The sequence below is a fragment of the Drosophila hydei genome, unplaced genomic scaffold (assembly GCF_003285905.1).
Source record: "Drosophila hydei strain 15085-1641.00,03,60 unplaced genomic scaffold, DhydRS2 tig00000149-arrow-pilon, whole genome shotgun sequence".
Classification (NCBI taxonomy): domain Eukaryota; kingdom Metazoa; phylum Arthropoda; class Insecta; order Diptera; family Drosophilidae; genus Drosophila; species Drosophila hydei.
The window spans coordinates 2,230,460-2,283,224 of NW_022045678.1; the positions used below are offsets into that span (position 1 = coordinate 2,230,460).

A 52,765-nucleotide genomic window follows, 5' to 3' on the forward strand; every position below is an offset into this window, starting at 1 on the left:
AGGAAAGAGACTATAGAAATTTGTTTGCTAACTTTATGGCATATGCCTGAGTTATGGCATTTGACTTGGGTTTTCATATACATACATATATCCTTTTTGGGTTGTGGGGTTGCTTATGCTTCTGCTTCTTCTTCATCTTTTTGCGTGCTAAATTGTGTTTTATGATCCTGTGCAAGGAGGTTCCTTTCCGATTTTACTGCAGATAGCGTCAGAGTTCTTTTTCATTTATTTTTTTTTTTGCTTTTTGCAATCGTTTAAAGCTTATCGCTAAAAAGATCGTGAGAAGTAACACCGTTATGTTCGAATGAGCGCTGTACTAAGGTTAGAAATGGTAGTTTCTTATAAGAATATTATCTGAGACATTAAAATTAATCTAATTTTTCTTTGATTCAATTTTACTTTATTTTTTTTTTAATTTTTTGGAAATTTTTTCTGCGTTTTTAATCATATAATGAATGTTTAAAGCAATAAATTACAGCCTTTTACATTTCTTTTGTTGAACAAATATGTTTACAAAATGTAAAAAAATATTTTTTGTAAGTTAAAATAATGAGTTAAATTAAAATAATGTACAGTTAAAAATGTTGTAATGTAATATTTAATTTAAAAATAAAAGAACTTTTTATTTTGGCATAATTTTACATTAGTTCTGCAGTTAAATTACTTGTTAAACAACAGAATTGAAGTCCCACAAAAAATAAAGAAAGTTTAAACTCATTAATATATTAACACATTAATTTAACTATCTTTTAAAAACCGCTCTAATTATTTTCAGCTCAAACTTCGACTTGCCTCTCTAAATATCTTTCTAATTATAAACATATATAAACTTTTCCAGCTCCAGAGCACCACATTTCCCCTCAGCTGTTTTTGCATTCATATTTGATGCTGCTTTGAGCGCAAACTTCAATACAAAACTAAACCACAATCGCACATCTGCTCGGCTCTGTTTGTGGTTGTGCCAGTGGCTGTGCCTGTTCCTGTGCCATGTCCTGTGCCGGTTCCTGTTACCCATACCCCATGGCCACATCCAGTGTGTGTTCACCAGGTGCCTGGTAATTCACAATTGTTGTTACTTTTTTGCTTTGTGCGCAGACTTAATTAGCTTTGACTGCCTGCTTTAATAAAAATATCCACTGATGTTTTCCTCCACCCGCCCCCTGCCCCTGCCCCATTTTACCGACGCGTGTTCCAGCAGGAGCAGAGATGGGGACAGAGACAGTTGGGGCGCAGGTGTGCCAATGCAAGAGCAGCGCGACAGCAGCGCTGCAGCCGAGACTCGACTGCTCCAGCAATGCAGCGGCAGCTGCCAAAGCCAATGGCTGTCCAATCAAACCCGAGCACAGCCAGCGCCAGCGCCAGCGCTAGCGCCGACGTCAGCGGCGACGACTGGATGACGAGTGCCCACATTATATGAGTATAAACGGTAAAAGTATTCCAGTAGAAATGTGAGAAAGAGAGTGTGCTAGCGACGACTGCTGTGTGTACGTGTGTGTCTGACGGCTGACGGATAGCTGGCGTACACGGATAATGAACGGATAAACCGGATAAACTGGAAAGCAAGCCAATGAGAGCGCAACGGTGCGAGTCGAACAAAAACAACCACCGCTGCGCCGCTGCCGTCGTGGTCGTCGTGGTCGTCGCTTCGGTCAAAAGGAACTTAATGTGGTGTTCGGCACAGCCAGAGACAGTCAACATTGCGCAGCCGTTGTGAACGGACGTCTACGCCGCGCCGGAAAATCAACCAAAAACGCTAGTCGAGACAGCCTCGACACAGAGTGCAGTGCAAAGTGCAAAGTGCAAAGAGAGTTTCAAACAAACCACAAACATTTCAAACTGAAACAGAACTTAGTTAACAATGGTCTTGAACAATATGGCCGGTACGATGTGCCTGCCTCTACCGCGGCCTCTGGCTCTGCCCCTGCCGCAGCCCAGTCCGGTGCCAAGTCCGCCGGCTAGCAAGTCGCGCATACAAATCGAATGGGATATCAATGATACGATTGTGCCGGCGGTCAGCGAATTCGACGACTTCAACGACTGGGCCAATGGCCATTGCCGCCTGATCTATGCCGGCCACAGCGAGGATGCCAAGAAGCATGCCAGCGGCTGGGCCATGCGCAACACCAACAACCACAACGTCAACATTCTAAAGAAGAGCTGCCTGGGCGTGCTGCTCTGCAACGCCAAGTGCCGGCTGCCCAATGGAGCCAGCGTGCATCTGCGCCCGGCCATATGCGACAAGGCGCGTCGCAAGCAGCAGGGCAAACAGTGCCCCAATAGGTAAGTGCCAACTACAGCGAGTTTGCTCCGAGCCGTCAAGTCTAACTCAAAACTTTCTTCTTCAATTAGAAATTGCAATGGACGCCTGGAGATTCAGCCGTGTCGTGGCCACTGCGGCTATCCGGTCACACACTTTTGGCGGCGCGCAGGCAACGCGATCTACTTCCAGGCCAAGGGCACGCATGATCATGCGCGCCCAGAGGCCAAGGGCTCCACGGAGGCGCGTCGCCTGCTCGCGGGCAACAGACGCGTGCGCAGCCTGGCCGTCATCCTGGCCAGCGATGCGGCGCTCAATGACAAGCTGTGCAGCCTGCGCAGCAACAAGCGTCCGGTCAAGACGCAGCGCAAGCAGCGCAGCAGCAACTCAGAGCTGCTGCAGCAGTCCAGCACAGAGCTGACGGGCTACCAGGCAGCGACAACAGCAACTGCAGCAGCCGCAACAGCAACAGCAGCTGCGGCAACAGCGGACGCTTCGACGAGCTTCAATCAGACGCCAAGCAGCTACGTGACGCCGCAGTGGAGCACGACGGAAGGCTACTATCAGCAGGACGCGTCGCTGGGCTATGGCAGCGGCATCTATGGCTACGACATGCTGCACTCGCCGCTCTCCACCAACAGCTCCACGGCCAGCTACTACAATGCACCGGAGGCGCAGCAGCAGCAGCAGCAACAGCAGCTTCTGCTCTCGCCACAGCAGTCGCTGCCGCAGAGCAGCAACAGCTACGATCAGATGACGACGGCGTCAGCTGGCTACCAAGCGGGCATGAATCTGTACGAGAGCTGCGACGATACCTCCAGCCTGACCAGCAGCTCGGGCTACAGCTCCGAGGACTATAGCTACTTCAATGGCTATGTGCCGCAAAGCTTGGATCTGAGCGGCAGCTCCAATGCCAATCCGGATGGTTTCTATACGCCACACTCGGAGATCTTCAGCGTGTTCGATCCGAACATCAACAGCGGCGGACCATCCACAGTGGAGCTGCTGTACGACGAGGCCACCGCCTATCAGCAACAGACACTCCAGCAGCAGCAGCAGCAGCAGCAACAATCCTTCATTGCATCGCCCGTCTCCTACCAGCAGCCGCAGCAGCCGCAGCAGCAGCAGTTGCAGCAGCATCCAACTGCGGACTACTACTACAGCAACACAGGCGTGGACAACGTGTGGAACATCCAAATGGATGCAACGGCCACAACGGCGCCCTACCAAGCGACAACTAGCCTAGAGTCAGGCATTGGCGTCTTCTGTTAAGCTTCACCAGATCTCGACAATTCAAGCACATCTCACCCAGCCCCTTTGAAACACTCAAGCGTTGTTCTAGTCTCTAGTCGAACCCCCATCGCCCCCGCCTTCAGCCAGTTGTGCAGACTCCAAAGTTTTGTTGTTGCCCCACCTGCTTGTTGGTTTTGTATCTTTATAACGTTTATAACTTTTCATGTTTCTAGCTCCTAAGTCCATTGAGTACATTATGTTTCCCCAGCTATTCCAAAGTTTTTAACTTAAGTGCATATATAAGTACATTAGTCTGTTAGTTATCTAAGCGACAAACACCCACCTATTTATGAATTTTGTAATAAAAAAACACAAGAAAAACAAATATCGAAAGTTAATTCTTTATTCCTTGAATGGGGCATGGGAAAAGCATTCAAAATTGCCAGCGGAACTGGCAGAGCAAATATTGTGGACGGGCTTAAGTCTTCACTTTCCGCCCGGGGGTGCGGCACTTGAAGCTGGCCTTCCACAGGCATGCAGCATGGCATATATAAAGTTCATAACTCTATAGATATATGATAGATATGATCAATGTATATAGCTAGCAAAAAGTTGAATTTGAAGTTGAGTTGAACATGACTGCATCCTAAGCCTTAGCTGAGTTACTTTCTAGAGTTTAAACAACTTTGAATGATCTACTTGGGAGGGTCCGACTAGGAAATACCCTGAACCCCTAACAGCCAACTGTATTAACTTGAACTGTTTACTTCATTAAGTGATAAATCAATAAAAGTTTTTAAAGCCATTCGAGTCTATTTATCAAAGGCTATAGCAGAATGCCAGTTGAATACAAGCTCCATCCAGGGCTTTTGCATCTTTGCTCTATCGGCTCCCTCATAGTTCTGCCAGCTTGAGATTTGATCATTATTATGTTGCTTAATAATTTGTTAATAAAAGCAATACATTTATATATCAGCCTCGACGCCTTTTCTACTATTTAAAATGTTAATTTATTCAAATGTGTTTTTATCAACTTAATTGCATAAATCAAATGGATCTGCTCCGATCGAGTCCTTAGTTCTCTCCGCTTTGATCAAAATTATGGCAACCCAAGCTCGTGCGTAACTGACTGTAGAAAGGAACAGGAAAAGCCGCTGCTTCTGCTGCGTCTTCCACTGCTGCTGCAGCCTCTGCTGATGCATCCTGCGCTGTTCCTGTGTCAGCAAGATGTTGTCCTGTTCGAAATCTGCCAGCGATATTGTGTTCGGACAGACAGTTATCGCAGATATGGTGTAAGCTATTGCGTATATGGGCGAATATAGGCTCATCTGGAGCGGCGTCTACGGTCGCACCTGGGCACCTGGGCTTAGCTTCGCAACTGGGCGAGGAGCTGTTCTGATAGTTTGAGGGTGGCATGTAGAGTCGCTCCATGCTCGTATCTAGCTCGCATTGGCTGGTGGGCTGAGGTTCGGAAGGTTCAGTGTGAATTATATCGTTCCAGGCATCCCGGAAATTAGGCGGGATTTTGTTGGTGCTGATCAGCCCATCGCCAGCTCCATTGACGGCATCCAGGGCAGCGCGTTGCGCCGTGAGGAACATCGTCATGCGAGCATCGAATTTGGCCACAGCATCGTTCAGCACGGAAATGCTCGTATCTGTTGCCGTGGCCACAAAGCTTTCCGACGTTTCAGCATCGATTTTGGCCGGACGAATTTGGGGCTTCGATGCAATTGAGAGTAAGCTAAGTGTGGAAGAGGAGCTGGAATTGCGCCCGTCCAAGACCGACATGCTTTGAACAGAACCTGAACACGGCAGCTTCAGAAACTTATGCCCTTTCGAAGGCTTGAGCCTCGGACCTGAGGCGCAACCCGCACGCTTGACTCCTTGACTATTATGCCGATGCCTGTGCTTTACGACAGCTTGCTTACGGCTCTTGGCACGTACGGATTTTCTGGATGCGCTTCGAAGTTGTGGCAACTCGGAGAGATCCGTTGAAGACTGATCCATCACTTCCGCCACTCCCTCTGCGTCCATTTGAAAACATTGCACAGGCAGTGGCAGTGGCAGAGGCAGCGGCAGCGGCATTGGCAGTGGCAGTGGCAGTGGCGGTTCCTCCGTCTTGCACTTCGGTGGTCTCTTCCTGCGGGTCGGCGAGCCCTTCTTGGGCACATCCTTCTCCTCGCTATCCCTATCCTTGCTGAGCAGCTCCACCACCTTGACGAACCAGGGCAGCAGATCAGAAGCATCGCCATCGCAATTGAGGATCAGTGGAATGGATATCTTCCGCTTCGATTTGCCCTTTCTTTTGGCACTCTTCCGGGGCGCACTCTTCTTGGGCTCCAAATCGCGACTCTTCGCCATTCCTAACTAACATATATGTATTGCAGGAACCTAATTTAAACAACTGAATACTTTTTTGTTTAGAATAACTGTGTTAGGCGTTCTTGTGTGTCTTTTGTCATTGCCTGAAATATAATGAGAAATTCGTCAAACAGCTCAAACATCAAATCAGCTTGGCTCTTACAAGATTCTCGACTGTTGCTGCGTAGTACACGTAGCTACTGTCTATCTGATCAAACAATATTCTGCTTTAATACACAGCACGTGGCTCTGCTCCGAGATGAGTTTTACATAATACAGAAAAACTATTTTATTTTGCAATTTTTTTTTGACGAATCTCTCTCTTTCTCTCTCCCTATCTCTCTCTCTATTTTATTTTACAATTTTTTTTTGTCGAATCTCTCTCTTTCTCTCTCTCTCTATCTCTCTATCTCTCTCTCTCTCTCTCTCTCTATCTATCTCTCTCTCTCTCTCTCTCTCTCTCTCTCTCTCTCTCTCTCTCTCTCTCTCTCTCTCTCTCTCTCTCTCTCTCTCTTTCTTTCTGTCTTCCTCTCTCTGATTATACCCTGAATCCATGAAAAACGAGCATTCAGGCTATAATAGTTTTTTTAAATGTATGTAACAGGCAGAAGGAGGCGTGTCAGTCTTCATAAAATATATATATTCTTGATCAGGACGACGAGCTGAGTCTTTTTAGCCTCCTTTGTCTATTTGTATGTATGAACCTCAGAACCAGAGCTACAAAAGCGATGTGCGTTGCATATAAGTTGCGAGCTCAACTCCAGCCAATGTTGAACATTTTTTTAAATTTTTATAAAAACATGCTATAGATACAAACTCTGGAGTATAATATTAAAATGTAGATCGATCTAGGCTCAGAGTATGTTCTAGTCTGCTATCCTCTCTACAGCGTACTGACTTGTTAATAATAATTTACATTTGCATGAGTCTTTACAGTTAATACTAGATTTTCGTAGCCTTTTCCACTTTGTCATATTAAATTTTTTTCAGATTATTCGTATTTTGATAGAATGAATTTATTATTATTTATTATTATTATTTATTATTATTTATTATTATTATTTATTATTATTATTTATTATTATTTATTATTATTATTATTTATAATTATTAAAAGAAATTATTTAGAATTATTTTCAAAACATGAAGGTCTACAGAACACACACTTCGAATCTCAATTGTAGACAATGCTTAACAATTGGGGTTTTACAGAACTGAAAATTCCTGATAAACAAAAAGTGTACTAATATTGTCCCAACTTAAACACATTCATGATCTTCTAGTTCATTCTTCTAGTTTTTCTTGTATTAATACTATTTTCTTATTATTTGAAATATTAAAAGTATGGGACTTAGTTACATGCAAACACCAATCCTTGAAACTTAATTTAATTTTTAGTTCTAGTTGTTCAACTAGCAAACTCCGTCTACTCATCAACTACAGAATCCTAATTTCGTACAAAACAATGCTTAACATATTTTGGCATAGCCTAATGACTCTTGTTCACCTTGAACACCAGCAAAGATTGCACCTAAGCCACTGCAAGAGTGACCCTTTATCCACTCAACTAACTCAAGCTCTATCAAGAGAAGTAATATCTCCCTCGTCCAACATCCGACGGAGCCTATAATTGAAACAACATTGTTATGGGACACACGATAAAGCAAAAGCTTATTCTGATTAGGTCTATTTTATCTGTCGTATGTGCATGTCCGTTTTGGATAAAGCTAACAAATTAATTTAATCCTGATCGCTGTCGGTAGGCGGTCGTGGAATTGAGGCCTCAATCGGATTATCATTCAATTCAAGTACAAAAGCAAAAATATTGTCAGTCGAGCGACTTAACTGGACGGTATTGATCGGCAAGACGTGATAGCCATCGCCGGCGGCCAGCATATCGATGCCCTCGACCATGCTGGATGGCGGCACTGATGCGCTAACATTCATGGATGCTTCGCCCACGATTGATGTTGCCGTATCCCTGCGACGCGGCTGCGCTTCGGCATTTTCTTCTGGCGATTCAATTATGGCGTCCGCCATGACGCGCAAGGCGTTTATCAGATCGGGCAAATCGTTGCGCGCTTGGAACTCATTCGAGTTCGATTCCATTGGGTCCACGGCAGGATCTTCGGGCCGTGTGCCGTATGGTGTGCGATTAGAGCCTTGATAAGGCATCATGTCTTCGAGGAACTCTACTGCATCCATTGGGCTAAAACGTCGCGCCTCCGACAACTGGGACACCATCTGAGCCAACTGGCCGCGTTGCAACTGCCCCTCGGCCAGATTGCGCTCGCATTCCTCCAAGTAGCCGTGCAATATCTCCAGGCTCTCCCGTGTGGCGATCAACGGGACCCGTCTAAAGCTCTGGCTTCCGATTCGACGATTCACACGTCCAGTGCGTATATTTTCATGTACGTTAACCCCAAAGCGCTGTCTACTGCCTGTTATATCGCTACGAGAACTGGCTCTCGGTGGACGCGGCCGAGGCCGGTGAGACCCTTGACTTGGATTATTTCGTGGCACACGTCGCACACGGGCAGATCTGTCAGTGGGGTCCGTGGTGCTGCGTCGTCCACGCGAGCTGTCCTCCTTAGGTGGAGTCATGATTAATCTCTAACTAAATATGTATTTCGTTTCTATATTTCGTGTTCTGTGTAAGCGTCTGTATATGGCTCGCTTTTATTCCAAACTGATCCATCGGAACCAGTCACAGTCGGAAATATGATTTTCCAGGCAACTAAGTTTACAAGTTTCGTTTTGTGAATTCGACAAAGGACTTCAGAAAACGCACAGAATTGAGAGGCATTATCTTAATATGAAACAAAAGTATCTAGCATATATATTTTGTAATTAGCTCAGGATTGATTCAAGTAGTTTTAATTTAATAATTTGAGGTTGTTCCTTATAAAAGGAAAAGTTGGCAGAAGAAAAGCTTAATTAAAACATTTGAATTTCTAGAGTAACGTAATAAAGGTAGATTTCAGATGAATCAGTCCATTAGTCAGCTTGTTACTTAGGCCAATCAGTCGGACTGCATTTTGCTGCTTATAGACTAAACAACCCTCTTCTATCTTTGGGCAGCCACACAGCTTGAAGCCAGGCGTTATCCCGCATTAGCCTGCAGGATGACGCCCCGCTAAGGGCTCTAACGGAGCAGTGTCATCCGTGCGCCTGCGTTCAGTTTGCACTTAAATATTTTTACTAATAATATAATATTACTTTTCAGCGAAGTCATAGACTCTTTTCCACGCAGCTTTCTCTTTGCAATGCTCAATTCTAGTCTCTTCTTGACTATATATATATAGCTTCTACCAAGTCGATTCTTTCTTCTATTCACCTGTTTCAATTGCAAAAACTGTGCTTTGCAACGCCCATTGCATTATATATTGTTTCTTGATGTTTCTCTCGAACAACCCATTTCTAGAAAGATATAAGGAAATATTATGTGTCTAATATCAAAGTATTCAAAAGACGTACAGTTTTTGTCAAAGGTGAAGCAAACATTGGCCTTCTTAAAGAAATTTCGACTATGCTCAAAAGCCGAAATAGCGCAGGAATGGAAATCATCTGAAAATAGTTTCTGCTCCAAAGAATTTTTCAGCATCAAATCTAGTTTAGTGCTGGATCTTTACAAATTTGAGCAGAAAAATGCAGAATGAATCAATCAGGAATTCTTTGCGCGAAAATCGATCTATTTGAGAGCCTTAAACAAAAAAAAAAAATATTAAATTGTTTCAAACAGAAGGAAACTAATGAAAGCACTTCTTGAATTGAACACTAAAATAAATAAAATATATTTTCCATGCTCAATTTATAACCATTCGTAATAATTTCTAGTTCAACTATCTATAAATAACTAAAGTAATTAATTAGGATATTCATATCATATAAAAATATTTTTTAATAAATTCAATAGTTCAATTTATATTACAGCAAAAAAGTATTTAAAAATTCTTCCCTTAACATTTAAATGTTTTTTTTTTTTCAATCAAACTTGTTCAAAATGCAGTTCTCTCACACATTTCGCTCTACAACTTAATTATTTGCAATTTGATGCGAAAGGACTCATTAACAAATTGGCCGGCTCTAAGGCTGTGAGGCGCTGAGGCTGTTATGCATATTGAATTAGCTTTGGCAAATTCGCACAGCCTCCACCCCGAAATGTGCCAAAAGATCGTTTATGCCAAATCTGCGCTCAGCTTCACGCGAATATTGAATTACAAAAGGCAGCCAAAAGGCAGCGAAAGGATCAAGGCAAACGAATTTGCATAATGCTCAGCTGAGGATAACACAAATGGAACAAAGTCAGTCGAACGCATTTGCATACAACTGGGTGCTATATAAATGTATATATATATACGTAAATATTATTACTTTAGGGTCTAATCAAACAAAACAAGGACAAATACGCGACCTCTGAGTCAGGAAGACAGGAAGCACACGCTCTTGCTTGATTTATGGTCGGGAAATTAACATAAAATGAAATCAAAACATTATAAATGTTTTCATTTGCGCCCGGGGGTAGCCAGTCTGGACTTGAATTATATATGCAAATAGCGAATGAAACAAAGTCATCTCGATTGCCCCCCACCCCGGCTCGCTTACAATCCGCGAATATCCTTGAAGGACGCACGCGTCGCGACTCGCGCACGCTCAACATGACAACTAATGGGCGTTTTGTTTATGGTCGCAACCTCAAACCCTCATTAGGGTCGTGCCCCTGGGAAACCCTTTCGAGCAGCATACGTTTTTTATACTTTCAATTATTTATAATCAGCTTAGCATAAAAAACAACAATTGCAAAAAAATGAATTTCAAATAGTTGAGTACTTGGCCGACAGCCTTCTGACTGCTCCTTTAATTGTGCATAAAAAAATCATTAGGGATTATTGGTTTATAAAAAATATGAGAAAGGTGTATTTAGCTGTTTATATCTATATAAAGTGGCAGCTCGAGTGGCGATTGAGCGGGTAATCCATTAAGCAAACTCCTCTATCTTTGTGGCACGCCTTATTGTTTAAGCATTTATAATATTTTTTTGCTACTGTATAATATTTAATACTAAATTGTTTTAATACTCCCTAGTAGTATCTTCCAAATTTATTAATAATTCTAATATATATAATTATATATACAATATATATAACAATATATAATATATATAATAAATTATTAATATATTATTAATTAAAAGTAAGAATTAATTAAATTAAAATTAAAATTAATTAAACATAAAGTTTTTTAACTTTTCGCTTCAAAACTCGGCAAACTATAATTAATATAATATAAAATAATTTCTTTTTTAATATAAAAATAATTTTAACATATAAAAATAATCGTAATAAAAATAATAAATGAGCAAATAAAATATGAAAACAAATGAATATTTTTTATTCAAATATAAGGAAAATTCTAGTCGGCAGTCGAGGCTTCTAAGGGATAGTGCTGTATATAGTGCTATAGTGCCGTAAGTACAATCTTTCTTATTTTATACATCCCTCGCAAACACCCTCCATACACCCACATGCATCTGTGTGTACGTATGTGATGGCTTTCTGCTTGCTGCGGAGTTGGAGTTCTTCCAGCTGGACTTTCTTAATCAAAACCTAGTCAAAACGTAATATTGATCTCTAGATGTAATTTAACCACAATCAGACATATACAAAATCTGGGTATTCTCTAAGGAAAAACTAAAGCACGTTTGCAGTTTCCTTTTTTAATGGATTCAGGATAACAAAATAGAATTGTTAAATATTTAGTTAGACTCAGTTAAAGAATAAATTAGCAAGGCTATCAAGCAACGTAATCTTACGTCAATATGTTAAATAAATAAAAATAATAATAAAATAAATGTTAAATAATAAATAATAATTCTCTTTTTAATAAACATCTTCTAGAGTTGAACAGAAACATGTATCTACTCAGCCTATCTCAATAGTTGCAAACGCTTTTTATATTAATGATAATATTCACCTGCCTCACAATTAGTATTTATAATCTATTTAATTTAATTTAATGTTTTCTTTAGAATATACTGAAGCTGTATCATGCCAAAATCTTAAAGTAAATTAATATGAAAGCTTAGACTTGCCCAGCGGCAAAGTCTTGAAGAAATCTTTTTCTCGAATGGCTCGACAATATTCTTAAACAGCGTAATACACAGCAGAACAAGTTGTTCATTCGATTTATATAAATGTTAAATAGAGTTTGAATATTAAATTTTAAAATTCGAATCTTATCTTAACCTTCTATATTTTTTACAGCAAGAAAACATTTTTTGTTGTGGTTCGCTCTATTCAGCTACCTCTTTGTTCTTTTGTTGTTCAGGCAATTTTCACGCTGACCCACCCCGTGACACGTATTGTGGGACATGCGCGACACTCGTTTGTAGCGCTTGGGTCAGCTCCTCGCGCATGCGTCCAGGACTCATTCAACCGCACATTAAGTGCGCCTCATTTGTGCCGAGGCGTTTGTTCTCTTTGTGGCGTGGCGTGTCCTTTTGAAGTGGGCACGTTAAATAGTTTTGGATGAACATTTCGGCACATTGTTGTGGGTTTTATTGTCGCAACATTTGACGTTGAATGCGCACAGCTTTTGCCACGTATCATAAATTAAATAGGTAATCGTTTTTTGCATTTCTGCAGCTGGATCGCCTGAATGTTCTGATAGACAGGATGTGTCAAAAGCCAGGCGAGAAGTCACACTTGAGTATTTGACACATAGAAATCAACTCAAACTATGCTGGCCTCAACGACCCTCCAATATCAGCGGGCTGATCATGTCAAACATATATCAATTAGTTAAAGTTCAATGAATAGAGACTGTAATATGTGTAAATGGTATAAAATACATTAATATAGACTAATCCCACAGATGTGGACTGCCGCATTAGAAGTAGTGAACTAAATCAACCGAGTCTAAATCACATTCTTTAACAGAATATCTTGGTAATTCATTAACTATTTCTAACTTTTTAATGAATGCTTTTTGCATTAATTTTAAATTTAATAATTTAAAAAATGTATTGTTTTCATGCAATTTAATTTGAACCTTATTAATTTTCATTTTTAATAGCGCCATCTACAGCTAAATTAAAACGCATAGCTATAGCGCCATTACTGAAATTATTTAAAGAAATCGTATTTTCAAAGTTTTAAGCATTTATACCCATCTACAAAGCAAAAGCCTTTTAATCATTATTGTTCATTATATTTATAGACATATATGAATCCATTATTGTATACTTTCCTGCATTTTTATTGAATATAAAAACCCGCTGATGCAAAATGCACTTATAAAGCACCATCTAGATATCATTTAAACCAAAACTGTACCATCTGTGAAATGTGGTGGTTGGCCAATTTTTGTCATCGATAGATTCGCTTACGTTGTCGGTACTTGCAGTGTGCAACAAGTCGGCACAGATTTTTATACAACTTTTTATTTTAATAAATTTAATTTTCAAGTTAAAAGTGCCTACGAATATTATTTTATTAACTACACTAAGTTTATAGCACCTATAACGAACTGTGCATCGAAAAATCAGTGTAAACATGTCGTCCAGAATTCTATGTGCAATTGGTCAAATATCCAGGCACCAATTACTGCACAATAAATGCTCTAGAGGTAATTTAACAATATAACTTTAAATGCATTTATCGAATGATAAAAGCCGATATAGAATAGCATGTGTGTATAATGAAGATAATATAATATTTATAGTCTTGTTAATCGTTGAGATATTAGAAATCATATAATTGGACTTTGAACTTTGTACTATCGCCATCGCAGATAATGCAAAATTCTAAAACTGAGCATGAAATATAATTTTGTGAAAGCTTTGCTAACATTAATTGTTCACTCTCAGCATATCCGCAAGCAATTCAATTGCAACGTCGCCTAATGTCCACAAATCCAGCTCCAAAAATTGCACCGGCAGCTGCCGGAGCCGTCTCCAATAAGCATCTGCAAACTAAAGTTGTCAATGGGGTGTTGGTTATAAAGATCGATTCTCCCAATGCCAAGGTCAACTCCTTAGGCAAGGAGGTGAGTGATGAGTTTGAGCTTATGATCAAAGATCTCGAGACCAACCCCGCGGTCAACTCGGCTGTGCTGATATCGGGAAAACCGGGCTGCTTTATAGCCGGCGCTGATATTGGTATGCTGGAGGCATGTCAGACGGCCGAAGATGCAACTCTTATCTCGCATGGCGGTCAGCTGATGTTTGAGCGCTTGGAACGCAGTCGCAAACCAATTGTGGCCGCCATCAGCGGCGTCTGCCTTGGTGGAGGCTTAGAATTGGCGCTGGCCTGTCACTATCGCATTGCCACCAAGGATAGTAAAACGAAACTTGGTCTGCCAGAGGTTATGCTGGGTCTGCTGCCCGGTGGCGGCGGCACTGTTCGTTTGCCCAAGCTGACATCCGTGCCCACTGCCCTGGACATGGAGTTAACTGGCAAACAGGTGCGTGCCGATCGTGCTAAGCGCTTGGGCATTGTCGATTTGCTCGTCGATCCCATTGGACCTGGACTGCAGCCCGCTGAACAAAATACCATGGATTATCTGGAAAAGACGGCCATACAAGTAGCCAACGATTTGGCCAGCGGCAAACTGCGCGTAAGTTCATTCACTGCTGTAAATATGAGATGAAATGCTTACTTCGGTTTTGTTTCCAGGTCAATCGTGAGAAAACTGGGTTGGTCAACAAACTGCAAGCGTTGATCATGGACACAGACTTTGTTAAGAACAAAATCTTTGATACAGCGCGCCAGCAGGTGATGAAGGCGTCTGGTGGTCTCTATCCAGCGCCCCTGAAAGTAAGCTAGCTACTTATTTACTCTCTATTTATATGAATTAACATGATTCGCTCTATAGATTGTCGATGTGATTCGTACTGGTGTCGACAAAGGCGCCGATGCTGGCTACGAGGCTGAGCGCAAGGGCTTTGGCGAGTTGTCGGCTACACCTGAATCTAAGGGCTTAATCGGACTTTTCCGCGGCCAGACCGAGTGCAAAAAGAATCGCTTTGGCAATCCACAAAGCCCCGTTAAGACTTTAGGCGTGCTTGGTGCTGGACTCATGGGTGCCGGCATAGTGCAGGTCTCTCTGGATAAGGGCTACAACGTGGTCATGAAAGATGCTACTGATGCAGGTCTTGCACGCGGCATCGGGCAAGTGCAGAAGGGCCTGGCCACGGCTGTTACCCGCAAACGTATCTCAAGTCTGCAACGCGATCAGACGCTGGCGCAGCTCTTACCCACACTAAACTACAACGACTTTAAGACTGCGGACATTGTGATCGAGGCTGTTTTTGAGGATATCAAAATAAAGCATAGTGTGATCAAGGAGCTGGAGGCTGTGGTCCCGAAGCACTGCATCATTGCGACCAATACCAGCGCCATTCCCATAACAAAGATAGCTGCTGGCAGCTCCCGTCCCGAGAAAGTAGTTGGAATGCATTACTTTTCGCCCGTGGACAAAATGCAGCTGCTGGAGATCATTACACATCCAGGCACTTCTAAGGACACCGTTGCCCAGGCTGTCGCTGTGGGCCTCAAGCAGGGCAAAGTTGTGATTACTGTGGGAGATGGGCCCGGCTTCTATACCACGCGCATTTTGGCCACAATGTTGTCCGAGGCCATAAGGTAAATCCTTCTTTTTGCTTATCAAACCAAATGTTAATCTCTGTTTGCTTAGACTGCTGCAAGAGGGCGTGGATGCCAAGGAATTGGATAAGTTAACTAAGAAGTTCGGCTTCCCAGTGGGCGCAGCCACACTGGCCGATGAGGTTGGCATTGACGTGGGCTCTCACATTGCCGTGGATTTAGCCAAATCCTTCGGTGACCGCTTCAGTGGCGGCAATTTGGAAGTCATGCAGGATCTGGTATTAGCAGGTTTCTTAGGTCGCAAGTCCGGCAAGGGTATTTTCTTGTACGATGGTCAGAGCAAGGGCAGCCGTCCAGTCAACACTGATGCCCTGGAGATTGTGAAGCAGAAGTATTCGCTGGTGTCCAAGGGCGCCAATACTCCTGAGGATTTGACAATGCGCATGGTTTCCCGTTTTGTCAACGAAGCTGTGCTTTGCCTGGAGGAGAAGATTCTGGACAGCCCATTGGAAGGTGATGTGGGTGCTGTATTCGGATTGGGCTTCCCACCATTTACAGGCGGACCCTTCCGCTGGGTAGACCAATACGGTGCAGGCAAACTGGTCAGCAAAATGCAGTCATATGCCGATCTGTATGGTGCTCCCTTCAAGCCAGCTCAGACATTGATCGATATGGCTAAGGATCCAACCAAGAAATTCTATCCCAGCTCTAACGCTGCGAAATTGTAAACGACAATACAAACACGAAATTTAGCTTTAAAGAGAATTATGAATTATGAATTATAGAGCCTTATTTCGAATGCATTTCTCACAAAGAATTTTTGTAGTAGTAACCGCCTGCCACATGAATAACAGTTGAAGTTTGAAGCTTTATAATAAACTATAACATGTAATATTTTCATACATTCATTTATTTCTTTGACACGAGTTTAGGAATCTCTCGCCTAGTCTAGACTGCAACGATTTTGTACATCAATTCTATATAGCTTAACCTAAGTACGTACTATAACAAAACATCCATTTCTATATACAAAGCGGCTTATACTATTCAATATCTCCTATATAAACACAACAATAAGCACTGCAGCAGCCAGGAGCTTCCACATTTAAGTTAATTAATATCTACAACTAGCACATTGAGCACACGACACATGGACACCGAACATCGAAGCACTGAAGAGCTGTGAAACTGACTATGGAGAAAAGTTGTTCATTTAACATATAAATCGAAGATTTATATAGATTTCTAAAATGTATAAAAACATAATAAAAATGCTATCAAGTTAGAAAAGTTTCGAAAAAAATAATTTGAAAATTAAAATTACGAAAATTAAAAAAAATCTAAGTTGTTTTAAACTTGTCTCAAACTTTTAGTCGTATTTTTCATAATTTGTTTTTGGCATTGTGTTTTCTTCATTACCCTTGCATCCCTCAGCTCCCATCTTAAGCTTCTCAGCTCTCAGCATCAATTAGTTCAAGATTAACTAACTAAATATCTTATATGTATATATATAAGTTCTTATATCTTATACTTATATTCCCGACCCGAATTGCGGCGCTGATATCGAACTGCTGTGCTGTTGCCAGCGGAACCACTGCCAACTCCGCCGCCACCGGCACCAGCAGCTGCAGAACTAGCACTGCCGTTAGGAACACCACCGTTCAAACGCTCCTGCGACGGATAGCGTTCCACAACCTCATCGATTAGTTCTAGGATGCCAATTTTGAACTTGCGTCGTTGCTGCGGCGTCAGTGCTGCAAGGTCCGGTAGAATGCTACGAAAGAACTCCATGTCCGTGTGCTCCGTTGCGCTGAGCCCGCCAAAGTAGGCGACACCACTGCCTGTCGCATCGCACTCGGTCTTGATCCGTTTGGCGCTGCACGGCTCGAAGTGCGCCGCCTGCTGTTGATGCTGCTGCTGTTGCAAGTGATGCTGATGGAGCACATGGTTATGGGCATGTTGCATTTGATGATGCAACGGTGTGGAGGGTGCATCGTTGTATATCAAATTTTGCCCAGACTCAGCCAGCTGCACGTCAGGTATAAAGTTCTGCAGGCTATTCGCACTCGCCGTTTCGCTATGCGCCGGCGATCTGGGTGCAGCCAACACATTTGAGCCGGGTGTGGGTGCAGCACGCTGTAGGCCCAGCGTTGCGGCTATGGCTGGATCAAATGCATCGATAGTCTCCTCGTCGTCATTCTCAGATAGCGACTGCTTCAGATCCAAGGACTCGCTGAAAGCAATGTTGTTATTGTTGTTGTGGCAGTACAAATGCTCCTGCTGATGCTGATGCTGCTGCTGCAACTGCAAGTGCTGCTGCGAGAACTGATAGAGACTAGCCAAGCTCGTATTGCCATCCATTGAATTACGCGTGGACTTGAGAAAGGGCAGCAGGAACGCCATGTGCTCGGTCAGATAATAAGGTTTGTGCTGTGGCTCCGAGCCGCTCTGCTGTTTGATATAGCGCGAGAGACAGGCACGCAGATTCCTCCATCGTTCCTTGCAATGAATTACTGCGATGGGGGTGAGAAATATCTATTTATAGACTCTGATATAACAGGTAAGCTAAAGACATACCACTCTCGCGTGTCTCTTTCGATATAAGCGCCCAGGCCTTCTCCTGGTTGTCTCTGCAAAGTCGAAAGTGGAAGAAGGCATTAGATGTGCTATAAAACTGATGTGCAATAAAATGGAGCTTGAAGAAATTATTAAAGAATTTATACAAATTTAGTTCTAGTCTCATTTTGTCACTTTGATAAGTAATTTATTAATGTATATTATTTATAATTTCCAATAATCTATCAGTAATTATAGTTAATAGTAAAGTATATATTTCCTGGTGCAGACTTATACAAATTTGACGATTGAACTTCCACTTAGTTGAAAGATATCCCAACTGGACTTCAGCTTGTGCGACTCATTAGTATGATCACACGCCTTATATACCCAACTTATCAGTATACCCATGACTAAAAGTAAGTACTAGTATTTGATTACTGTTAAACAGTTATCAATCGTTACTCAACTCACGCTCTCATACCTAAGGCTATGTATCTGGATATAGCTAGTTTTCATCTTATGCAATTGATCAGTATAACAGCACGAACATCTACCAATTAATCGTTGTTTCACGCTCACGACTCACGCGTCCATTACTAAGTACATACATCATATACATCACTATAACATACCTCTAGTAAATCATAATTCGCGACTCACGCTCTCATCACTATGTATACTATTTATTGATCTTCAGCCTGACCTTATATCAGTTACTTAGCATTATTAACATCTCATGTAGATTACTATTAGCTAATTAATCGTATCACGCTGCCATCTCCAACATCATATATTTTGCCACCATTCAACATCTTAGCTGCTTGGCTCTCATAAAGTTTACCTATTCAGTTTCTATAAAGCAATTAATCGACTCACGCTCCCATCGCTTACTCACCTGTTGCGATACTCCGGCACTTTCTTGTCGTACAGACAGCGATGCGTGCGCACCAAATTAACGAATCGTATGTTGAAATCCTCATCCGCTTGCATGACACGATTTGTTGATCCTATGGCTGCTGATGTTGCAGTCGGGCTGTTGCTGCTGTATAAAGTTGCCGCTGCTGATGTTGCACGCTCGCTGTCCCCCTGTCGATTGTTGTTATCGTTGTTGTTGTTGTTGTTGCTGTTGCTGGTACTGGTACTGCTGCTGGTGCTGGTGTTGTTGCTGGCGGTGGCGGTGCTGTTGGGCGTTGAGGTGGTCATATTCGTTCCACTCGTTGTTGTTGTGGTTGTCTTGTTTATTGTTGCAGTCTGTTAATTACAGAATTTGCAATCAGTTTGCTGTTTAATGTTGCAATGCTCCCGCTGCTGCTGCCATTGCTGTTGCTGTCAGCCATGCTGATAACAACAGCAAGTGCAATACACAACAGCAACAATGCTGTTGTTGTTGCTAACAGTCAGAACAAGAGAAACGTTTACTCAATGCGGTTGGGTGCTCCGTTTCCAAGTGCTTTTGGCTTGCATATGTGTGTGTATTGGTCTTGCTGCTGTCTCAGCAACAGCAGCAGCAGCAGCAGGCGACGACAGAGAGCTTTTTGAAATTGGTATTTTGTTTTTGTTGCTGTTGCTGTTGCTGTTGTCATAACTCTGTATATTTTGTGAAACCCAATAAAACACTAGACGCTGTTGTCGTCGTCGTTGTTGTATTTGCTTTTATTTTCAAAGCAGTTTCGTGACATTTGTGGCCAACGACAACAACAACATGGGCAACATTGTTTGCTTTTCGTATTATTATAGCCACAATAACAACAATAACAGTCATAAACGAAATAAAAAGTATAACAGGCAATTCGGCTGTACTCTTTTTTATTATTGTAGCAAATTGTTGCCATTCTTTGCGCCACACACACACACAGAGAGAGCTGTTTTGATAACAGCCATAGCTCTGTCGGCTTTTGAGTTAATGTATTCACAGCAATTCATATTCACTCACCAAATGATTCGTTTAATGATTCGACTGTCTGTCTGCCTGCCTACCCGACCGACTGTTATTGCAACTGCTCAGCTACTTGTTGCGACTACCTGTTTTGATTCTAATCAACCCACTCAGCTTTGCACCACCTCGGGCTCTTCCACTCTCTTTATGCTGCTTCATAAATCGCTCTCTCTCACTCTGTCTCTCTTTCTGCGGTTGTCGCTAAAAATCTTTAACAAATTTTCCCGCCACTTTCAGCACCTTGCGCTAAGCCCACCAGTTTAACACACAAACAACGTGCGCACAGTGGGCTGAAAGCATTAAACTTGTGGTCAACAAAAAATAAATAACGAGTGAGCTTTAAACTAAATTGGAAATATAGCAATTGTCCTAATCAGTATATGTATATATATATATATGTTTATTTATATATATATATATATATATATATATATATATATATGTATATATATATATATATATATATATATATATATATATATATATATATATATATATTTATTATATATATATATATTCAATTTGCAACGAATAACTATTTATAATCTACTTTTAATTGGCGCTAATAAAAGTTTTGCTAATACAAATTACTTTTAATTAAAGTGTTATATTTGCACAATTTGCTGTGCTATAAATATGCACTATATTCAGCCCACTGTGGCACAGTTGTTATGTTGTTTTTGGCGTCATCATTATTATCAACATTGCCAACTTCATTATCATCTTCTACGCTGCGCGCGTGTTTCAGTTCTGGCAGTTGTTGTTATCGTTGCTGTTGTTGTTGCTGTTGACGTTGCTTTTGTTATTGCCATTGCTGCTTCTGCTGCTGTCGCTGTCGCTGTCGCTGTCGTATGTTCTGTATTATTCGTCATTTGTTTTTGTTGTTTTCGTTAGTTTTGTTTGTTCGCCTTTAACAGTTGCCAGCGTCGCTGACGCAGCAGCAGCAACAGCGGCAGAGCAGCAGAGTCTTTGTTGTTGTAGTTTCTGCTGCTTGCTGAATTTCTGTTGTTGTTGTTGTTGCTGTACCGCCTGCGCAACTGTTATTATTGTAGCGGTGCTTGTTCTTGTTGTTGTTTTCGTATGACAAGTAGAAGAGAGGGCAGTCAGTAAGCTAGCTGGCAATATTAATTGTGATTTGTCTATTAACATAAAATACCTAAGTTAGTATTGTACATATTTGTGAGCACTAACTGTGTACGTACTCGTGTTTATTGTATGTCTGTATCGTACATACTTCTATATATATTTGTACAGCAACACAGCAACAAGAACAAGAAGAACAATAACAACAACAGCGCACAAAAAGTACAGCAACGTGCAAAACAAGAAAACACAAAAAAACAACAACAGAATATTTCTAAAGCTAACAAAACACACACAAAACTTGCAGAAATACCCGGCAGCCCCTTCCCCAAACCGCTGCCCCCTGCCCAATGACAGCAGCAGCAGCAAAGGCAAAGGCAATAACTTTGTTAGATAGAACAACAACAGCAGCAGCAGCAGCAGCAGCTACAACAACAAGCATAGCATCAGCAGCAGCAGCAGCAACAAAAGGCACAAACACACACAAACACACACACACACACTGGCACACAAACAGTTACACTATGGCATATAGAATATTTCTTGTTGGTGAATTGTTGTTGCTTATCTGGCCAAGGCATTGTTGCTGCTGCTGCTGCTGTTGTTGTTGTTGCTCTGGTGGTTTCTATTTTATTATTTCGAAAACATTTTCGTTCCGAACATGTTGTTTATTTTACCTGTACTGTGCAATATGCTTCCGGACCACTGTTTGAAAAACCGTTTCACAAATAAATTCGAATCGCGCTTATTATTTAAGCCAGTGCCGCGCACTCAAAACGGCGCCAAAAAGTGTCCGCTATGATGGCGACGATGGCAGCACTGATGACTGCAACAGCGACTGCGACGGCAACGGCGACGGCGACGGCTATTGTGACTGCGACTGCGACTGCGACTGTGACAACAACAGCGACGGACGACTGACGTAACATACAAAAAGTTGCAATTTTAATTTCGTTTTCAGTTGTCGTATGTTTCACGTTTCAAGCGACGAAAGCGACTAAACACACTCGGATACTCGGTATCTATCAGCTACAGTAGAACACAACAGAGCAACAACAACAACAGCTATCGCAGCAGCAGCAGCAGCAGAATTGGCCAAGCAGCGGCAACCAGGTACAGTGGTACGCATCTACCCATTTTCGCATGATTTTTTTTATATGAATTTTAGCATGGAATACGTTGAAAATTTTTTAAAAATTTGTATATATATTTTAAAAATTGCATTGAGTATGTCAACATTTATCATATTAAAATAATAATATATTTAATAAATATAAAATATATATATATAAATATATATATAGTTATGTAATAAATATGAGAAACGTGTAGATATATTTTTTACATTTATTTGGCTTAGACATATACTAACTAAATAAAATTTTAAATAAAAAAAAATAATTTAAGCTTTTTAATATAACTAAACATATTAAAGAAAATATATATACATGTTCACAAGTATACATAGAATATAAATTTTAAGTACATTTTATAGATTTGTATATATTTTTGTATATTTAAGGACGTTTCTGACATTCTCACAATAATTACGTTACCAATATATGATTATATTTAAAAGTCCAACTATTTTGCTCCTTTATTTGTCACTGTACCATTGAGCGACGACAACAGCAAACAGAGAACAACGCACAAAGCGCTCTCTTTCTCTCTCGCACACGCCACACCAACACAGCAACACACACACACATAGCGTACACGAGCGAACAACAGCTGGCAACAACAAGAGTACAACTTTTTGTTGTTGTTGTTGCTGGCGAACAACAAATAATACAAACAATACACACACACATACCCGAACACACGCACACACACTCACACAGTTGCAGAGACAAAACAGCAGCAGCAGAGCAACGGCAACTGCGCGCTACAAAATGCAAAGAGACAGAGACACAACGCAGAAACGACGAAACCAACGACGACGCCAGAAACAACACCAACAAAAATGTGCTTCACTGTGGTCTCGGCTCTCACTAAACATAATTGAATTACGGTAACAACATATTAGTGAATATGTTGATCAATATTATGGTTAACTAACCAAATAGGTAAATTATCTTTAATATATAAGCTAATATATACATATATCCACATATTTTCTTAAATATTGAAAAATATTTAAAGTATTAATAATAATAATTAATAATAATTTTACGACATTAAATTCTTTTGTATATATTGCCCTCTATTTTGTACTTTGCTTCGCATGCTCTTTACCGTTACGCAGTTGTTTTGCGATCGGCTTCGACTTACTGTTACCTGAATGCAAGCAATAACAGTGCCTACCATATGATTCGAATTCATGTTACCAACCACCCTAAACCAATGTTCATCTTCCTCTGCGAAGCGTGTGAGTGTGTTCGTGTGTTCGTGTTTATGTATTTGTATGTGTGCATCCACCTTAAATGAGTTCCTAACTCTCAGCGAACATTGAAACAGCGACAGCGACAGCGCAGCACAGCAACTGCTCTCAGAATAAACAAAATTCAAAGCAAACAAAAAAACACGCAAAATATTCTTGTGCCGTTGTTGGTTGTTGTTGTTGTTGTGAAAAGCTTTTGCTGCTCTGTTAGCGGACTTCAAAAGTTGTGTTATCATTGTTGCTGCGTTACTAATTGTATGAGCTGGCGCAAAAGCTTTTCTTCAACAATATTTGTTTACATTGTGCTGTAGGGTGCCGTTGAGCTTTTCCACAGCTTTCATTAAAAGGGGGCGCTTTAAGATTAGAAATTGTTTATCAATTTGAAGACAACCAAGCATATTGTTAAAGTCGACAATAGGTAAACACGCAAATAAATGCATACCAATAGAAGTCATATATACAAAATAATTTATTTTCTTTCATGTCATAGTATTTTTCAGTTATTCGTATCATATTCATACCACATAAATTAACACTTCATATTATTTCAATTGTTATTGTAGATTTAAGCAATAAAGCTTTTGTAAAAGCTCACCTGAGCTTATCACTCCAACAAATTATTGTACGGCATTTAATGATTTGTTTACAACTTGGTGGGCTTGCAATTTACCGCAAGCATACGCTTCAGCTTTGCCGCCCTCTTCTCACTCGCACACAACCCACCATTTACCGTGCCATTGAAAGCTTATCTACTAATGCGTGCGCGCAAAAATTCAATAAAAAGGAGGCTCGTTTCTGTTTTGGCCTACATGCACAGACACAGGCACGAGCTGACACGAGCCGAGCAGTCGAGCTGCCGAGGCGCTCGCTCGAAGCCAAGCCGAAACTTGGTCAGCAGTGGAAGCTTCAAGTGCAATCCGCTTTCGACGGCGCTTTAAAGCTAAACAATATTCGTGTCGCGCCTTCAGTTGGCAAAGGACAGTCGAGATAGGCGCTGGTCCTTGCGGGCGCCTCGAAGCACACAACGCTTTTTCTTGTTGCTGTGTCAGTTACGCGCTGTGTGTTTGGCTTAGTGTGTGCGTGTATGTGTGTGTATGTGCATCCAAATATTTGTCATGAATTATTAACAGCACTGAACTGAAAAATTTGTAATACAGCCCAGCAAGCAGAAGACCCAAAACAAAACGTAAGCAAACAAAATAGAAAATAGAAGATATAACTGTAAAATTAGCTAGTAGACAAAGACTTTTTATGCCGTTGCGATGCAGCTTCAGTTGAATGCATTTCTAAAGCGCATTTTGCGCTTTTGCCCACACTCTCTCTCTCGTTCCTTGCGCTCTCTGTATTTCTCTCTCTCTCTCTTTCTCTCTCCTCCTCCCTCCCTTTCTCTATCTCTTTCTTCCACTCGGCTGCTGCTCTCTTGCAGTGTAGAGTTTCGATTTCGTTAGAAAATCGAAGTAAGCTGTTGGGGGCATCGTTGCTGCGGCTACCTGTAGATGCCACACACACGCGCACATATTAAATGCATGTATGTGTTGAGTGCGACTATGTGACAGTGGCCAAGCGAGTCCTTGAACAGGGTTTTATTGTAAAAACATCATTGTGACGCCCTCGCCTGCGCCGCACACCTCCAGCTCTCGTTTCCGACTGTAATTAATCTATAATTCAAGGTCCAATAAGTCCGTCACGAAGGTTAAACATGACAAACTGCTTCTCAGGCTTTATGTGCTTTACTCTGTTTAATTTGCGACCTGCCTCTCAATGAACTTAACGGAAATTTAGAAAGACAAGCAAAAGTTTTTGTTTCTTTCTCTAAATTGACATTGCGCCATATGATGAAAGGATTTGTGAAAGGTATGCAAAGGCTTGCCACATCAAAAGAGTTTCTGGGTTGAGAATTCTAATGGTAGTAAAAATGTTTGTATATATATTAAGCTTAAGCAGTAGTACAAATTTAACTTAGATTTAGATGAAAATCTTAGCAAGATTTTCAGTATTCTGTGAAGTGCTGAATTATTGAATTCTAAATTAAAATAAGATATTTTGAATAAAATGACATCTTAAACATGTAGACAACAAGTCTGATTCTCACTCTACTCTAAAACAAATTTATTATTTATTGCTTTTGTAGTAGCTCTTGTAAAGCACAGCAAGAGCAGTCATGTAGAAAATTTAAGCTACTGCCTTTAGTGCCATGTAACAAACATGCTCAACACATAGTCCATATTTCAGCTTGAACATATTTTGAATATATATGTATATGTTAATTTGTAATTGTGATTCCGCACACACACGAAAATTGTTAGCAAAAATGCTTAAAATTCAAGCAATGCTTTAAGGAAGAAATCCTGCTGCTCTACACAGACCCAACCGCAACTATAAACGCTAAACATTATCAAAATGCCCCCAACATGCCTACACACATACAGACGCTTGTGGCACACGAGTTTGGCGTTTTAAAAAAACGCATTACGCATTCGCCATGTTGGTATTGAGGCAGTCTGGCAACTTCGTAGCGCGCCATAACAAAAACAAACAAAGAAATGAAGAAGAAAAAGCTTTTCATTGCTAGCCATTAGTGCTCACTCACACTCTCTCTCTCTCTTTCTCTTTCCCACTCGCTCACTCCCACTTTGTCACTCTCTCATGCTCTCCTTAAGTGCTACCTCCTTGCAGTTGAAAAAATAAATGAGAGTATTTTTTTGTTGATTTTTTTTTGGGTTTTTCCTGCTCGGCACCGCAGTTGCCGTTGGCGCTGGCGCTGGCGCTGGCGTCTGCGTCGCCGTCAGCAGACGAAAACATTTTCGCTTGAGTAGAAAATTTCAATGATTTTCGTGTCGCTTAGTGTGAAACGAACCAACAACTAAAACGAAACGAACGCGCGCGTAAAGCACAAACAAAAACACAAAAGCCAGCAGAGCATCCACAAAAAGAAACACGCATACAATTAACATTTAGTCTCCTGCACACCTGACCGTCGCACAGTATATTATAAACAACATTCTCGATATAAAATTAACAATAATTGTGTGAGAAACCCACATTTCTAAGCCGATTGCATTGAGCATAACGAATCCGAAACAAAAGAATCCACAAGTAGCTGAATGAGCGTATGAGCAACATATAAATAAAAACCCATATATATATATATACAGATGGATATGTATTAGTAGTACCTATATACGTACTCTCGGATCCATTAGAAAGACGCGACAACTGCATTCGACATTGGTTGAACTGCAAAACGTGTCGCATATATAAATATATAAAAATATATATACACTTGTTCAATGTCTTTTTTTTTTTGATTTTGTGATCGACTGCAATAGAATTCGTCATAATTTTTTGGAAATATTTGCAAAGTAAGTGTCTTTTTTTTTTTAATATTTGTAATCATATTTTTATATTATATTTGTATATTGTTTATTTAATATATTTTATTGGAATTCTCATTCCTATAATATTTAAAAAATGTATTTGTCCTAAGGTACCTATACCATACCCTTAAACTCGCTGTTGAGCTTTTGTATGGTTTACATAGATCACTTATCTATCAGGGAAACATATCAAATATTTTGTCTGAAATAAGAAAAAGAAAAGTAAATACATATAAAAAGTAAATAAAGCTATATAAATTATTATACTTATTTTATATATTTGTTATATAAAAAATGTATATTTATATATGTTTTATTATATTTAATATATAATATTTGTATGCATAAGACACATGTTTTCTCTTAATTATACAAGTATTTCCAAATTTGTCTGGAGCTTTTGGTTTTCCCACAATACTAAATATTTGTTCAACTTATGAAACATTGCAAGTAAATACATGAATGTATATATTTATCTTTTACAAAAATTAATAATAATTTTAATTTTTTGCTTTATGTATTAATTTTTTTTTTAATTCTTAAACCATATTGATCAAATGTATCAAGTATAGAATTGATAAAAAAACTTCCATTTCTTACTTAAATATTAGTAAATAATAGTAAATTCCTCAAGGATCTCTTTGTTCTGCTCCTTCTGAAGAACGCATTTTAATTTTTTTTGCATTTTTTAATTTAATTTCAAAATTTTTCTTTTAATTTTTCAAAAAAAGCTAGACCTCTTTTTATATACGAAATACTCGATAAGTATATGAATTATTGTTTTTAATTAATTTATTTAATTTTTCAACAAATCTTAAGTTCAATGCTGAGTTTCCATTGTGAATGCGAATGAAATATATTTATGTATATTAATATATATATACAAATAAAAAAAATATATAATTATAAATATATATATATATATATATATATATATATATATATATATATATATATATATATATATATATATATATTATATATATACTATTTTTGTGAACAACGCTGTATATGCATATGCATCCATTGTTTTTTTTTAATGTCTGGGCTGTAAGACATTCTCTCCTCCGTTCTCCTCCTGCATTAGTAATACTAAACATAAATAGCAGCCATTTCCCATATTTAAAAGAAAAAATCAAGACTCTTCTGGCTAACACTTGTAAAATTAATAATATCTGTATAATTCCTATACCTATTTATATTTTATTATCAATGCGCACTTGATCTATTTTTATTGTTTATTCATTAATGATTCATAGGCCGTCATGTAGTCAGGTCTATATTTAAATCGCCGCCAATTGAAGTACCAACCAACCTGCTGCTCCTCGTACACACACTCTTCTCTGTCTCTTTCTCACCTTCTGTTTTTTTACCCTCTTTCTCCATATTGTTGAATATTTGATCAAATTAGCTACATTCAGATAAAAAGAATCGAAATAACAAAGATTTTTAGTTGAATGCCTGCGTCAGCTTTGCCTCGCCTTGCCTCGCCTTGTCTTGCCTTGCTTTGGCTTGACTGTTCACAATCCACCCCATAGCCCACTCCTTCTTTGTGACCCTTGTTGCAGTCCATTTGTCTTCTGTTGTTGTTGTTGTCGCTGTTACTTGGTGCCACTCGGCGTATGAGTGTTATGTACATTTTTATAGCCAGCAACAGTCACACAAGCCGCACAATCAAGCGGCTGTGTCTGTGTTTATGTCAATTTCAATTTTACATGTAGCAGAACCTTAGACTGGGTGTGTGTGTATGTGTGAGTGTGTATACTGGTGTGTGTATGAGTGTATTTTGCTGTATATGAGCACCGGAAGCTACTACGAAATGCGCTTCATTGCAACTCTGTGTGTCTATGGCTAAGTATGTGTGTGCGAGTGTGTATGTGTGTGTGAGTGTGAGTACTCTATGTTTGTCTGTCTTTTGGGGTGGCACTTGTTAGAACGGAAACGGATATCCCGTGTGCTCTTTGCACAGTTTGCCCGCTCGCTTGATGCGCTCCTCCTGTTTGTCATTTCGTCAACGTCAGCCTCAGCTCCCGTGTCCTTGCTGCACACAGGAAATTTTAAATTGAATGTGCGCCCTGTTTGTTCTGCTTGTCCTGTTTGTTTGCTCGCTTGTTTGTTCGCTTCATTTTTTCTGTTGCTGATGTACGATTTGCGGGCTTTAACTGACTAAGGATTTTAGATTTGTGGCATTCTAGCTGAGTTGCAAGGATGTTTGCCTATTGCCCAGCAGATGGCTTCAATGCTTTGCCAACAGACGCAGTGAATGTGACCTGAACAGAGAAAACAAAAACCAAAACCAAGAAAACTAGAAAAAAAACGTCCGGAAGGTACGCAACATACACAAACATGGGAAAGCTCTCTGGTTTGACCTGGCAACAAAAGCCAGAGCAATATATATGCAACTAGCGTTAAAAGCAAACGAAATCATGTACTCACAGGAAAGATTTTAATGCACGAAAAGAGAGTAAACCATAAACTAGAGCAAACTACAATATAAATCTTCACTCTAAACCATTAAAGCCATGAAGTCTGAATAGTTTCACCAAATGAATGAATAACTTCTCTCTTAGTTCTCTGCAAGGAATTTTTTAATTTGTAGTACAATATTTATTCCGGGACAAGTGCTTCTGCCTGTTATATATTATGGAAAAGCTGATTTATATATGCAAGCTTTAGAGCTCCTTTTAAATAGTTGATTTGAAATTATCTTTGTTTTTATACTTATGCAGCGCACCGCTGCTCATTTCCGGCTTTTATCCTCTATTTTCACTCAGAGAGAGAGGAAATAGAGAGGCAAAAATTACATTGTCAAAGACGGAGTTTTTGGGCGCTGACTTCAAATTTTAAAATTTATATATTATATTTATTATTATATATATATATAAATATATTATTAAAATACATTAATACAGCTTTTTTTTAATAATGTTTCCTTACTAAATTGGTTTAAGCTTTAGTTTATACGTACTAATAAATTAGGTTTCCCAGTTGCAAGCTTGGTTGAAATTCTCTTCCTTCAGTGCCTATGAAGTTTATAATAGCCATAAGTTGTAGAACACATTCTTACAGTTTTATCAAGCATTTGCATATTTCTTTTTATTGGAATTACCCGCGCTACCCGCTGTGTGAGGCTCTAGAAAGTGTTTCATTTTTTATTTCGCCCTTTAAGAGTTGTAAATCTTTGCAGAACGCTGACAATTTTTGTTAGTTTATTCGGCCAATTTTAGCCTTGCGTATAAAATGAATTTGGCCTTCTTGAAGTTTACATTTGCAATGGCCTTTGACTTGTTCAGAGGGAGCCACTGCTATAGCCCTGCCACCCTTTCCACTATTTCCCCTCAGCTCTACGATGTGATTCATGTGCCCGCCATGACTTTGGTGTTTGTTGTTGCTTAGTGCGTGCGCTGAACGCTGTGTGCTGCATATTTGTTGAGATTTATGTGTGTGCCACGCACACAGACAGCCACACACACATGTTTTCTTCCCAGGGCCTTATATAACAACTCGGCTGTAACCCAATTTCAAATACTGTTTAAACAAATTTCAGTTTAGTCCATGCACATTCGCATCCGCAGTCGCAGCCACAGCCACAGCCACAGCCGCATCCTCATTCTCATCTGGCCAGTGTCCTCGATTTGGAGCCGTGGGTCTCTGCGGTGCCATCGCACAGCAGGCTATGGCCAAAGCCGTCAGCGTTTCAGCTTTAAATACTATGCTTAAACACTCGCTAGAAACCATTGATATAACTTGGCTTGGCGTTGGCTTTGGCATTGGCTTTTAAGTGTTATTGTTATGGCTGCAGCTGTAATCTTTTACCAAATATGTGTATGTATGTATATATGCATATAGTTATACGTGGATTCAACCTATAAACACTTAACGTGCGAGCCATTGTCGATTTCTCTTAGTTTTTATCTTGCGGCTTTTGTGCTTATCGCGCCAATCACGACGGCCAGGATGGAGGCGCACAGGGCACTCCTAACTAAATATACATATCATACATATACATGCAACCACATTACGTGTGTATATGAGTGTGTGTGTGTATGTGCTTAGAGCAGCTTCAAGTTGTTGTTCGTTGTTCTCGTTATTGTTATTATGCCCCCATAAGGACTTTATGCATGTGTGAGCATTTGTGTGTGTTAGCTTTCAATCCCTTTGTATTTGACACAACAATAAAAGCGACACACACGCACACACAGGCACACACACTCGACACATGCATAAATATTTCATTATTTATATCGGATTTCTTTTTCTAGTAGAGTCCTTTTGCATTGCAAGTCAACAGCTGCATAAATCGTTAGGTTCACAGCTTGGCCCGATTCGCTTTCGCCTGGCAAAGTTCTCAATTTGAGCTCCTCTAAAATTCAAGCTCTTGTTAGCCTATAATTACTTGTTGTGTTTTGACGGTGTAAAAGCAATTTGTGACTTGTGGCTTACATGAAATCTGAACCTTCTATAATTGACGGTTCTCTTTTCATCAATGTTATATTTTTAATTTGACTAAGCAATCTTTCCTACTATTTCTATGCAGTTATTGATTGTGTTTGCTTCACTGATCTGTATGTCTCGATTAGTTGATTTGGCTAGAATACTTAATATTAAATCGGCTGATGTAGGTCTTTGAAATATGTTTTATTATATTTACAGATTATGATATTTCTAATCTAATTTTTGCTGATCTAGATGGCTTGATTAGGGCATCTAGATGAGATACTTTGCATGCAAGTATACTTTTTATACTCATTCACGCCCGACTGCAACATTGAATTAATTTATATTTACACTATATAGCCAGAGCTGTACAAATATTCGAGATATACTATTAAAGTTTGTTATATAATTTGAATGTATTAGGGATTGAGAAATCTACTGAATATTCTTCCATATCCAACATTCTTTCATGTTAAAATAGAGTTCCTTTTAAATAAAACTAGTTGACTAAATGTGCGTAAGACTTGGAGCTCATCATCTCTGAACTATAAACTATATTGACTCTAACATTTATACTGTGAGGCATGTAATGGTTAACAGATAGACTATATGTATTCTAGCTCAAAGTCTTTAGCTGAAAATAATAGTAAATGGATACAAAATTCTATTATTATAATCGATATGCCATGTCTACAATCGTAGAAACAAATAAATTAATTTAGAATTAAAGTAAGTCAATCTCTCTCTTCACTTTGCCAATGTGTATAAAATGAAACACTATTTCAACAGAAGAGATCTAATCTCTATGCAACACATAAGTAGAATGGGAATGTATGCCACAGGCAGAGGGCTGCACTGAGTTGAACTGTCATAACATATCTAAAATAAATAAAAACAAACAAATTTGAATTCCAATTCCGTTCAGAGTCCGGTTTTCGTTGTTGTTTTTTCAATATGATGAGCTTTTTTATAGCTTTAAACATATTTTTATTGTAGTGATATATCAATCTATTAAGAACTTATAAAAATCATTCGCTTTTATGGCTCTCATCTGCAACAACATCTTCAGCAGCGAACATCAATTTGCCAATCATAAATTTGGTATAATTTCGTTATTCGACTGCTTTGAAGCCTTGTTGAATCTTTGGCCATTGTAAATTCAATTTTTCCTGTTTTTTGTCGTTGTTGTTGTTGGTCAATTCTCGAAGGCCAGATTCAATCAGCATTTGCTGTGGAATCGTGCTGACCATTTGTCTTAATTCGCTTGTTGAGGCAAATCGATAAGTGAACATTTGCTTGGCTTTTCAACTCTGTCGCATATTTTCCATAAATTTTGCATCAATCAAACTGTGTGTATCATCTGAGCGAGAGACAGAACGAGAGAGAGAGAAAGAGAGAGGGGGAGGCCACCCACTGAGGGGTTTGAAGGCATGTTATGGCCCCCTGAATCAACCTCAAGCGAAAGATGCCTGGCGTTTAATCACACGGCCGTCTGCTGATTGTTCGATTGTGTTTTCTCATGGCTCGCCGAAAGATTTCTTTGTGTGTGATTCATGGAAATTCAGAAATTGCTTTTGCTAGCAATAACAACGAAGCCACATCGGGGCAGATATCGCACGGAATGTGCCTGACATGAAAAGCGCACAAAATATTTGCGTGCAATCAAAATTAAATTATAAAAACATTTAAATTCATAATTTGGCAAGAGCCAAATGGAAATTTGCCCTCAACTTGAGTTGCGGGCACGTGGCAAACGCTAAACCCAACTGGAATTATAAATTAGATTTAAGGCCATTTCTCCGTGTCTGCTGTATACATATATATATATCAATATATGTTGCATATATATTTAAGCCAATTTCTGTTCAATCTTAGCCTGCCTTGTACTCTACAAATTTTGAAGAAAAAACATTTCCAATTATAAATTCAATCTACGCATACAAAATGTCACTTTCGTAACGATATACAGAGAACATAAAGCAGAAAGCTGAGCACGGCATTTGACACTTCCTGACAGACAGCCAGGAAGCACAATCGTTCTACTGGCTGCACACCTGTGTGCCACACGCATTTCCCTATCAATTAGCTACATATATATATATTTATATATATATTTATATATAAATATATATACGCGGTACATGGCCTTCATTGCTAGCAGGGAGAGCCGAAGGACTCGCCTAGACAGCGGAACGTCTCTGGTCGCTTTTTCGAGTGCGTGTTGACTTCGAGCTCTGCTGCTATATAAAAACAATGAACATAATACTGACACAAATAAATAGAATATAGATAATTGAAAATCTCAAAGTGACGTATTTGAAATACCCTACGTTTGACTGAAGCTAAGTTTTAATTTCAAATTTCTTTTGATAGTTGATCAAATTAATGAATAAATAAAATAAATACATATTTTAGTTAATTCTTTATGAAATTAAAATTGATATATATTTCCATTTTTTTTAAATAAAAAGAAAGTTCAAGTATTTATAATATTATTAATATGGTTAAAAATTCTCTAAATACATAATTTAATGAAAATAGTTTGAAATTTAAAATAGATTCAGAATTTTAAAAACAGATTAGGTCAAAAATAAATTTATATATAATTTATGCATTCGATTTTGTAAACTTTCAAAATGATTTTCAACATTTGTACAAAAAAGCCATAATTATATTTTAATTTTTTAATAATTTAATAAAAAGTCATATATTTTATATTCATTACATTTATAGTTATCTAAAGTAATAAATTCATTATAATATTAACTATTGAAGTCTTGGCACTTAAAAATCTTTACCTTATCACTATTACAAGAAATAAATGGAACACATAAAGAGAAACTAAATAAATATTATTTTTTTTATTATCCTCTAAGTTTAAATTAATTAATTGGCATGGCTATTTCTAGCTGTGGCAAATTATATCATATGTTCTACAAATCAAGAACATAGTTTTTCGGTTATTTGTGAGAAAGTTTCTTTACACTATAACCAAACACCTTTAATATAAACTATTAAAATTTTTTTATGTAAACAATTATATTTTAAATATAAAATAAATGTATATATAATTATTTTATAAGATCCCAAGCCAATTCCTATGTTTATCTCTTATTTAAAGACACTTTCTTGTATGCTTTATTCTTCTCCTAGATAATTTTTGTTTCTTCAAGACGTTTAAAAATATTGACATGCCTCAAAAATGTATTTTGAGCAGCGCTACAAAAACAATGGGTACTACTTGGCTGGCTCGCTGGCTGGCAATATTGTAGTATATACTTATTTGTTTTTTAATTTAGAAATTGTATAACCCGATTACTCAGGAGCATTGTGCTGTGGTCTGTCTGTGCGCGCGTATCGTTCGCTGGCATGCCATTCTATGTTTCTATATACTTCACTTAATGGCTTTTGACCGGCAAGAAGATACATGTACCTCTGCCGGATCGCTTCATTGCGTGCTGGTGTCCTAAGCTCAAGGGAATTACGACTAAGAGCTGTCCGCTTCAAGTGTTTACCACGCCAAAGGCAGCGCCAAAGTATTAACAGCATTTGTGGCTTACATATTTAATGGCACGCTTTGAGACGTTCATTTATGTGGGGTAATTGCATTTGCTGCAACAAGAACACAAGGATGAGAGCGTAGTGACTAGAAGATACTCCAAGTCTTAAGCATGCCAAGACTAACTACTTTAACAGCAACTCAGTTTGAATAACTTCAACTGGGATGTGTTGAGTGTGTAAATAAGTTAACTTACTGTATTTAATCACTAAATCCTAAGGATCTAAGGATTTAAATCTAAGAATCAATTTAAAATGACTTTTTTTGGTTTTTCTAGGTGAGCTTCTCGATGAAAAAATATTCATAAATGAGTTGAGCTTAACAAACGTCTATATGTAAAACTTGAAATCTCTAGCTCTTATACTTCTTGAGATATGCTGTAAATAATTAAAAATAAATTTTTATTTATATTAAATGTCAAAAAAAAAAAATAATTAGAATGTTTTATATAGATTAAAAATTATTAAGGTTTCAGTTATTTTACTTTTTAGTTTCCGAGATTGACGAGATCGTCGTAATAACTATATCCATTCAGCTCGATTTAATCACTTTTAATATCAGCAATGCCTTCGCTTTTCTATACCTTATGAACATTAGCTGAAAGCGAATATGCCCTTTATTAAACACTTTCTTATGGTGTCAGCATATTAAAAGAAGAAAAGTGGGACACATGTGACGAGTTGAAAGGGCGACAAGCACGGGGATAATTGGTCGTTGAGCAGTTATGAAAGTGCATAAATTTGAAGCTTAACGGCTGCAGCAGCTAGTTGGGCTATTTAGCACGACTTCGCATACGCTCACTTATTCAACAGTCAACCCCTTAGCCGCCAGGCATCTGCCAGCTGAGCCAATCAAGCGTTGCTGTCCATCATTGGCCATAGACTTTTCATTTTATGAGTCAGACCGCACACATTACCTGGCTGTCATTTAGCCAATTACCTGGCAAGGCAAACAAAGCAGCCGAGTGTACAGAGTATATATACACACCTATATATGTATCTGGGGGGTGATCGGTGAATGCCACCAACCATTCATTCATTCATATTATTATGTCTATATTATGTTTGAGAATTGATGCCCATAAATATGTAGCCAACAATTGGCAACAGCTGTTCGAGAGCGCTGCTGCTGCATTGCAAATGAACAAATCTCTGACTCTCTCAGTCGTCTTGTCGCCGTGTAGCTTGTGTCGCTTTCCAGTCTGTTGCTGTGTAGCTTCGTTGAATGAATTCAGCGGATCCCCGAAAAACAAAAATTCTTGTGCTCGCGCATATTTGGGAGAGAGCTGCTTGGTGTGTTCTTTTCGCTTTGCGAACGTTTGGCGTTTGGACGTGTTCGCGTTTCGCTAAATGTCGCGTCGATTTACCGCACGCTGAGCAAAAAGTTAGTGTACCACTGGGCGTATACGCAACATTGTGCCCATCCATCAACACACATACGCCCTGTGGACGGTGGACGTTTTGCCTAGGCAAACATTTTACTGGCATAGGCCATCATTACTGCGCGACGGCCGATGAACGATCAACGATCAACGTTGCCGACCAGCGATCTGCGCTCGTTCGTTCCCTGTTCCCAATTTGCTAGCGCTTCGCCAGTCGTTAGCCTGCCGCTCGTGCGTTCCGTTCACTGTTTGTCGTCGTCGTCGTTGTCGAAGTTGTTGTCGTTGTCATCTCCATTCGCTGGCGTACGCATTGCCAGCTGTCAGCGACTCGGCGCAGCGCCGTTTGGAACTAAAAACGTTTCCAAGGCACGGGATTTTCTCAACAAATTTTCATCAACGCCTTTGCCTTTTGCTATTTTTAACGTGTGTGTGCGGCCAAACACAAAATTTTTCACAATTTCTTCATTTTTTTAACAATTTGCCCGAGTTATTCTGCGTGCCTCGGTATGTGTGTGTGCGTGTGCGTGTGTATTTAGCATGTGAGTGTGTGCGTATGTGTGGAAAATTTCGTTGCGTTAAATAAGTTATAAAACAATATAAGTATATGCAGCAAACGTCATAAGTTTTCATCTCAGTAAAAATGCAATTAAAAAATAAATAAATCAAATTTATGTGAAATGGAAAAGAAAATTCATTTGAAACAAGTTGGGCAAATTATTAATGACTTCAGCCATTAGCGAGCTAAAGGCACAAGTTTCCAAAATAATATAAATAAATAAAAATAAAAAAAATTTAAAATGAACAAATTCCACTAAATTATCTTTATAATAAATTTAGTATAAAAAAGTCTTATTTTAATTAAAATGCAAAGAGCTTGTATTATTTTTAGTTGCTGTGGGTCAAACTTGTGCTCTGACAAATTTAAATAAATAAAATTTCATTAAATAAATAAGTTTAAGCAAATATATCTAAAATATATTTCATCAATTCCGAAAGGAGAATCAATCGATAGAAAAGTTGTAACCCTCAAAAGCAATAACTACTGCAGTAGTTGGCTAGTTTTTTGGGCTGTTAATACTTAATTTATGTGAACCTATAAATAATTTCAATTTAGAGAATGTGTTTGCCTGCCTTCTACTACATATAATATAACGAATAGTGCGCGTTGTTCGACAAAAATATGCTAAAAATACCAAAAACTGAACGCTGCGTGTCGCTGTCTAAGTGTGTGTGCGTGTGTGTGTGTGTGTGTCTGTGTATATGTGTGTGTGTGCGTGAGTATGGCACTGTGTGTGAGAGTGCAGTTGAGATTGATTGAAACGCAGTCGCGTAGCTCAACTAAAACAAAAAGTAAATGCAACTCAAGCAAAACCAAAAACCAAAAAAAAAAATAAAGAAAAATAAAAAATAAAAATAAAAATAAAAATTAAAAAAAAGAAAACAAATAAAATGCAAAACGCACTCAAGAACGAACGACACTGACGACTGTCAGTCGCGCCCCAAGCACATCGACAACGACGTCAGTCAGTTGGGACTATTATTCAATTTTGCATAGCCCGAACCAGGGACAGCGACACTTTTTGCTAAGAGAAAACAAAAAACTAAAAAAAAAAATACGAATTTTATAGACTTTGCCAAAAAGCACCTAAAATACAGTTCAACAATATTACGAATTTTTCACTTCTTTTTTTTCTTCTGTTCGTTTCTTAATTTGTTTTTGTTGTTTTTCTTCATTCTTGCCAAAGCGAATTTTATTTATTTTCCTTTGGTCGTTGGCAGGCAGCAATTTTTAAAATAACAATGATACATGCGGCTGCTGCTTGTTTATAAATAAATGCGCATACGTAAATGCTTTTATCAGCCCAGCTCGCAGAGCTCTGTGATAAAGCTGAATATGCTACATACAGACATATGGCCCAGGGCTCACTAACTAAATTGTTTTGGCTTGCCGTTTGATATTTTTGCGTTTCTTTTAACCAACTCTTTATTAGAATAGTAACTCTTAAAATTCTCTTCAATATATATATAAATATATATATATATATATATATATATATATATATTATTTTATTTTATTTTCTTTTTAAACTCACTAAAGATAATCTTCAAAATTTGGGATTTCAAGATTTGTATTATATATATTTATATAAATATATATATGTATATACATATATACACACCATGGGTCATCAGGACAGTGGACCGTTGATAATGTTCAATAATTTATATTTTATCATTTGTGCTAAAATTTTGTTCTATTTAGTGCCATTTTATTCTGCTTAAAATAAAACAAAATTGGGTTCTGTATCGTTACACCAAAAATTTATTTTCAAAAAAATAAAAAAAAATTTGAAATAATCCTTTTAAAAAAGGTTGCTAAAAATTTTGTATATTATATTAATTTTTTACAAATCGTTTTTTTAGCATAAGAATTTTTCAAATGTTATATGCATTATATATGCATATATATATAAATAAATTCAACATCTAATATGATTTGAGAGATATAGAACTCTTCGTATTATATTTCTTTATATCGTTTAAATATACTGATTAATGCTTTGATATTCTTGTTGCATCAAGAAATGGTTCTGTGAATTCCCACAATTTTATTTTTAAAGAATTTTTCTTTAAATTTCTTCCGTTTCCTCTCAGTGCCTTGTTTACGCATCCTTTATTTCCTTTTACATAAATTATTAAAAATACCTACTTTAAGATGCTTTGACTTTCATTATAAATAAATTCAATATATGCTTGCATATATATATATTTGTCTGCACTATTTTAATATTAGTACAATCTGTACATCTGTCCAAAAGCTTACTATACGAATGCTAAGCATATCAGATTTTAAATTAAATAAATTTTATTACTTTTCTAATGCAGAAATAAAAACTTGTTCGAGACAGCTAAGGAAAATTTATAGAAAATGTTTTTGAATCTCAAGCATGTTTTTTTATATATGCTTACATAATAACAGTACTACAATCCAAATGGAATGATGGAAGGGAAAGAGAAATATTAAATATTTCTTGTTTTGCTTGTCGCAAAAACAAAAAAGAAATGAAAATTAATATTTCCGTATAGCGTTTAAAATTTTTTTAAAAAATTTATGACGTCTATATATACATTGATACTTATGATAACCTTATATAAATATTGAAGTAATTTTTAAATTTGTTTATTATTATTTAAAAATAATAAGTACTTAAATTTTCTTTATATATATATAAATATTTATATACCAATTTGTTGACTGAATGACAGGAGACAATTATATACTATATTTATATTATATATTACATATATATATATCTATATAATATATTTGTATATATTCCACAGTCTCAAAAGTCAACATATTTTTATAAGATGTCTTATTGCTTCCGTTGAAAGTCAATTAAAAATATATTATTAATATATTTATAAACTATGAACAAATTTGACACGCTTCTAACTAAATACTACAAAATCTTAAAAGGTAGAAAGATTTGGATTTTCAATTAAAGTATATATGCTATTTGGGTTTGTGTTGTCACTGTCGATAATGTTGTTCTGTGGAAAGCAACATATTCATAACATAATCTACAATGTTTGGCATGAATGATGCCGCTGTAGTTGAATTTCGTATTCGAAATTGTTTTGCTTTTCTTTTTGCTGCTTAGAGCTGGGAAATTTATGGCTCCCATTCTGGAGAAGAAAATGTTGCCTGCAGCATTTGGCGCGCTGTCTGCTGCTGTTTATGCTACGAATTTATTTTTTCGACTCTACAATCCCGAAAATTTCTTCACTTTGTAAGCAGAACAGGGCGGCGAAAGGGGAGTAGACGCCGTGAGTGCGAATACAATCGCATGCACTGTACGAAGCGTGTGTTTTCATCATCATTAATGTTTAAACAAAATAACATTGGCAGCCAGAGACAGCAGCCCCACGCCTCTGCCGCCTCAGCTCTGCTGGCCCCTCGGAGCGCAGCTCCTCTGCTCGGTGTGTGTATTTTGCTATTAATAACAAAAGCTTCAGAAGAATTCAAATTCAAATTCAAATTCAAATTTGAATTTCTTTTTGTTATTTCATTTCGTTTCGTTTCGTCTCGTTTCGTTTGCTCGGCAACCGCAAGAGAACAATAAACCGAGCAGCAGAATAAAAAAATATATAAAAAAAGTGGCTAAAATGCTTGCGGTACATTTTATGAATAGCTATATCGATTATATTATAGTACTCCAATTGCTATACAATCATATTCAATCGATCGATGTTAAGTATACAAATTAATATTAATGCCATAAAATGAATAATATTTATGCAAAGCATTTAGAAAATGTAAGAAATGAGAGTTGTATAATATAAAATTAATAATTGTAAAACTGAAAAAAGTAACAGTATTTCAAATATAAGATATATCGAGCTGACAAGCTAAAAACTGTTATGACTTAATTATAAAATGCAATAGATTTGAATCGGAATATATTTTTTACAAATCTTTTAATGTACTCTATTCTAATATAAAACCAAAATAGACTAGATAAAGTTCTGTTGTTTTCAAAAAAGAGAATCTATGTTTCAGGGGGAGCTAATCATGCAATTCAACATTTTTTAAAATTGTTTTAAAAGTCTCTACATGTTAATAGAGATTTAGTATGTTTAGTTTACTAAATGGCTGATCTGCATTGCCTGTCTCTCTCACACAATATCTCTCCCTTTCTGTCTCTTATTTATTGCAAAGATGCTTCGTGTTCGTCTCTTCTGTTTTAAAGGAAATATCTGGTATTATGAAAATCAAAGTCTTATGAGCAAAGCTTTGGAAGTGAGAGAACACATAAGATCATAAAGTAGATCCTGCTTGATTCTAAGCAATCTTCTATCTCTTTACTCAGAGTTTTTGTTAATTTAAGTGATAGAATGTATCGTCTTCTTGACAAATCCCAACATTTTCCTTATCTATTTAACTTTTATTATATCTGAAAATTCGTATTCTACATATTTTATAAAATACTGTTTTATTTTTTAAGATAAATCTTATTGTAATATATAGACTATATACTATATTATATGATATAGTATGACATTATTTTATATTATATTCATTTCATTAACTCTAATGCCAGTTTGACTTTAAATAGATGAGATAAGCATAAATTTATATTATATAAATTATATTATATAACAATGTGTTATAATATAACTCCACAGTCGTTTGTCTATTAGGGATTTTCTTGTAAATAATCCTAGCTGATCTTTAAGACTTTACATTTAAAGTTGCTTGATTAGCTAAAAACAATGATAGGCAACACAACTGCACAGCTAACGCACTTGTATTGTGTTTGCTGTCAGCAGGTGGATATTTTGGCCCTTCTTCTATGGAAACCACGCCCAGCACACGCAGACACAAAATTCCTCTCAACCATGTGATAAGCCAATGCACAGCATCCGTTTAGTCTCTGTGTCTCTCTCGCTCTCTTTCTCCATCTTTCTCATGCCACAATAAAACTGTAAATTATTTGCAACAGAGTGAAGAATTTCCAAATAAACAATTTCCGCTGGAGCTCTGGTTTAACCAACCCAATGATATCGCAATTCCGTAGCATTAGGCACTGAGCCACATGGCGTATACACAATGTGCGTTAAGCGCACATTTCCTGCTCGTTGGCATTGTTGTTGCTTTGCTTCTTCTTCATCGTGCAGACATTGTTGTTATGGAATTCTTTAAGAAATTGAATATATATTCTATTTTTCTTTTTTGGGAAATTATTGCAAATGGAATGGAATTAATGCTGAATATCTACTAATTAAATATGATGTGATATTTTGAATATATAAATGCTTAAGTATAATATATATAATGATGTTCTTCGTTGAACTTTCCTCATGGAAACCTGCTTTTTCTTATGTAAATTGAATATATTAAATATATTATAGATTTTGCTGTCTTCTCTTAATGGTTCGAGGCAATGTGAAACCTTTAAGTTCTATTCAGTTCGGTTCGGTTCGGTTCGGTTTGTGCAGATCTTTTATTGAAGCATCTATAAAACATATAAAACATCTGTAAAAAATCCAAAAAATGTGGTGTTTCAATATATTCACTAATTAACATAAATGTCTATGCAGAACTTCATAAATTATAATTACAAACTATTGTTTATACACATAAAGTTCAATATATGAAATGAATCACAACAAATTTATAACAACAAATTTTCAACTCAATTCGTTTATACATTAAGACAAACAAAGAAATCTATAACCAAAAAAAAACAACCCTATATCTATATATATATGCATATATATATTTGTAGGATTAACACATGGCCCAGCCACAGAAATTACATAGCTCTTAATGAAAGCAAAAGCCCAATGGCCGAGCAACATAAATAATTACGAGGCAGTAAAAAAGAAAATAATAATACTAAAAACTACTTGGCAAAACTACAAAAAAAAAAAAAGAAACCAAACCAACAACAGCTAATACAATTTACCACATATCAAAAACTTTGATCTAATCCACAAATAAATAAGACAAAAGCAAAGAGAAGAAAATGAAAACTCTGCGAGTGCTGTGCATGGCATTTGTCTGCTACTATGCAATCTTCATAATATTTTATTACTACAATCGTGCCTACGTTCAGACAAATAAACAAGCGAGTGCCCCCACTCGTTGATCGCGTAGCGAGTGGCTGCCACAGCGAGTGGCTGCCACCGGGCAACAGCTGAGCGTGGCAACCTGCAGCTGCCTCCCACTCAAAACGACGGCCCGCCATTGAGAATTTCTTTTCGTTTGGCCTTTGACGCGAATACACACACCCACGAACACACACACACGCACAGAGACGAGTATATCTATAGATATAGCTAGGCTATATTATATACACAAGATGATGCTGTTTTGCGGCTATAAATTTCGATAGTCCCGGTGCCAAGCAAAACTCGAAACGAAAATCGTTTTTGTTATTAACAAACAACAGTGCGGGCTACACACACGCACACACATAGTCGAATACACAGATACACACACACACTTATATGCGAGCATCGCGTTGCAATTGCAATTACATTTCATCTCAACAAACTACATCAACAAAAGCCAAGATACATCATCATCATCTGCATCATCATCATCATCAATTATTCTCTTCATTTGAGGTATATTTTCTTGCTCTGGCTACTCTCATATCCATATATTTTATTTACATCATAAACATTTCGTGGCGCGCGTGCCTAAAAGAAAAAAATTAAAAAAATAAAGCAAAAACCTTTACATTTCGACAGATAAAAATCAATTAAATCGCGCTATAAATCAACTTGGAAAATGCATAAACTTAATGTGCTGCAACTTTCAGCTTTTACTTAAATGTTTATAAGCGAAAAACACTTTTGTTTATATTTATATACAGACAGAGCTGGATTGGTTGCATAAACGAAATAAATATTATATAAAATAAATTATTAATTTCATAAAAACAAGTTATATAAAGTGTTCAAGTTTAGCACAGCTTAGTTATCGATAGCAAAAATATGCACCGATAACAACTTTTATTGTAAACAAAATATTTAAATCATGTTGGATGTGTTTGAGCAACAATTGTAACCTAAGTTTATACTTTTCTTTGCAGCCTTGCAGCTTATCCAATGATGGCCTACGATATTAGCATACAGATCGATAATTTTGAGATGCCCGCGATAGAAACTTGATCGATAATTGATTGAAAAGCTACAAGTCGAAGGCAAATTAAATCAAAATAAGAAGATAAAAAGAAGTTACAACTTTCGCGTTTCAGTGAAAAACCAACAAACTAACTAATACAAATCACCCAGGCTAAACTAACTTTAAGTTAAGCAGAAGTCAACAAGCAAGTAACAAACCAAATACAACACAACTAAAAACGAAATTAAGCGAAACGAACTAAAAGTTAGATTTAACACAAACAAATGCAAATGAAGCAAAAGCAACAAGGACAACAGCAGCAGCAACAGCAACAATTGAGCAGTAAATCAATGCGCAACATACGAAAACATAAAAAGCTCAAAGCGACAACAACAATTAGTAGTAGAAACTAGTAAGAAGAAGAGTTAGAGAAGCAAACGACAGCCATAGACCGTAGGAACAAGCATTGAGTATGCAACAGGCTGATCAACTAACGCAACAACAACTACAGCTACAGCAGCAACAACAGCTACAGCTTCAACAACAACAACAGCAACAGCAGCTGCAACAAAATGGCGGCGATATGGCCGCCTATGCCGCTGCCCAAGCCGCTGCCGCCGCCGGTATTAAGCGCGCCCCAATGAGCGGCGGCCGCTTTGACTTTGAAGACGGCGGCACCTACTGCGGCGGCTGGGACGAGGGCAAAGCCCATGGTCATGGCGTCTGCACCGGGCCCAAACATCAGGGCGCGTATGCTGGTGCCTGGAATTATGGCTTTGAAGTATCCGGATCGTACATTTGGCCCAGGTAACTTCATAATGTTTGTTTTAGAGCAATTAACAGACTTTTAATTAGTTTTGCATATAATATAATTGCCAAATTCCAAATGGAATTTACAACTTTATTATAAATTAGACAAGAGAAACTTTAAACAATATTTTGAATGCAGTGACGTCATAAATGTAAGCTTAAGTTTGCTTAGGTGGCAACGCTTTCTAGATGCATTTCGTGTGAATGGCAAGGATAGAAAAGAGGAAGAGAAGGCATAGGTGCGAATTGTGCACCCAAAAGTTGGTGAAACACAAAATTTGTTTATTTATTCAATTTGCTAAAACTCATTTGTTACCGTACTAATCAAGGATAAATAGATGGGGAATAAAATACGTAAAATATTTAAAAAGGTGTATTTAATGCAGCTGAGAGGAGGAAGACAGCATTCCAATTACACGATCGCATTATATATGAAATTTATTTCATTCAGTTTTTCTGCATCCTGTTTGCTCGTTATATTATAGATTAAGGAATGGAACAGACTATTTGATTAGTGGGCTTTTCATTTGGATAAATAGAATATCGATAATTAATTAGTCGCTCTAAGAATGCGGGCTAGTATGTAGAGAAAGAGTAGCAATTGGAACATCTGTGCAAAATATCGTTTCTCTATCTTATATTATTCTACTTCTTATAGCGGATCACACTACGAGGGGCAGTGGCAAAATGGTCGGCGACATGGTCTGGGTGTGGAGCAGATTGGACGACAGATCTATCGCGGTGAATGGTCGAAGGATGGGCATAAGGGACGCTACGGTGTACGAGAGAGCACTGTGTCGACGGCCAAGTACGAGGGCACCTGGAATGAGGGCTATCAGGATGGTTCCGGTTGCGAGACCTATGCGGATGGCGGTAAGTGGTTCACGCTACGTATACGTAATTTCAATTGATGCATGAGATCATTCCGCGTCTATTTCCTGGCCCGCGCATATTTTGAAAGCACAACAACAGCAACAGAGGCAGCTGAAATCAATTTATTGTTTTATTTTACTTTTTGACATTTCTGTAATAATTCGGCGCCTGTCCATGTGCGTGTGCTTGTATGTGTGTACTCTCGTGTAGCCCCTTTCAATGCTCTGTTCTTGGCTTGCCGGTAAACCAAAATCTCTCGCACACAAAGCCGTCACACACACACTGAGAGTGACCACAGCCTGACGTCATATTTTCCTTAGTCTTTTTACGTTTTTCTTTTGAAACATTTTTGCAACATGAGTTGGTTTTTTCTGGGGAAATTCGGTTAGCTCGCCTATTGGACCCCGAGCATATGGCTCTCCATCTACTATATGTATATAGGCATTGCCTTGTGCGGTGTGGGTGTGTGTGCACACACTAAATATATTATATGCAAAAATTAAAATATACTTGCAGTTTACATTGTTTCACGAAATGTCATTGTGCATAAATGCGATGCACTCATAATGTATTCAGGTTGTTATTCACAAATGTGGCTCATCGATTCATGTGCTTGCCTATATACTATGCTTAAGGTTATTTTGGCAGAGATCTTTAGTTGGTCAGGTTAAATTTACAAAAGCTGTCTTAATTGAGCTATTGAATTAGCCCATCAGCTTTAAGAGTTTCATTGAAAACTTCTCCAATAGATTTCAAATCGCCTTACAAATTGACTTTATCTATTAGACAAGAATATAAAACTGGTCATGTTGTAAAAGTGTTATTTTCTTATATAGGATTGGTACAAACGATTAACTTCCAAACGGTCTTAGTTGCCAGGCTAACTGCAATATACGAGTATTTAGCTCTTGCCGCTTTATTTAGAACTTTTTATTAGGGGCTCTCCGCAAATAGCAACAGTGGACACCTTGTGAATAGCTGCAGTAACCTTTAATCCAGTTGAGTTAACTATGCAAATGTTTGCCCTCTGTTTGTCGGGCAACAACTATAAATTGTCATTTGCTAAGCCTCAGCAACATTTACTAATTAAATAACCCAACCTGCTTCCGACATTCCTTCCGAATAGCACAATATAAAGGCGAACGCTCCGTCCTTAGGTAAGGTCTTTAAATGGCGCAAGACACGTGGAGTCATTAATAGAATACTAGTTACTTCCAGCAATGCCTACGAGTGGGCTGCCGGCTAATGAATGTATTCCATGCCAAGTAGACGCAGCCGACAGTTCTGGCTTAAGGCATTCCAATGAGGTCACACACTGCGGTTGAATTTATCATTTGCATTTTAATTGGCCAACAAAGGGCGAACGAGAGGGGAGAGCACGATCTAATGGCCTATTTTGTTTCCTGTCTTGCAGGCAAATACCAGGGTCAGTGGCAGGAGGGCAAGCGGCATGGCTATGGCATACGCACCTCGGCGCCCTTCGGCCTCGCCTCGCATCATCGTCGCAAGAATCTGCACGCCTCGTTAAGCTCCCTGCGCAGCGCCGAGAATGGCAATGCTGTCAAAGCGCCCGAGAAGACGGAGGAGATACGTGGAGGCTTTGTGCTGACCGCCAAGTCAGATAAGCTGCCCGTGCGGCGCAACAGCCTCACAGAGAAGACGAAGAAGGGATTTCTAATGGTAAGTCAGCAAATTCTCAATATTTTGCCTCATATGTTTTATGTTTTTTCTTTGTTTTCCCAGGGTCTGAAAATGCGTAAACAGCGCAGCACTGGAGATTTAGAAAAACGTGGCACCATTGCCTCGGGCAGCATTAGATCCACGATGTCATCGGCCTCATGGATTAGCACCGGCTCCGAGCAGTCCAATTTGACCACGAAGTAAGTGAGAATTCATTAGGAGAGTAGATAAGGAAAGGCGAAAACAACGATAAAATATTGGAAACATCTTTGAGAGGAACGATTTGAGCCCCATTGTCTGCCCGTCTTAAGTAGCCCAGCACAAAGTTAACTAATAACTAGCCTGGTCATATAATAAATACATTTTAGCTTAATTGATTGTATAGAGTTCGTGAACAAGCGGTGCTAATTACCAATATATTTCTCATTCTACAGATCTGCGCACACAGAGTCCAATGCCAGTTTCACCATGGAGGACGAGCAACTGGATCCCACGGTAGTGGAGACCTACATGGGCGAATGGAAGAAGGACAAGCGCTGCGGACACGGCGTTGCCGAGCGCAGCGACGGACTCAAGTAAGTGGGCAACGCGGATTAATATATTACAGACAACTAATCCCTTGATTCCATCCCAGATATGAAGGCGAGTGGTATAACAATCGCAAGCATGGCTATGGTGTGACCACGTTTCGTGATGGTACCGTCGAGGAGGGCAAATACAAGAACAACATATTGATCAGCAGCCAGAAGAAAAAGCATTTGTTCCTGGCGCGTTCGCGCAAATTCCGTGACCGTATCACGGCCGCCGTCAATTCCGCGCAGCGCGCTCTTAAAATGGCTATGCAGCGCTCCGATATGGCCATCTCGCGCATGGCCACAGCCGCTGCCAAGGCACAGAACGCGGACGTCGCCGCCGAGCAGGCGCGCATCGACTGCGAGAACGCCGTACGCATGGCACGCGAATTCGCGCCCGACTTCAAGCCCTCGGTGCTTGAGCGCTTCGAGAAGCTGCGCTATCGTGAACGCGAACGTTTCCGCGGCGCTCCGAGCCAAACCAATGTAGATATGAGTTTGGGCATGGCTGGCGCTAAGCCGCCGACGTCCGTGCAGCAACAGTTTTCGCCGGCAAGCAGTGGCGGTGGCTCCGGCTCGGATGCATACGCCACGCAGGCGCAGCGACAGCAGCAATACTTGAACATGCAGCAGCAGCAGCGACGCATGTCGCAGCAGCAACACGAGTCCGAGTGCCCGGTACCCTCGTCCATGTACTCGCAGCAGCTGCCCGTCTCGCCGCAGACGGATCTCTCTGGTCTGGTTAGCCAAGCGCAGCCCAGCCATGCGCAGGTCGTCAGCGCCATCAATCAAATGTATCACCAGCAGCAGCACCAACAGCAACAGCAGCAACAGCAGCAGCAGCAACAACAGCAGCTGCAACAGAGCAATCCACAAATGAATCCTGCATATCAGTTCCAACAGCAGCAACCACCCGGCGGTGTCAAACTGAATCAGCAGGCGCCTTTTGGTGCCGGCAATCCCAATGTCGCGCCGAGCAACATCAGCAACATGTCGCCGCAGCAGCAGCACCAGCAACAGTTGCTGCAACAGCAGCAACTACAGCAACAGCAGCAGCAACAAAGACTCTACCAGCAACAGCAGCAGCAGCAGCAACAACAACTGCAACAGACACAACAGCTGCAGCAGCAGCAGCCTTCTTTGCACTCCTCGCCTAGTCATAACAGTGCCAGCCTGTTGCGTCGCGCTTCCCAGCAGCAGCAGCAACAGTTGTCGGATGCTGCCGCCAATGCCGCCGCCATGGCCGCTGCGCAGCAACAGCCGCGCGGCCAGCGTCCACCCATGCTGGGCCAGATGGGGCAGCAGTCGTCCATCGATCATTTTGACCATTATAAGCGACCACCCAGCCGGGACTCGTCCATCGATCGCTATGCACGTGCGGCTAGCCGTATGAGCGGTGCCCTTGCCGGCTCCCGCCAGGCCTCGCTGGATCGCTCCGGGCTGGCTGATGCCATGCCCAATGGCGGCGGTGCCAGCACTCCGGATGGCCGTCCACGAGCGGGCTCAGTATTTCGGGGCACTACACCAGTGCCGGGCGCATCAGGCTCAACTGTCACCTCGACGATGACCGGCAACGGCTCGCTGCCTTCGGGTGCCGGTGGACGTTTGTCGCGCGCCGGCACACCAAGCTTGGGCAGTGGTGGGCGTGCGCCCAGCCAGAGCAATGCCGCGGAGCCGCTCTTCTCGTCGCCCAATCAGCCCTTCGAGGATGTGCTGCTGCGTCAACGTACGCTCGGTCAGGATATCATTCCCTCGCCCTTGCAACCCAAACGTACGGAAAGCTTATATTTGCCAGCTAAGCCCGCGACACCGGTGGGTGTGGCTATGGGCGGCAAAGGTGGTGGCGGCGGCGGCGGCGGTGGTGGCAAGAAAATGAAGGTAAGTCAACTGGGTGTTAGATCGATCAAAGACTGAAGAAATGAGTGCTTATAGAAACAACTGAAAATTATATGGAACTAAAGTATTTTAAGCTGAATATTTGATAATTAATTTTAGGTGAATAATACTCGATAGTTGCTGAATATAATTAAAAGATAGCAAGCTTAGAAACTTTACTGTTTCCTCATTTACAAGCTCATATTACGAATTTCCCCACTTCCTTTACAATTAGGCAAGACTCAAAATAAATGAAATAGAATAAAATTCTTTAGACATTTTCTTCTGAACTAAGCAAGTTGAACAGACTAGAAACATTATTTATTTTCTTATTAATTTTAATATTATTAATTATTATTTTTTTTATCAATTAATAATTTTATTTTATTAATTAATAATTTAGATAGTATAAACAGTAGTGAGAATCATATGGGAAGAGAAATTGCTTTTGGTCTTTTGAGAAGCTTCAATATCAATGACAACTTTGTGCGTAAACAAAATGAAATTCAAATATTTATAGCAGTTTAGGAAATCCTTTATTTACATATGATGACCCATTTACGAGCCACGCAAAGCTACAATCAGAAGTCTCAATTAAGTTCATCTTCACTTTCTATGCGGCTCATTAAGCTGCACGCGTCTGCCTATTAAAGTCCCGGGCAGGCTGCTCCCAAATATTTCATAACTCAGTTAATCCGTGCAATTAACTTAATTCGTAGGCCATATATCTGGCCAAAACAAGAATAGCTGCCAATATAAAAGTGAGAGCGAGAGCGCAACAGAAAGAGAGCAACGACGAGAGCGAGAGCCGGACGGAACATGTGCCCATTCTCCGGCTATTTATAGTGAAAAGTGAGTGCAGGCCAGAATGGAATGCATATGCGACTCGCTGATCACAATTGTGGCTGACTGCGCTCTCTTTTGCTGAATGCGATGAACACTTCACAAGTGGTGGCGGTTGCCCATTGGAATTGGATTTGTCGCTGCGCTCAATTGTCGCTGGCTGGCGACACTTTTCGTGGGCTCTTTGGTAGTAGCAAAAGACGCGTTGATGCCGTCAGAGGCAGCGGCTAAGATCAAGATTCCGCTTCCACTTTCTCGTTTTTAAACAAACTATATATATTTATATATATATAAATATATATATATATTAGCATATATTATTCTAGTGCTGAAGAATTGTGAAGATCAGAACCAGAGGCGAAGGCGGGATTCTTTACTTATAATTGTTGTTGTTGCTTTGGCTCATTGCCGTGCGTGTTGGACTATTTTTGGCCATTGGGGCGCATTGCTGGCAACGACCATTTGGCCACAAGTGTCGTTGGCATTATAAGTGTTTAGTAAAAATTCTAGCGTCATGTTCAACTCGTTTACAAGTTGGAGGTGGCGCCACTGAACGGTACTGAGTGCTTGACTTATGCAAGCTCTTGCGCTGGCTGTTGTACAATTGTGAAGCTAAAAGCGGACACAACATGGACTGGTATCCCGAGGAGGATGAGGAGGACTTGATGTTCTCGCCGGCTCTGTTGGCGCGACGAGCCAGCGAAAGCTGGATTGTCGAGCCGCCAGTTGAGGTGGTGTTGCATGCAACAAGCTGACGACCTAAACAAGTCGCTTGCATAACTAACATTGAGTTGCCTTTCTTTCCATTTGCTACAGACGGTGCCCATCAATGTGTCGCTGCAGCGGAAGAAGTCGATGCCCGACTTCCAGGAGCTGCCGCGCGCCACGGAGGCCATGAGTCGCGAGGAGGTCTCCGCCCTGGGCTCGGCACGTCGCGAGGCCGTGCGTCGTCAAATCGAAGACAACGAACGCCTCAGGGCGAATCCCTTGCTGTATTTGGTTAGTCCGCAAGTTAAGGTGAGCGCGCTGTAAGCTGATAGCTGTGGCAGCTACTTAATGTCCACTTGTCTCTTAACAGGATTGGTTCGTGCGACGCCAGCTGATGCTGCTTGTGCTCTTTGTCAATATACTATTGGCGCTTTTATTTGTCAAGATGGTTACCTAGCGCCGGATGCGCAACGCCACACGGAGCCGACCCAAAACAGCAGCGGTAGTAAAAGCAGCAACAGCAGCAGTTAGAACTTGCAAAGTTTTAGAGCCATCGAGCCAAGTGTCATACAGTTTACGAGCCACTGTTGCGTGTCTGTGGTGAATTTGAAGCTGCTGCTGCTGCTGCTGCTACAGTTCGACTGCCACTGCGCGTGGACGCTGTGTGTTCGTGTGGTCAAACAAATTTTTTTGTGGAGCTAAAGCTAACAATTTTTAGCATTTGCACTAAACAGATTTATAAATATATATATTTAAATATAAATATATATATATTTAAAAATACTATATGTATATCAATATGTATAATAAACAAAATCGAATTAAACACTAGACTGCAGCCAAATTGAAAATGAAAACAAATTTAAATTATAAAAACAAAACAAAAAACGCAGAACTGCATTGCACAACTCGTAGTAAATTAAATGTTTAAACAATAAATGACTGCATAAAACAAATTTGACAAGCCAACAATTTGTATTTGTGGCTAATGAAAAGATTAACACAAATAGTTAAACAAAACCAAAAAAAAACTATACGCAAATCAATTTAACGAATTTTTCTACACATTTAATGTAAAAGTAATATACTACACATACATGTAAACATACATATATATATGTATGCATATATATATATTTATGTATGTAAACAAAAAACCATTTATCAATATTTATGCATACACAAACACACACACACTCATAATTTCATAAACACTCACACACACACATAAATATTTATTTAAATTATGGCTATAATAAATGAAGAAGCAAATTTTAGACAAAATGCAAGAATAAAAACTATTTCCTATTTGCAATTGAAATTTAATTTAGTCAGCAAACTAATCAAAAAACAAAAGGCAACTTAATAATATTTAAAATATAAAAAAAAAAAAACAAAAATTGTAATAATTGTGAAAACATATATTTGTATAAATTAGCGAAATTGTGTGGGACCTAAAACGACAACAACAACAACAACAACAGCAAGAACATGAAAACAAAAGTAAAAATATATAAAATTTAATAATAATTAATTTGAGCGTGATTCAAACGCTTTGTTTTTTGGGCCAGCATATAAGCCAGAATTTCGAAAAATG

General features: G+C 39.0%; 4 protein-coding genes across 9 annotated transcripts; 3 read left to right on the forward strand and 1 right to left on the reverse strand.

The window, feature by feature from the left end:
• Positions 1-1,858: 1,858 nt before the first annotated feature.
• LOC111603981 (transcription factor glial cells missing) lies at positions 1,859-3,753 on the forward strand. Its single transcript, XM_023321825.2, has 2 exons — positions 1,859-2,280; positions 2,350-3,753. The coding sequence occupies exons 1-2, from the start codon at positions 1,859-1,861 to the stop codon at positions 3,527-3,529; spliced, it is 1,602 nt and encodes a 533-aa protein (XP_023177593.2). The 3' UTR covers positions 3,530-3,753.
• Positions 3,754-13,241: 9,488 nt separating this feature from the next.
• LOC111603880 (trifunctional enzyme subunit alpha, mitochondrial) lies at positions 13,242-16,356 on the forward strand. The gene is made up of 5 exons (XM_023321694.2): positions 13,242-13,477; positions 13,719-14,467; positions 14,527-14,667; positions 14,726-15,495; positions 15,548-16,356. Exons 1-5 carry the CDS (start codon positions 13,405-13,407, stop codon positions 16,182-16,184), a joined length of 2,370 nt encoding a protein of 789 aa, XP_023177462.2. The 5' UTR covers positions 13,242-13,404; the 3' UTR covers positions 16,185-16,356.
• Positions 16,357-16,801: 445 nt separating this feature from the next.
• LOC111603881 (kinesin-related protein 6) lies at positions 16,802-22,042 on the reverse strand. 2 transcript variants are annotated; one of them, XM_023321696.2, is made up of 4 exons: positions 21,712-22,042; positions 18,911-19,266; positions 18,034-18,086; positions 16,802-17,969 (listed from the first exon to the last, which is right to left on the reverse strand). In XM_023321696.2, the coding sequence occupies exons 2-4, from the start codon at positions 19,216-19,218 to the stop codon at positions 16,975-16,977; spliced, it is 1,356 nt and encodes a 451-aa protein (XP_023177464.2). In that variant the 5' UTR covers positions 19,219-19,266; positions 21,712-22,042; the 3' UTR covers positions 16,802-16,974. The 2 variants fall into 2 exon arrangements, with proteins under 2 accessions (XP_023177464.2, XP_023177465.2); XM_023321697.2 differs by lacking the exon at positions 21,712-22,042 and adding an exon at positions 19,949-20,067.
• A 2,337-nt stretch (positions 22,043-24,379) lies between these two features.
• On the forward strand, positions 24,380-51,899 carry LOC111603874 (junctophilin-1). 5 transcript variants are annotated; one of them, XM_023321683.2, is made up of 9 exons: positions 24,380-24,600; positions 43,776-44,614; positions 45,276-45,490; positions 46,905-47,170; positions 47,234-47,370; positions 47,605-47,745; positions 47,805-49,620; positions 51,277-51,477; positions 51,539-51,899. In XM_023321683.2, the coding sequence occupies exons 2-9, from the start codon at positions 44,280-44,282 to the stop codon at positions 51,623-51,625; spliced, it is 3,198 nt and encodes a 1,065-aa protein (XP_023177451.2). In that variant the 5' UTR covers positions 24,380-24,600; positions 43,776-44,279; the 3' UTR covers positions 51,626-51,899. The 5 variants fall into 5 exon arrangements, with proteins under 5 accessions (XP_023177451.2, XP_023177450.2, XP_023177452.2 ...); XM_023321682.2 differs by lacking the exon at positions 24,380-24,600 and adding an exon at positions 26,270-26,776; XM_023321684.2 differs by lacking the exon at positions 24,380-24,600 and adding an exon at positions 36,126-36,170.
• Positions 51,900-52,765: the final 866 nt, after the last annotated feature.

Coding starts and splice junctions, on each gene's coding strand:
- LOC111603981 (XM_023321825.2), top strand. CDS start 1,859: ATGGTCTTGAACAATATGGCCGGTACGATGTGCCTGCCTCTACCGCGG. Junction 2,281..2,349: donor GGCAAACAGTGCCCCAATAG/GTAAGTGCCAAC, acceptor TTCTTCAATTAG/AAATTGCAATGGACGCCTGG.
- LOC111603880 (XM_023321694.2), top strand. CDS start 13,405: ATGTCGTCCAGAATTCTATGTGCAATTGGTCAAATATCCAGGCACCAA. Junction 14,668..14,725: donor TCTATCCAGCGCCCCTGAAA/GTAAGCTAGCTA, acceptor TTCGCTCTATAG/ATTGTCGATGTGATTCGTAC. Junction 15,496..15,547: donor ATGTTGTCCGAGGCCATAAG/GTAAATCCTTCT, acceptor CTGTTTGCTTAG/ACTGCTGCAAGAGGGCGTGG.
- LOC111603881 (XM_023321696.2), bottom strand. CDS start 19,218: ATGACCACCTCAACGCCCAACAGCACCGCCACCGCCAGCAACAACACC. Junction 18,087..18,910: donor GTGCCGGAGTATCGCAACAG/GTGAGTAAGCGA, acceptor TCGACTTTGCAG/AGACAACCAGGAGAAGGCCT. Junction 17,970..18,033: donor GAAAGAGACACGCGAGAGTG/GTATGTCTTTAG, acceptor CCCCCATCGCAG/TAATTCATTGCAAGGAACGA.
- LOC111603874 (XM_023321683.2), top strand. CDS start 44,280: ATGCAACAGGCTGATCAACTAACGCAACAACAACTACAGCTACAGCAG. Junction 44,615..45,275: donor GGATCGTACATTTGGCCCAG/GTAACTTCATAA, acceptor TACTTCTTATAG/CGGATCACACTACGAGGGGC. Junction 47,746..47,804: donor GAGCGCAGCGACGGACTCAA/GTAAGTGGGCAA, acceptor ATTCCATCCCAG/ATATGAAGGCGAGTGGTATA.